Source organism: Oryza brachyantha, chromosome 3 (assembly GCF_000231095.2).
Source record: "Oryza brachyantha chromosome 3, ObraRS2, whole genome shotgun sequence".
Lineage (NCBI taxonomy): Eukaryota > Viridiplantae > Streptophyta > Magnoliopsida > Poales > Poaceae > Oryza > Oryza brachyantha.
In genome coordinates this window covers 12,780,430-12,849,827 of record NC_023165.2, presented here as the reverse complement: position 1 = coordinate 12,849,827, position 69,398 = coordinate 12,780,430, and the positions used below count along the sequence as shown (strand labels likewise).

Here is a 69,398-nt window from a genome sequence, read left to right as displayed (position 1 = left end):
TAATTTTCTAAATTAACCTTATAGAGACATCTTTGTGGCACTTTATAATTTGCCTCATATGTATTGGCATTTTGTTGAGGCATTTTAACCTTCTTAAAGACACTCTATTCGAGGTTAATACATACTAAATAACTAAATATATTTAAGACATGATATTAATTAACAAGTAATTACTTGAGGTCAAGATGGTTAGGTGAATGATATATAAATAACTCTATGTTAATAGATCCTGAGTTCAAGGATTGCTAGGTGCAAAAGGTATGTTTTTTCTATTTTTCTATAATGGTTTGCTATGGTGGTCATATAATTTAACGTCTCTATAAAAATGCCACAAGAGACACTTTATAAATTGTCTCTTTGTTTGTAAAGACAAATCACCACAAGTCACTTATAAGACATTTTTGAAAGTGCCTTTATCTTGGTGTAAAGGCATTTGAAAAATGCCTCTACAGTATTTGGAAAGTGTCTTTACGGCTCATCTTTGTTGTAGTGATACTTGCTCTAAGTAGGCTGTAAGCTTGTATCCAGCTCGGGCACAGGAACCAAAAAACTCTGTGAGAGTGATATGTGGGTCCTGTATTAATGATGAAAGGCTAACTAGTATATGAGTGGGCTAAAAAAAGACTATATATAAGAAATTTTATAGCCAGCTTGTTGGATACTATTAGTCTTGCTCTTAGGTTGGCATGAAAAAAAGACGATGGTAGTGGTATTGGAGCTAGGGGGGTCGTTGTTAGTTAATACTACGTACTAACTACCGAGGGAGGCATGAACCAACATTTGCAACTGCATCCAGAGTTTGAGACTGATACTCCGATCCTTTGAAAATTTAAGGTGTATTACTCTCTTACACGTACGGTATTCATTTTTATTCTTTGCTTACTAATTTCCTTTATAGTGTATTATCAACAACTGTAAATTTAATAATATATGAAAAATATTGTTAAATACAAATCCAATAAAACCACGTACATAACATAAAACAGGTATAATATTAGCTTAATTATCAGTAAAAAGATGTAGATTTTGATTTTTTGAACACCTTATATTTTAGAAAGGAAGAAGTATTATCGTACTCGTAATCAGGACCTTATGTTGACACATGCACATAGTCCTAAGATATTACAAACAATGTTAATTTTGATTTGGGTCCATGTGTTCTTCATATGTTTCAATATCTACTCAGATCATTCTGTTACTTAATCTACTGGCTAGTATCTTAAGCGAAAAGAGATGGATCTAGCACCATGGTACGTATATTGTAAAATTGCATTGGTGCTATACAAATTTACGAGGTGTGTGTAATTCAGTACATGTACTTGTAAAACATTTGTTTTGGCATGTAAAATTGCTTGGTGCGTATGAACCAAGACAAAAGAGCATAATATGGCAAACCTTGAGTTCTTAGGATGCCCTTAAGCACATATTTACATAGGATACCACATAGACATGGATCTAAATGTAGAAGGTGGAATAAAACATACCGAAAAAAAATGCATAAAAAAGAACAATGATACATAGGATAGAAACAAAATATTGTGAATTATATGACAAGTGTAGGGTTTTTTCGAATATAGCATGTATCGTGCCCTCTTTAGATGTGCATGACACATCATACCATCCAACTCGGTAAGATCAATCATGTTGTGCTTCTTTTGTTTTGTTTTAGTTGACATGCATCAATAGAGATCTTGCACCAAAATAAACATTTTACAAGTTTGTGAGCTATTGCATCCACCCTAGTGGTGAATCTGTCATGGGGGCTAGGGGTCTCTAGCCCCCACTATCAATTCACCCCCTAAGTTCCTACTAAATTTTGTACCATAGGTTTATTGAAAGAATGGCTAAAATTTTTTCTAAAGGTTGAAAAAGATATGTTTAGCCCTTACTATTAATTTCTTCTAGACCCGCCCCTGATCCATCTGACAGACAGTTTGTGTACCTTAATGTAAGTTTGCTAATCAAAGGTTTCTAACATCATTGAGACTAATCTCATCATATTTCCAACTCATTATTTCCCACCATGTATTTTGGTAGGCAAATGATACATGTAAATATATTGCCAGTCCTTAACTTATTTATGGGTGTCATCCAATGTATGATCCTCTAGCAAATTAACATCCGTGTATGGAATGTCAATTACTAATACAGAGGCTTAATTTGAGTTGGTTGTCAATTAGTAAAACAGTCGTTCCAACTGCATTGCAGACTAACCTCTTTGTCCTATTGCCACCTTAAACACATTTAGAGAAAAATTGGATGCCATCATTTAACGTAAAAGGTTCATTGAAACGTTTTGCCGCAGAAACTCTAGCCAAACCCTTCATCTGACATGTCAAATTAACTTCGATTATTATTTCCTATCATTGTCTTTTAGTTGGGCAAATACTTGGTTTGTAATTAATGCAAAGGATGCAGGGATAGATATGGGACGACTAGTTGTCAAATCTCTTGAGACGCCACTGTCTTGATATTTGGGCGATGGTCAACTAGTTTCTCGCATGCACGATACCTACGCCTACAACTTTGAACCTCTCGGTCACGTTTAATCAGAGAGGCGACTCCGATGTATTTTATGGACGGTAGAATTTAATATATACTTAATATATTTTTATCGGATGACTATGATTAAATTATACTATCAATAATATTAGTTATAGTAGAAATTTAAAAAGGTAATATCGTCCCTTTTATTATGATCTTTATTGCAAAAAAATAAATAAATTATAAAATACTTCTAATCAAGTAATTAACAAACTAAAAAATACCTTTTTTTCTACTGGTTGTATAATACTACTAGTAAAATGTACCGGAGAGTTGTCCTTAATTAGAATACACGTAATTAACATGTATCATTTTAGTTATCTTCTACTCCATCCATTTCATATTATAAGACTTTTTAGCTATTTATGGATATAGATTCATTATTATCTATATGGATCTAAGTAATGTTAAAAAGTCTTACCTTATGAAAGTACCTTATACTATACGACTAAAAAGTAGAAACTAGCTATTTTATTTTTCGTTTCCGCTTATGTTTATAAACCAATAATTTAAATTTTTAACTTTAGATTTAGAGTAGATTTTGAGATTTTTTTTTCTCTTTATGCACGCGGGACAAATCAAGTGAGATACTGAGATCTACACATAAACTAACGGGGATGATGCTACTTATACGGATGCACGCAACCATGCATATATATTGCGAAGAAAATGGCGCATGTGGGACAAATTGGACGAATCCGACGTGATTTTGACTCTAATTTGGTATATCTTGTCGGTACTCAGCTTTTAATCTATTCCTAATTAGGTTCGGTGGATAAGTATGCCTATGCCACTTGAGCGGTGCCCGTGGTTGATGCAAGTAATTAATTCATGGAGACAAGTTGAAGTGCTGATCAGTGGCCGACTGAAAAAGTTTATCTGTCTACGTGCCTTTGAGATGGCAAAAATTATCACGGATTAACAGAGAAACTGGGATTTTCTCTCTCACGTTAAGCACGAGCTAAAATTCTGAATTTTGAACCTTAAGTTTTAAATTTATTTTAGGGTTCTCAATTATAGTTATTTTTAGTCTTAGCTTTTAAATTGTTAAGAACACGTATATAAAAATTTTATTCATATATTATTTTCTGTTTGTAAATATATTGTTTAGTTTTTTCTCAAATAATAAAAAGATGACCTCTAAAATTTCCTAGAACTATCTAAATTTATAAGAAAAAACATATACATTATTAATTTATTAATGAACTCAGTAGTCAGAACCAGAAAGGCTTACGAAGTGACGATATGGAATAAAAGTAGTATATGCTTAATAATTGGACAAATACTTGCTTAGAGTACGTCTCAAGGTAACTCTTACTAGGAATGGGTACATTAGTTAAAACAGTAAAAACATTTCTTTTGGAAAAAGAAAAAGTAACATATCTTAAGAACAAAAGGTTCAAGCAAGGAATTAGGAGACCTCCTTCTTGTACTCTGGCGAAGACCCTTCATAAAGGCGACCGAAGTCGTCAGGAGGTGACCTCAACCTCTCTCATGTAATAGGTCAAGACTTATGGGTTATTTCACAACCATATTTAATTTTTTAAAACATTTAGTTTAAAACTCTATATAATTTTATTCTTGACTCATCTTAAAGCTAAATTCTTAAATTTTATAAGTAAAAAGTTTAGGTCCGTTCCCACGTCTAGGCCATGCGTTGTATTCCTTACGCAATTCGTTGTAATCTTCTTCGCTGGTGGAATAGTTTTGGTCACTGCCTTTGAATCTGTTGCTGCTGCATCAATCTCCTACAGGAATTCTGAGAGAAATCCTTTGTGGTGCGACTGAAATTTCACTCGGCTTGCCAACGCTTGAACCTCCAGTGGCAGAACGTGTGGCAGCTTAACCTTAAGCAGCCTGCCTTGATCCAACCTCTGCTTGTATGAAGATCAAGAACATCTCCATGAATGCTGCAATCAGAGAAATAAAGGACTTGATTGTGTTTTCTTATTCTTTGTAAGTCTCTTTCTGCAAAATATTGAGCAAAAGTGTAGTTTGCCCATTCTGGAGGGGCTCAGTTGCAAAACAGGATGTAGCCCGGTGTTCTTTGTGCTATGCAACGTAATCACTCGTGTATCATGTGTTCCTAAACTTTTATAGAAAATAATGGATGAGTTTTCTAACTAAGCATCTGATATAGGATTAAGGGTGGACAGAAAGCTCGTGGCTCGTTAGATCGCTCGACTCGTGACAAACTCGGCTCGGCTCGTTTCATTTTTCTAACGAGCCGAGCTAGCATTTTAGCTCGTTAGAGATAACGAGCCAGCTCGAGCTGGCTCGTGAGCTGCTCGCGAGCCTAACAAGCTAGACCAAAGACACAAGATTCACCGGTGTTCATTGATTTCACCTTGAAATGCATGTGTTTAGTACTTCATAGGTTCACCATATGATTTGTTGGTTCAAACTTTAATATTTAAATACAATTACATATGATTTGCATGTTTAAAATAAAAATTTGCTTGTATAACCTATTAAAAAATTATTTATGTTGACTTTTTATGCATGGCTAACAAGCCTAACGAGCTGGGTTTTTAGCTCGTTACGATAACGAGCCGAGCCGAGCCAGCTCGTTATCTTAACGAGCTGGACCGAGCCGAGCCGAGCCGGCTCGTTATCTAGCCCTATGTAGGATGCAGTATTATCTTTGTATGTGGATCAATTCATCGATATTGTAATGTTATGTTTTTGTATGAATCTTCACATTTTAACCATTTTTACAAAGAAATCTTATAAATGGATCACTTTCACGACACCAAGTTACGTGACGTAGAGGTATAATAGCTCGGTGCCACAATGGGTAGCGCTGAGATAGGGTTGACTTGATATAGCATACGCCAAGGTGAGGTTGGAGTGGAGGTTGACCTGTCAACCCCACCTCGATGCCGAGTTGTTATACATCCACGCCATATAACTTGGCGCCTGTGAAATGGATCATTCTCTAGATAATATTTTTGTAGGAGTTTATCTGTGAGATTTTTTTATGAAAAGGCTAGGATGCGAAAATTAAGTATTTTTGTATATGTTAACTTTCCTTTTATCTTGACCAAAAGAAACTCTTCATAAGTTGGTGACTTAATGACCCATCTAAAAATCGATTTGTACAGACATGTCTCTTGTAGGGTCATTTGTAAAAATTGACTTTTCACAAACAAAACTAAAACCGTTTGATAAAATGATGATTTGGACATGCATGTTGTTAGACCGTGAAAAGCAGTTAAAATATGCTTTTCGTAGTGCAACATCAAGGTAATTTAACAAGAGGATGCACGAAAGTTATTGAAACAAAAAATGCTCCATAATGTAACAAATTAAAGAGTCGATCGGGCTATCTGTTTCATGTTTTTATCTCCGGTGGACGTGGGTTAATTTGTGTGATCATGTAGCACGACCAAGATGCCGGAGATGAGCCGGTGATAATATCGTACGGTGCCCCTGCGCCCACAATTAGCTATGATTAACATTACTTTGGTTATCCTTGAAATTACCGGCGCATTCATTCCCCCCTGAGAGATACTCCCTCTGTTTATTTTTTTTCTTTTGCTGACTTTTAAATCTGCGTTTAATCATTCATCTTATTTAATTTTTTTACGAACATACGAAATTATTAAATCATTCTTAAAGTTCATATATAATAAATAAATTATAATAAAATAATTAATAATTATTTAAATTATTTAAATAAGATGAATGATAACTCAAAAGTTAACGTGCCAAATAAAAAAAAAAGGGCGAGTATATATTTGGTGTTCTACTAGGCACGAAGGCTCTGCGCAGCTAAATAACCAAATAGCCAATGGGCAATTGGGTGTGTGGCTCCTACGGAAATCCCAGTAACCGTCAGTACAACATATCATCATATAATGTTTCTTTTACACCAAGCATTTTAGACTTAAACGTTTGATCTTATAGATTTGACAACACATGCAGTAAATTAAATTATAAATGCATGTATTTAGTCAACAAAATAACTACATCAATACTCGTTTTATGAGTATACCCTTACCTCCGTGCTAGCTAGCTTCGTATATATTACAGGTGTGATATTAGTCTCACCACTTTTAAGAATATATTTTTCATAGGAGCCTTTGAGAAGGACAGATATATATATAGCCCATTTTTTTCATTTTTTTTAAAAAAAGTAGTGTTGACTCGTTTTATTGGATTTGGACCTAAAACGTTAACTACTCCCTCCATCAACGATGTAAGAAACATCCATCTAGGCTTGTATCAAAATATTAAGGTTGACTTAAGGAATGGCTGAAGTAAGATAGGTGGAGAACTGGAGACATCCTTTTTTGTTGGATAGATTTTAAATTGCAGATATCTTATATTTCTGAACAACTAGAGTACATTGTTAATTGAGAGAAGACCAAAATGGTCCAAAAGGATCGATAATGTGAGAAGCACACCAATGAAACCTCCAATGAGAGAACAGAGCTCACATGCATCGACATCACCAGCATTAGCAAAATAAAAAAATAAAAATTTAAGGCTTTCGGACAAGCCTCCTACATAGTACTAACCCCACGATATCCACGAGATCGCCACATGTACGTAACTAAAACTAAATATGTTGAATGATATCATTGCCAAATTCATCACCCACCCAATGTAACACAGCACATAATCATTGGGCCACCACACCGTTGCAATAGTTAAGGCTTAATGCCATTTTTTTGAAAAAAAATTAAGATACACCTTACAAAATTCAATGGAAATAATAGTTGGCTAATACTATGTGTATAGGTAGAGGGGCAGATCAGGTTTGATCGATATCATTCATGGCGCTGACCTTAATTATATAGTTACAGGAGTTCAGCATAGTAGGAGCATTCAGTCAACTGCGTTGACCCATCAAAGAGACATATGGCAAAAGTCTTCCCATCCAACGGCCTCAATTAATCTCTGCATCTCACGAATTTAGCTGGCGACCGACGAAGAGAACAAAAGTCAATCAAAAGTATACGAAGATTTCATTAATTCATTTGTATACAATATATATATCAGCTGCACTGCATGCGTGTCGCCAGCAGGATGTCAACATATATCTATTTTTAATTTCTTTAACTAATTAATCATTCATCCAAGTCCAAGCATAACTAACAGCCATGTATGCAGGTATATAATTAATTCAGCATATATTGCAGGCAGTGCATCGAGCTATATAGAGGCCTCCTGAAATCAGGACACGCTGCCATTATACCATCCGGCAGAGAGAAAGCAAAGTATGTTACTCCCACGATTTTATAATATAAGTTTTTTAAAATTTAAATATTGTATATGATATACTACCTCCATGTTTAACTTTTTTTAGTTGCAAAATTTGACCAGTTGTTTTATTCAAAAATTTTGTAAAAATATAAAAAATAATAAGTTGTGCTTAAAGTTATTTTAATAATAAAGTAAGTCACAAGCAAAATAAATGATATTTTCATAATTTTTTAAATAAAACAAATAGTCAAATATCTTACGTTATAAAACGAAGGGAGTAATATTTTTAATGCTATTCATAATACTTCTACTCCTACCGATCACTTCTTATTTAGATTTCCTTTCATCTTATTTTCACCCACTCTCTGATATTAATTTATTCATGTAATATTTACTGAGTGGTATTAAAAATATTTTTTACTTAACCTTAATTTTTGTTGAACAATATGACTTTGAAATACGTGTATTTGGAGTAAAAGATGAAGTTCATATTGAGTGCTTGACCTAGCTACGTACCCTGCGACCAAATCAGCCGGCCTAGTTATTAACGCAATGCACGCATGGCAGCTGGAAAGTCACAGGTGTTGACTGTTGACCGGCCTCCAGCACAAAATAATACACGTAGAAATTTCAGCAGGTGAGAGTACTATTAAGTCCATACATGGTTGGCAATAGAGTACCGATTATCTATTTCTGTTGTGAAGTGACATATATGTCCAAACTAAAAATTAATATATTTAATAATACGTGTCCTTGTCATGAATGCTGAAAACGTAGAACAATTTTCTGGACCAGTGAATGAATGCATACGCTGATCACAAAGCAGCTAGCTAGCTCTACTGTTCTACGATTTATACTCCCAGATAGCTGAGCGAAAAATATTATATTCTCCCAAGATAGGCGCCAGGCATAAGTAAGTAAATCATATTATCCTCTGACTCTAATTGAGTTGCCAATGACATATATAGTCCCATGACTAACGGGTCAACGTGTGTTGTGTTAGTGCTTCGCTCCCTCTATTTTATATGAATATAAGTATTTCTAATATTTGAATATTGTATCCTAATATAAATATTTTATTATTATTATTTACAGCACTGTTTGACTAATCAATTATTTTTTATTTGAAACTTAATTTATTTTACTCATCATCATCTATCTTTAATTTACTAAGAAACATTATATTTTTTAACCTTAATCTCTGCTAAATAAATAAGATAGAAATAATTATATTTTAAGGCGCAGGTACTGCATCGGCGAGCGAGAGGCCTCATCCTTATACTTATACGTACGTATACCTTCGCACAACGTCTACAGTTGCAAAAATTCTGCTGGTCCAGTCCATCAGGAGGAATGTGGTTTGGCTGAACGGAGACGCCTGCAGGAGAAAAATGAAACAACAACGTAACATCAGGGAGAGTTTAAGCATCGAGAGAGATACATGCGTACTGCATACTCTTTCAGCTTATTTCGTACATGTGTGCTGCCCAACCGTCAGACGGGGAGTTTGTTTGATCGCCTCCCACTTGTAATTAATATATTCGTGCATTATAGCAGGTAAGTATATATAATTTATGGTGGGCTATATAGACTAATAAAGAAAGAAAAGAAATGGTTTGTTTCAATAGCCCATTTAATTTTTTTATAGTTTTTGTGAGGGTGATAATTTTTGTGTTACAAAGGATGACGGACGACTTCCGCTTGTAAGTAATAGAGATATGCGTATAAGTTAGTTATTGCCCACCACTAAGTATCATTAGTACTCATTGTCTTCAACTTCCTCCATTTGATGATGTAACACCAATTTTGTTTCGTTTGTATAAGGTTTTCACCAAAGGTTAATCGATTAATATATCAGGTATATGACACAAAAGTGTAATTACAATAAAATATTTTATTAATATTAATCTAATAATATCAATTTTAACATACAAAAATTATATTCTAAAAAATTAATTGTCGATCAAATTAAATGTCTCCTATATTTTTAAACGAACGGAGTAATAATGTGCTCGGTGGGTCGCTCTATCTAAAAAGAAAAACTGGACATCCCTCGTCGTACGGCTTTGTTTATCTCTCACCTCTGTAGCTTAGCTGCATATATACATCTCTTTGTCACCTCTCTCTGATACATGGCATCCATATATATATGCATGGAAAACAAAGGGTACGGCTCCATTTGTAAGCTTTCAATGATCTGTTTTAACCATTTATTTGATTTATAGTCTGGTTATACCATTGTATATATTCATCACAGTTATGTATGTTAAACTAAGATTGCATCTAATTATATTTGATAGTGTGTGTGTGTGTGTGTTATAGCAATGTCTTGTGTAGAAGAGCATAATTTCAACTAAATTTTACTGCGTTTCACATACTCTTTCAAATATGAGTAAATTTCAAAGGATTCAAATTTTTAAGACCAAGCTATCAACTTGTTGCTGCATTAGAAAAACATTTTAGGTAACTACAATGATAGCATTTGAAATTATATATCTGAAAACCGCAACACTCCGTTTGAATTATCCTGTTACTAACAACAAACTAGGCCCACATGTCACTCGGATCGTGCTTGGCACAGGCCCCTTTAGCGCATGCAGCTGGCCCATGTTGTTTCACCGTTCCGTCCTCATCAAGCACAATATGTATGACACGTGGGCCCGGCTTCTTAGTGAAAGGGTGTATTCAATGGGCCCGATTTCAAAGCACAATAAGTTATCATATCTCTCCTTTTTCACGTGCACGTTTCTCAAACTGTTAAACGGTGTATTTTTTATAAAAATTTTCTATAGGAAAGTTGTTTAAAAATTATATTAGTCTATTTCATATTTTTTAATAATTAATAATTAATTAATCAAGTACTAATCAATTACTACGTTTTTCGCGCCGGATAAGTTAACTTATCCACCAACCTAATGAACACGGCCTAACTAGTTTCCTAGTACTCTTTTGCAACCAGATATATGTCTTTGAAGATTTGAAATCATGGCGTTAAGGTATATTTGTATGCATGCAATTGACCCTTCAAATGTTACAATGTTGATCTTTTTGTTTCACAACATATTACACGATGTAATCCCTAGTCTTTTCCAAATAATTATCTTCTCTGATGAAGCCACAGGATTTCAGTTTATTTCTAGCTGTTGCATAATGGATTTAAAGTTTAAATCATCTGTATCTTCTTTTGAACGTCTCTTCCCACTGAGATATATAGGCTGCATTCAGTGGGAAGGGTAGATAAGTTAACTTACCTGACACGAAAAATATGATAATAGATTAGTACATAATTAATTAATTATTAATTATTTTAAAAATATAAAATAGATTAATATGACTTTTTAAAAAAACTTTCCTATAAAAATTTTTTTAAAAAATATATCGTTTAGCAATTCGGGAGACGTATGCACGGAAAACGAGTTAAGTTAAGTAATATACAGGATGAAAATATCTGCAGTAATTAAACAAGACATTATTCACCTAGGAACTCTTATATCGTTTAATTAACCATTTCGTTTTGGCAAAATTAGCCACAAGATATCGCAGTTTTGTAGCATTTATCATGAGACACTAAAAAAACAATTCTTTGCTACTGGAAACTTCAGTTTTGTGGTAATTTTTTAATTAAAACACAATATTATTGTTGTTTTAATAATTATTGTATCAGTTGAACAGATTAAATTTTTAAATAAGATGAATGGTCAAACGTTACAACCAAGTTAAACATCTTATATTATGAAACAGATGTATAGTTTTATTTTCGGTTTTTACGTGGATGCTTCTTGAGGTGTAATTTTTTAATATATATATATACACAATTTTATGATTTTATCTTTATAAAATAAATATTTGACTTTATAGTACTTATCTCCATCGTTTACACCTTAAATAACTAATAAAAAATGAAATAATTTCCATCTTTCGCTGGTAAAAGAACACAACCATCATTTATACCCGTGAATAGCTATTAAAAATTAAATATTTTTTCTCTTCCATCTTTAAATAAACACAGACACTTACACCATCATCTTTTTATTTTTGTTTATACTTATAAGTCAAATTTTAAAATCTCAACCTTAAATTTAAAGTTGATTTTGAGATTTTTATTCATCTTGGTTTATTTTCCAGTATTTATTTTTAATCGCTCAGAACATATATATATATATCCATAAATTATTTTTTTGTTTGGATTTTTTTGTTATGAAAGGCAAAAAAACATACTACTCCGTCCCAATAAAAAGCATTTCTGAGTTTTCTAGGTTTGGCGTTTGACCATCCATCTTATTTAAAAAATTTATGAAAAGTTAAAAAAAATAGTCACACGTAAAGTAATAGTTATGTTTTATCATGTGATAACAATAAAATATTAATCTTAATAGATTTAAATAAGACGAAGAGAAAAAAATTTTATAGAAAAACTTAGATGTTCATTTATTTGGAGACGGAGGTCGTAGTATATGCTCCTACGTAGGCCGCGCCGGTCGGAAGCGTGTCTGCGCGTCGTGTGTGATCGACCCACAGACAAAGAAGCGGGTGGCAAGACTTGGGCCACGTTGGGCGGCAGCGAGGAATAAGAGAGAGAATTTCTCAGAAAATAAAGAATACGAGAAAGAATGTAGTAGATGAAATTTTGTTTCATGAATGACGCGTGTACTAAAAAAATGACAAGTTGCATAGACAACATTAACTCAAATAATGTCTAATTGCAGATAAGAGATGGATATCTTAACTACTGCGCAGTCATCACCATTTCTTCCCACAAAGACTTCAATTTTGAAACAACTTTAGCAGATTTCTGGTAACAGCAAGTATAATAGCAGGCTACGAGCTGGCTAAATGTTTACGTGGAGGAGAGATGAAAGGAGAGGAGGAGTAGTGGGTTATAATCTTATACCCAGCTTGGGCACAGGAACCAAAAAATTATTTGAGAGACATGTGAGTTCTGTATTAATAATAAAGAGCTAACGTATGAGTGGGCTACTACAAGAAGTATTATAGCCAACAAGTTGGCTATATTATTAGCCTCGCTCTAAGGGTAAAAGACCAAAGTGTTTATTACAGGCCGGGCTGATTGTCTTCGTGTTTCATAGAGAAATCCAAACGAGCATATTTACAAACAAAAAATAATTAATAATAAAATTTTATATATCTATTCTTAACAATCTAAAAACCAAGGTTGAAAAATAAATTTTGGTAAAAAAATCCAGTCAACTCTTTGGCATATAAGCATAAGCATAAGGGAAAAGATGGGGCACAAGTAAATTAGCATATTTTGAGGTAGCAAGTAAGATATTTTAGGTGAAAGAAAAAATATTTTTAGGACAGATTAAGCTGAAAGCTAAAGATGAACACGCCATCTTGTCGCTTCTGTTTGTATTTTATAAGCCAACATTTATTTTTTTACCTTAAATTTGAAGTTTATTTTGAGTTTTTTCGTATTTTATCTTTCATTCTTGCCTTTTAGCTCAAAAATAACCCAAATATAAAAGGTTTATTTATAAATTATTTTTAATTTATAAATATACCGTTTTGTTTTTTTTAAAAAAAATATCAAACAATCCCCCTCAACTCTTTGAACCGAAGGAGTACATTAGGACGTCTCTAAAAGCATATATAGGACCGTAGTACGAAAGCATAGCTAGCCAGCAGCATAGGCGAAACTAACTCAATATCAATCACTAACTAATTAAGGTTGAACAGTACGAGTTCGATCGCCGCACATGCACTACTAGCTCCAGCTAGCTAGCAGAGGAATCAACGCATGCACTGATGAAGTCTATAGTTAACTTGTTGGCAGCTGATCTCATACGGCAATCTTTAGTTGTCAGCTGCTTGCAAAATCGTTAATCTATTTTAATTTGATGTTTGTCCCAGCCATGCCCATCTAGAGAGGTACTAATTAACCATGGAATTGGACAAGTGCTGGGGCAGTTATCGGTTAGATGGCACAAGTCACGCGGCACTATATAGCTAGCTAGTTTCAATTCAACAAAACCGAGTCTATATTTTGTCGCGTACTCCACCGTTTCTTTGTTCTTCACTGTTAATTTCTCCCAACGATATAACATTTACATTATTTAAATTTTATGTAGGAATAATATGCATCTTTTTAGTATTGTTTGTCGCATCAATCATCTTCCATTAAAATCTTTCAATCTTATCATCGACCGCTCTTCTATTTTGTTTACTATCTGGGTACAAGAAAACTTAATTTCGTTCTTGATCTTAATCTTAATGTATGTTAAATGACCTGAAAATTAATAATTGTACGGGGGAGGGAGTAGTGCATAGTCTTTTATTTGGAAGGACGCTAGCTAGCTAGAATTTTCATGGTACACCGATTAATCACACACGTCACAGGCCGACAGCATTAGCTATACCACTGTCTCTTATTGATGGCTACTCCCTTCGTTTCATAATACAAGATGTTTGATTTTTTTTGTTTGTAATGTTTAATCATTTATTTTATTTAAAAAATTATAAAAATATAATTTATTTTGCTTGTGACTTACTTTATTATCAAAAAAACTTTAAGCATGACTTGTCATTTTTTATATTTGTACTAAAATTTTGAATAAGACGAATGGTAAAACGTTACAATCAGAAAAGTCAAACATCTTACATCATAAAACGGAGGTAGTACAAAATTTTGGATGCTAAATTACTAGATTTTCATTTTAAAAGAATTAAAATCCAACCCTAATTTCATATTGTGATCATACCAGTCGCGAGTTGCATATACTTACTACATGGGAAACGTATCCTATACACACAAGCTTCTCGTGTATGAAAAATTAGTGTAATAGTTATTGTACGCGAAACGTGCATGAAAAATTTGTGTGCACACTTTACATTCCCTGCAATATCAACATTCACATCAATGTTCTGATATATAGTGATTCATGAATACACGGAAAATACAGCTCTTTTGGCAATTATGAAAATTTTGCGTATCAGAATGTATGTCAATAGAGAAAAAAAGGGATAGCGGAACGCGAGAGACAGGCTAATACAGAGGAGCTCGATCGATCAAGGTTATCAATTATTCCAAATCAGAATCAACAAAAGAAAGGAGGAGAAAGAAAAAAACGCTAGCTGAAACTTTTTTTTTTTTTGTCTTTCTCATAATCTCATCTCTGGCTCCCGTTTTGACCCTGTGCAGTCAGGCCACTGTGCAAGGAAAACAAAGCCCTTCACGATAGCACCATGTGAGGCCGTACTGGGCTGTCGCATGTTGTGAACCCCAAGCCTATCATGTGCTGAAGCCCAACTAGTTGTGTTGGGTTTCCTTCATGGCCTACGAAACAAACCTAATAAGAGCATCTCTAAAATGTGTCTAAAAAAATATAGTACTAAAAATTCTGAATTGAGGGTTGGCCAATAATTTTTGGGTTCAAAATGCATCTCCTTTTCTAAGAGATTCCTAAAAATATAGTCCTAAAAACTTTAAATATGCCAACTCCTCATTGGAGGCCTTGCGACAACCATTCTAGAACATATGCACAAGTCAAACATAACAATAATAACAACTTATTCACAATTTAAAAAGTATATATTACATTCAAGGATAAGTTTAGAACATAAATTGGCTAATGTTCAAAAATAGAACTCTAACTTGAGACACATGACATGAGATACTATCAGACGGGAATGTTGGACACTTTTGGAGGGGGAGGGGCGGCGGTGGATCTGTGGATGGAGGGAAAGACGTGGATATACTCTAGCACATACGCGAAAGAAAAATTACGCTAGTGAAAAAAAATGACGTGAATCGTGAGATTGGGAACCCCAGTAGAAGGCCAAAATTTGGCTAAATAATCACAGGTTCTTGGGGATGCTAAAAGTTTGGGAGTTTTTTTAGGCATCTGTTGGAGTGTGTTTTTAGCCTCTGGTACCAACATTTAATTTTTGAGACTCATATTAGACTCTTGGTGGAGATGCTCTAATGGACCTCGGCGTTTGGTTCGCTATACACAAGTTGGGTTGGATTGGTTTGGTTTCACTAGAAAAAATGGAATGGGTAGGAGTACTAGGGGTTGGAACAGGTGGAGAGCCTTTGGGTTCAATCTAATTTAGTCCATGGATCTCAAGCACATGCGTGACGAGTCGATGACGGCAGTGACCCAACATGGTTCAACACAATTGAGGGACTAGATGCTGAAGCAGAACATCCTATTGCCAACACTTATTCACTATGGACCGTGGAGGGGATCCTCTGCACTATGATGTTGTGGGTGATCATCGTCAACGTCTTTAGCTAGCTTATGTACATCAAGGCATTCCTCTGAGATGTTTGCTGCCCAACTCACTCTTGTTTCTAGAGATGGTGGCTCGATTCACTTGGACGTGGCATTTTATAACACGGAGAATGGTCTAAGTTGCATGACCACATGCTCTCTATGTACCGATTTTTCAAGGCGAAGATCAACAGGAGGTGGCTCCATTGGCTAGTACAACTTCCTCAAGGCATGCATTGACAGTGCAGCAATGGAGAAAGAGGATCCTACAGGCATGGCGATAGTGAGCAAATTGGTTTTTTATGGGGCCAACAGTCCTGCAAACACTGAAAAACCTTAGCCTAGACACGATTATCTCAATTGGACCATCCATCTAGGACGTTGGCTTTGAGGACAACATCATGTCGTGGAACCTCGCTACGGACATATGCATGCTCACTAACAATCGTAATAGCAGCAACAATAACGATGAGTGAACGATGTAAATTTCATGGAGGGATCAAGTATTGTGCAACTACATACATGATACATGATGCCTCGTGCAATACAGGTGCTATAAATAGGCACGCAATTGGATAGCCCTTACTGTTAGAGATGGTGTCCATGATGAGAACAAATACAATTGGCATAGGAAGTTCTCATCTACACTTCTGTTCAAGACAAGCTACTACATCAGTATGATGAAAGTTTGCTTCACCTCTACGAGTACATCAATGGAACACACTCTGCTAATGGTGACGAGTGATAATGGCCTAGGGATGTGCAGATCAGGCGTAAGGAGATGACTACAGTTACATAGCTCTCGACAACGACGATGCAAGTGTCGTAGTATTGGACAAAGGTCACTAAAAGCTGAAGCTAGGTCATCGGCGATGAAGTTGAGATTGCCCAGAGCGTAATGTCTAATGAGGGGATCATCATCGATCTTACTTTCTTCCGTCGGGTTATATTGATGATGCCCGAGTAGTCGGTTGGTTCTTGGAGGATTTAAAATGAGTTAGCGTGGATTGAATACTTAAGAAAAAATGGGGCTATTTGGTTTCAACTAAGTTGGAAAATGAGTTAAACTAATATGGCCTCCATAGTTGGTTTTACAAAAAAAATAATTTGTTAATAAATATTATATATATTTAGTGATTTAAAAGCAAAGGCTAAAAATAAACTTTAATAAAAAATTCAAAATCAACTTCAAATTAAAGGTTAATAATTTAAATTTTAGTTTATAAACATAAATAAAGTGAGAAAAAATATGGGCAATAGTATCTAAGAGTTGGATATTGTAGCGTACTGATCTGTAGCATTGGGCACAAAACCCGAAACCTGAAGACCGAACCCGAAAGAACCGACCCTGAACCCAAAAGAACCGAAACCCGTTACTCGAATTGTATTTGCGGGTTCTAAGTTTGAAAACCCAAATTTATTTCGGGTTAATCGGGTTTATATCTCCGGTACCCGAAATACCCGAATACCCAATAAGAGCAATGATTTCTTGCTGTGGTACTTCAATCTCCACATCAAAGACAAATATAACGTAAACACGAAGCAACTTTAACTCTACTACCAACGTGACAACGTGTGAGCTAGTGACTTGAGATTAAATATGTTTTTTGCTGTGCTTTTATGTTCTGATTTGAGAATTGAGATAAAATGTGTTTTTGATGGCTATGTACTTTAACGATTTAATGTATGACTTGAGACAATATGTGCGGCTTTACAACTAAAATGTTGTTGAAACAATATTAGTTTATTTTTGTTAGGAAAATGACATTGAATCACTACTATTGTTTTGTAAAAAAGACCTACCGAATATTTGTTTTTGACATGTTGAACACTGTTCGGGTTATAACAGGTAACCCGAAACCCGAACCCAATTTTACAGGTACCCGAAATGTCGAGTCTTAGAAAATTTTCATTAATTTCGAATATTGATTTTAGAAACCTAAAATTTAAAAAACCAAAAAAACCGATCCAAAATTTTCAGGTAATCCAAACGCCGAGTGCTATTATCTGGCCTCGCGTTGTTTATGGTTTGGATTTTGAACCATTGGCTACAGTCCACGTGACCCTTCCCGGCCTCGTCCTAGTCCCGCCACGTGTAGGGCGACCGGCGACGTGTCCCTCTCGAGTCACGAGCGACCCGCGGGTTCGGTGCTACGTGGTGTGCTCGCGTCACGTGCTAACCCCTGCACGCGCGGCAACCACCTGTAGCTAGCACTCGTACTACTTGTGTACCTGTGCGTGTCCGCCTCGCCGCGAGCCCGCGACCGCGACCAATCCGCCGCCGGTTGAGCTCGAGAGTCCCGGACCACCTCCGCTTCCTCCCATGGCCAGCTCCGTCAGGGACAGCACCGCAGCGCCAACCGACGGCGGTGTCGCGGCGGCGGCGCCACCGGAGGCTGCGGCGGCGGGGAAGGGGGGCGCCGGCGCGACCATATCCGTCACCGTTGTCCTCCTCGTGCTACTGGTGGCCTCCGTCGCGGTGTTCCTGATATCGCCGCAGCCGGGCGGCGGCGGCAAGCCGCGGGTGGAGGAGGGAGCTGGTGGCGGCGGGGAGGAGGCTCCCAAGGGCGCCGAACCGGTGGAGCAGGCGGTGGGGGTGGGGGTGGGCCATGACGCCGCCGCCATCCCCGGCTTCAACAGCCGGCTCGACGCGTTCCGCGCGTGGGCCAAGCTCACCTGGATGAAACTCCGGCGGCCGTACTCCGACGAGCCCGGCCGGTATGCACTGCATTTTGATATATATAGTTGATCTTTCTTTCTCATGTCAAGCTGGTGGTTCTAAGATGGTACCTCCGATGTGACTCTGCGTTCCCAAGGCATGGCGCTACGGGGAGCCCCGGCTCGGCGGCGGACGCGGCCAAGAAGAGCCTGGAGATGACCAAAGCGACGGTGGAGGAGGTGGCGGTGTCCGCGGCGAGAGCGGCGGGGGACGCTGCAGGGAAGGCCAGCGGCAAGGTGAAGGGCGCTGCGAAACGTTCGCCACCCGACGCGGAGCTCTGAGCCAAGCAGTGAAGTACACCCACAGCAGTACAGCACCACACCAAGTGCACGACACGTTGGGCAATGCAACACCCTCACCGTTCCGTTCGAAACCAACGTTAATTAGCCTATCTGTTCTGTGATGTATACATAGCTCCACTGTACTATACAGCAGTGTAATGTGATCATCCGCCCTGGTAGAATTGAGGACAAACAAAAATGTTCACACACAGGTGCAATTGCTGTCAGGCCTATGTTTCTGAATCAAAACTGTTGCCGCCACTGTTGAGGACAGCCAAATGAACCAATGCAAGTTCGCTTTACGTTTAAACTAGCCGTACCTCTGTATCTCGTCTCGCTTCCGTCGTGATTTTTACGGTGTACGGTGTGCCCGGCTTTCGTCACCAGGTAATATGTTATGGTTTAATGGTTTGTATGTGCAGAGCAGAGCAGTGCTTTACCGGACGGATGCGTGTGGGCACGGGACGATCAGTCGTCGGGGGCCTTGGGGCAGATGCTCTCGAACACGGGCAGCCTGGCCCGGTCGCTTGGACCGTACAGCACTTTGTCGATCTGCTCGTCCTCCTCCTTGTTCGGCGGCCACGTGAACGCCCTCCGGACACTCGGAGCAGCAGACGACGGCGGCGTCGTCGTCGGTGGCGGCGGCGGTCGCGCTGGGGTGGAGGTGGTGGCGTTGCCTGTCCTGACGATTCTCCTCTCCTGCGGGAAACCAGGCGGCGGTGCCAATGAGACGGCGGTGGGGGTGGCTCTCTGCGGCGGGAACCGAGGGGCTGGAGGGATGACAGGAGCTATCGGACGGAAGAGAGGAAAGGCTCCCGGTCCCGGATACGGATAGGGTGGCACTAGTTGGGGCGGGGACGGGGACGGGGACGGGTACGGGAGCGGGGGCGGGCGGGTGCCGCGCGCGCCCGGCTGCATGTAGTTGTTGCAGTAGTATCTGGCTCCCGGTTGCACGATCTGCTGCCCCATCTGTATGAAGAGACAACATGTCAGAGATTTTATGGCCCTGTGAAAACCACCAATTTCCTCGTACGATATGAAACAGAGTACCCTACGATACAGCATGGCCGAGAGAATTCCACATGAAAAAGCTAGTACTGATGCAGCGGATGCATTGACATCAAAACATATGCTGCAATGGCCCTAGATTTCCACTGACAAATCCTCCAGTTTCCATAGTGCTGTCGTTTGCAGGAACTAGAATCATTATGAGAAAAACACTAGTTCTATGTTATATCTAGTATGGTATTACTATTTTCTTTCAACTCAAGAAGTAGGATTAAAGAATGAGATGAACAGTTGTTATACAATGAAGACATAGCTGAACATTAATTTCTTTTTTCGTAGCATAGAGAACGAGAATAAATAGTACAGCAAATCTATAAACTGCTTCATACAGCAATGAATTAATATTTATCAGTTCAGTCGTTGTTTTCTTCTATGATGTTGTATACTTCAGTTTTTACTGCTGAACGTAATCACTAGTCATAAAAGCGACAAGACAACAAAGTAATTTTCAGAACTTTATGTATTTTTAACTCTTTTTATGCATAAGAGAAAGTATTGAAAGTATGAAAATACATACTATGCTGTTAACATACCATGATACATTCCACTACACAAACAACAGATACTAAGAGGGAGCATCTCACACACTAGATGATCATTTCAGGCCTGCTTTTTTCCCTGGTTAAAATCTAGTTTGTATAATTGGACAGACCAATGTGCAAACTCATTAGGCTACTACAAATATGGGCACATGGTAAAAAAAAAACAGTACGGATCTTATTATCCTTAAAAGTCGACAAATCCCAGTGCACTCTGTTTAACGCATAATTGCAGAACTACTGTGCAGTAACAATATTTTTTGTGCAATTTCGTAATGACTTACAAGAAACTGAATCAAATAAGTTAAGCTGTTCATGATCAACTAGAATGATCAGAAAACAGGCATCAGTGCACATAATCTATTATTGTAAGATGATATCAATGCAACCATTGCAGTATATGTATCTTCAGATAAGTTCATAATGACAAAAATACCATCTAACTTCAGTTCAGGGTTAAACAATGAATATCATGGATTTATAGATATTTACAATATAAAAACTAGTAGTTATTTGCATGTGCTGATATGTCCTATCTATGGTTATTTATCCATCACAAGCTGGATAGTTTCTCTGTTTAGGGGAGGAGAGTGTTAACTACATTGAAATACAAAACTCACTGCAAGACTTCCTTGCAAGAGAAATTGTCAACAACTCTATAACTTGCTTTGCATTTAGCAAAATGAGCCTGGATTGGTAATACTAACTTACTAACCCCAAATTCAAATTCCACAAGAGTAAGAGTTCACCCACTAACTGTCATTAGTTTACTCCTTTTTCCCTGAACAGAGATGGAAGTTACCCTCTAATGTGGACAAATCATGAACTCCCCAACACGGGGAGAGGAGGATGACCGAATGAGAGCAGTACGAATCAATTACCTGGAGATTGGGGGCGTAATAGCTGGCGGTGCCACCGTAATAGCTGGCGGGGACGTAACCCTGGTTGCTGGGGTAGCAGGGGACCGAGACCGAGTTGTTACCGACGAGCACGCCGTCCATGACGATCACCTCGTCGTCCTGCCCCAGATTCGGATTCTGCGAGGCATTGTGCTGCACGCCGTGGCGGTTGTACCCTAGGGTCGATTCCTCGAGCCCGGGGTCCTCTCGTCCCGACCATCGTGACGACGACGCGCGGAACCCGTCCCTGCCGTCGCCGTCCCCTGCAGCAGCGTTGAAATCCTGCATGAGGCGGGTGCCCGTCGATTGAGCCGACAGGCGGCTCTGCCCGCTCCTGGATGTGCCCCCCGACCCGTCTCCACTCCCACCGCTGCCACTTCCGCGCCCGCCGCTGCCGCTCCCTCTGAAGCGCCCGCCCCTGCCACGCCCGCCGCTGCCGCTGTCGTCGCCGGGGCGGGGATCCATCGCTGCACATCAGAAACAGGATCGGAGCTTCAGGTTAGTAAACTCGTAACATCGATGCTTGGAGAAGAGAATTTTCGGGGTGAAACTGAATCCAAAGCTCGAGAAATGCGAAACTGAATTGCATGCGAACTCGCGAAAACTGCACGGCTCGAAATTTGAGTCAGATAGGGAGAGCAAGTCTAGCAGGAAAAAAAATACGCGATTAGAGAACGCGAAACCGCAATCGTACAACACCCGTTGCTTCGAATTCACGGAAACATCAAACGAAATCGCAAGTTCAATCAAAACCAACAAAAATTTGGAGCACAACAGCAGCAACCACACCCAAAAACCCACGACGAACCAGAGGCAAAACCGCAGAAAACGTAACCCATCGATCGACTCCACGTCGCAAACCAAATCGGAGGCTTCGATAAACACGAGAAAAGGGGATTGGATCCCCCATAGCGGAACCCAACACGCCCAAAACCCCCGCTCGATCGATCGAACCCGTAGGCACTAGTAGAGGCGGAACTCGGAATCAAGGTGGGGGCGGATAGAAGGCGCCTACCTCCAGTGAGTGGTACAGCCCGCGAGGGTTCCAGAAGGTCCTAGAAGCCCCTGCGCCGCTCTCCCCCCCTCTCTCTCTCCCCTGGTGCGTTTGGGCGTGGCGGTGCGTGGAGCGGGAAGAGGCGGAGAGGAGAGAAGAGGAGGGCACGGAAGCGAATGGGGGAGACGGCTGCGCGTCGGTTGCAGGTTCCGGTTTGAAATTTGAAGGTGCGGGCCGGGCGACAATGGACTCGATAATGTGTAGGCTCTTCATGGGCCTTGCTTTGTGGGCCTGAGCGTAGGGAGTGGCTTAGGCTGCGTTCTGTGTTTATCGCATAATTAATTTATGCATTAGCTTAAAAATTTTAAAATTGGATTAATATCATTTTTAAACGAGATCTATGGTAAAAACTGTCTCAAAAATATATTGTTTAGCAGTTTGGATAGCTTGTGCGCCAAAACGAGAGTTTCTGGTTGGGAACCTTATGTGCAATCTTAAAGTATGTTCGGTTTATTACCTTCCAAATGTCTTTTTAGAGACAAAGTTTATACAACTGTCAAATTCTGGCAGTGAATACTATTTTGGGAATTGTTTGAACTGTTGGATTGGTTACTCTTAAGAACCAATTAGACAAACTCTGCTTCCTCCGTATCAGTTGATTTATGAAGTTCAAATATCAAAATTTGTCTTTGAATAAGTTGATTCCTACTCTACAAACTACCCTCGGTAAGGATAAAATTTAAAAACATGTTATTTCTCTAATCTAGTTCATCAATATAACTCTATAATTGCTACAAAAGAATATATAGGTATGACAGGGACATCGCAGAACCACGTATCACCCGACGAAATTACGGAATCATATGACACAAGCATATCATGTCTAATACAAAAATACATAAGCGCGCAGCGTCTAGGCTAATGGGTTCACACCATGTTTTTTTAAAAAAAAACTTAACTAACTACATGTCTACCTGCACTATCGTCCTAAAAGCATTAAACCATGATTAGTCCTAAAATCAATCAATTATAACATTTATCTGATCATTCTCACCTATTTTCTTAATCTTTATGCTCTTAGAACGATTATGTTTTAGTATATTTTATAACGGAGAAAGTATTTACTCTGTTTTTCTATTTAACTTATTGACTTTACGTTTGACCTAAAAATATATAGTTATTAATAATTTTGTTATGATTTTATTTATTATTAAATGAACTCTAAAAATAAATTATAATTTTATATACTTACAACTTTTTAAATAAAATAAACGATGAAACATATATAAAAAATTATCGACGTCAAATAAAACAAAATGCGGAGGGAGTAATATATTTTCCGTTTCCAATGACTTTGCCTCATTAGAGCATCTTCAACGGTCTCCTCAAATTTAACTCTTCAAATATCTATTTGACCAACTCTTCATTATATTTGTCAGGTCAAATTTATTTTTACTTCGACAACCTCTCCATTCATCCTCTCTAATTTAAGTCTATGACAAATGGAACCCACGTGTCAGCCTCTATCCCCATTCTTCTCCCTCTTTCTCTCCCTCTCCCTCTATCTTTCTCTCCACCTAGCAGACGGGGCGTCGGCAGCCAGGGCGACGACGACAGCGTCGTCCTCCGGAGAAGACCAAGGAGCTGGCTGCCGGGGCAACGACCGGCGTCGGTGGAGGTCGCCGGCTGCGGCAGATGCACTGCATCATAAGGAGAGAGATGGGATAGATAGGAGGGGAAGTGACGGTACACATGAGTAGCCAGCCAAAAAGATTCAACTTTGGCCAATAGAGATGTGATTTGGCCATCAAAATAGCTTGGCTAATTGGATAGAGAGGCTGTTGGAGACCATTTTTCTCTCATATTTACTAAAATTAGCTTGGCCAACTATTTACCCATTTTATTGGAGTTACTCTTGCATCCCCAACAGCTCATCCATCCCATCCTCCATCCTAGAAACAGAGGATGTAGAGTAAAAGTTGAGCTTCAGCAAAACATCTATCTCATCATCTATTTTTGGATGTCATCCATATTAGGAGAGAGAAACTTTATATTTAGATATTCTCTCTCCAATCCTCCAAATATGTATAGAGAATGCCATAAATAGATGATTTGCTGGAGTACAAAAGGATATGAAGGATGAAAGTGTTTTAGATGATCATCCAAATAAAGATATATAAGATCAAATTTAGATAAGCTGTTGGGAATGCTCTTAGAGCAGGTACAATAGCAGGCTATAAGCTAGCTGTAAGCATATTTTATTAAGATAAGAGGAGAGAGACGATAGACGGGCTACTAATTTATAGCCAACTGCACACGGGCTCCAAGACAAAATATGCGTATGACATATGGGATCATGTATTGATGTTTGATAGGTAACTATCGTATGAATTAGCTATTAGATTAACTATAAATGAATTGGAGCTTGTAGTTGAGTATGCTATTGAATTTGCTCTTATCGTACGGCACATAAGTAGTTGTCGTCGTCTAGAGTACCCTCCTGCCGGAAGGAAATGGAATGATCTAGAGCATTTGGGAAGCAGCCAACCCGACCCGAGTACCCCCACCGGCCACGAATTTACACCTTTGCCCCTCCCCTCAATCCCTCCGCTCCGCCGCCTCTTATACCCCTCCTCCGGGAGTCCGGCCTTCTTCCCTTCTTCACTTCGGCTCAGGCGTCGTCCCCGAGGTCTTCCAAAAAAACAAAAAGGAAATCACAAACCCTAGTCCCCAAATCGCCCACACGCGTGCAGGAAGCTCTTGCGCTTGCGGGCTCTCCGACGGGAAGAGACATGAGGTAATAAAGGCTTCGATGATCCTTGTTCCCTGTGGCGAACTTGGCTGGCGAGTGAGTGAGTGGGTCTCTCCTCGTGGCTGGGACCTGGGTTTTGATTGTGCGGTGCCCCCGGGTGGTGTTTTTAGTTTGTTTGTTCGTTTGTTTTGCAGGTTCTTGTGGTTTGGTGCTAGTGTTCTTGTTGGTTCGGATGATTTGTAGGAGTCGAGATATGAAAATTTTTTTTCTTTTGAGTTTTTGTTGTTGTTGTTGTTCTTTGGCTGTTGACTTGCTACTTGCCCTGGTCAATTTTCTTGGTGGAAAAGAAACGCAAGAGAGTTGCTGCGGTTTGTTGGGAAACTAGTTCTCCCAAAATGCTTGCCCTGTTTGCGGATGCGATTTCTTAGCCTTTTGAGTACTAATTGATGAAAATATTACATGTTGTCCTATTGGTAAACATGTAAGTCGCTGTGATTTGAGGCCAATCCTATGGCGCGGATTCTGGCTGTTCGATTGCTTGTGTTCATGGTTGCAAGCCTGAGATTGTGATGTGGAGGGTGATTTCTGAGTGAAATTCTGGGGATTAGTTACGTGTTCGTGCTTGCAGTCGCCACCCGATCACGAAGTGGGCGCAGAGGTCCGACAAGGTGTTCTTGACGATCGAGCTGCCCGACGCCAGGGACGTGAAGCTCAACCTGAAGCCCGATGGCCACTTCATCTTCTCCGCGAAGGGCCCCGCCGATGACACCCCCTACGAGCTTGATCTTGAGCTCTTTGATGCTGTGAATGTTGAGGTTGGTGTAATTGGCAACGCATCCTACTCTCTTTGGCTATATTCTTGTGCTAGTACACTCTAATTGTAGTCTTGTCGGATTCTTTTTTCGTAGGAGAGCAAGGCAGCCGTTGCCCCAAGAACCATATGCTACCTTGTCAAGAAAGCGGAGAGCAAGTGGTGGCCTAGGCTGCTGAAGAAGGAGGGCAAGCCACCTGTGTTCTTGAAGGTTGATTGGGACAAATGGCAAGACGAGGATGACGAAGACATCGGGCGTAAGTCTTTTCTTTTTCTCCTTGTATTATGTTGTAGGGTTTGGTAATCTGCTAGTTCAGCACGGAATTGACATTACACTTCCATTTTGTTGCAGTCGGCGACTTTGGTGACATGGACTTTTCGGTACAACTCTGCAGCAATTTCAGCTGGTGGTGAAGGGAATGGTAGGAAGGGTTCAGGGTTCTAATGTTTCTTTGTGTTTGCAGAAGCTGGGCATGGGTGGTCCTGATGATGATCTTGATGATGACGATGACGATGAAGACACGGCTGATAGTGCTAACAAAGGTATGTTTTCCTTGCCTCCTGCATAATTATGTTTCATGCTCCAAGTCTGCTATCAAGTACTCCTTGTAGTAGCACTTGTTTGCAGAGCTGAACGTTCTGGTATTAGCCTGTTTGGGTTAGTTTAATGCAACTCTGGATTTTTTTGTCAACTCTGTGAACAGTTTAGTTCAATCCCTGAACCTTTCCTGCTTGAGGATGTCAGAGTAGCCCTTGTATCATCATTTTTTTTCTCAATTCGCCACCATTTCATGCCCAGGATATGTATTTCCAATTATTAATGTGGTTTTCAGTCAGCAACAACAAACAACAGTAATTGTGACCTCTCTGTATCTTTTGCATGTCACTTTCGTTATTGAATAACTGCGGCAGCTATAACTTCTCCCATGTAATATGTTTGTCTATCAGCAACAAGCTTTTGCAATGGCATTCTTTTTGACGTTCCATATCTTGACCTGCCCTATCATGTTGGATGCCGTGTGTTGATTCTAATGCAGGACTATGCCAGTCGTAACAGTTGATTCAATGAACTGTTGTATGGTCTGGGTCAGTCAGCGTAGTACCAAATTTTCTCTGTGCAAGACCATTCCACGAACTAGACTCGTTAAACATCGTTCTGTAAAGCACTTGTGAAACATCTTTCATGATTTAACCAACATGAGCATAGTAAACTAACTTAGTGAAATTCACCGGTGATAATTACGGAGCTAACTTTATGCTGCTGCAATCTGCAGATGAGGACATCAAGGCAGAGGGGAGCGGGGAACAGGAAGCCGCTGGTGAAGCGAAGCCGTGAAAAAAGCCGTGTGTGAGTTAGAACGCTATGCGTGACTTGTGTTGTGCCGCTGCCAGGTCTCAGATTTTTGGTGTAAACTCTGGGGTGTGGATCACTGCCACTGAAGTAAAGCAGTAGTTATGGTTTAGTAGTTCCATTTTGTTAAAAACTTGCGGGGAATCTATAATACATGCTGTCCTGTTTTGTGAGATCTGCATATTTGCATCGAGCAGTAAGAACCATACAGCCCTTTTACCGTGTATTTTGGTCTATGGAACTTGCATTATCTGCTCGTGAATCGTGAGTAGTAATTTGCAAGTATTCAACTACCACTGACCACAAATTTCTTGAAAAAAACCCACCTTTATTTTCTAACGTGTCGATTCAAAATATTGATCTACCAGACTGTATAAGCGGACAATTCTATTCTTGCATTCTGCTTCAACAAAGGGTCCGATTAGTTTCTTATTTCCTTTTCAAAAACATCAAATCAAAACCTTAAACACATAAAAAAAATTAAATATAGATAAAAAACTAATTACATGGGTAGGAAAAAATCGTTAGACGAATCATTAGTTCATGATTAGTCGTAAGTGCTACATTAACACACATATACTAATGAAAAATTTATCTGGTGGTTTTCAGAGGAGCTATGAAATTGTCTAAAAACCCCTTTTGACATTCTAATTAGACGTTTGATATAACATCTAAATTTTTTTCAATGAAGGGGTTGTTTGGATCTGTGGATTTTTTAAGTCCTTTGTCACATCGAATGTTTAGACGTTAATTAGGAGTATTAAATATAAACTGATAACAAAATTAAATTGCATAAATACATGCTATTTCATTAGACAAATTTTTTAAGCCTAATTAAGCCACGATTAGCAAATGTTTACTGTAACATTATATTCGCTAATCATGGACTAATTAGGCTTAATAAATTCTTCTCGCGAAATAGTCCAGAGCATAAGGTGAATTTTATTAATAGTCTATATTTAATACTTCTAATTAGTGTCGATGGGGACTTAAAAAAGTCCTGGGATCCAAACACCCCCTAAACACGCCCATGGTGTAAGATCATAAGAACATGTAGATTTTTCACAGCGCATTCACAAAGATGACAGAGAATGTTGCCCGCAGTCGCAGGGGCAGCGGAATCTTGTTCGGCAAATACAAAACTCCTGCCCCCTTGCTTAAAACTCTCTTGTTTCTGCTATGAAGAAGAAGCTTTGCCCAGTTCCTCACAATTCACTGGAGAAGACATTCCTACGATGGCTCAAAATGGTGTTCATTTGGAGACTATTAAATACAGATGAATGGCGAAAAGAGACGCTATGGCACTAACTAGGTAGGGAGATAATTGCAGAATTAATATATAGTAGAGTTCTTGTGTTAAAATTCACATCTCTGTGCATTTGATCAGCTGTCAGGAAGCCTCATATTTAATACTTCGGGTGGCGGCCGAAGCGTGCAAACCATCTCTCTAGTCTTCCCAAAATAAACCTGCCATTATAGAGATACAAAGCCTCAAGACAAATGCATCTACGGGTGCAGTTAATCTCACACTTCAGAAACAACTTAATGTTAAACTATTATTTATTCGACGTGTGATGTGAAATTGTTACCTGGTCCAATGAATTTCTCAGCTTGCCCTCCATTTCTTCTATCATTCTTCCCATGTTAACCAGGTGCCCATCAGCCACAGCAAGAGTCATACTCATCTGAAAGAGAATAGATGGGTCTAGGATTAGGTTGCTTGGATTTTCCACAGCTTAGCAGCCCTCCTAATAAGATAAGTGTCTTAAGAACAAAAGTAATTGATTTATGTTACTGATTCACAGATTAAGCCACAAGAACTCTGCAAATTAAAAAGTTTGTCTTTCTACTAGGGTTCACTGAGCCTGTAATTAACTTGTAAGCTCAGTTCTCCAGAACTCCTTTGAAGAACTCAACCGTTTATTACACCCTGTGAAACATATATAGGAGATCCTAAAAAATCTGAGTAAGTCAAAGCATTTATATGGCTGATCACCCTTACGTGGAAAGGTGTTTAGACTCTAGATTGGCTGAATAAAATTGGAATCATTAGATTTATTGTCAATTATGCATTCATAGTATATATCTTCTGTGATTTTTAACTAGGTGTAGAAATTTGTGACCAAAATGTTGCCTTGAGACAATGCCAAAGTCTAAAATCTATATTTGCAAATGGAAGTTTCTTTACATCCAGATGACGTCTTGAGACTACTGATACACTACAGAAGTGCATGTGTATTGTCGCATTGATGGTTCAAACTGTTTTATGCACAAAGTTTGAGTTTATACAAAGCACTGAAGCAGTAACACTCATCAACAAGTGTGAAAAACAGGAATGCTAGAGCCATATAGATACATCTCTAGTATAGCGCCTGCATTATTAGAGATGCCCTTGAACTAAGAGCCACTTAATATGAAAATGAGGCAGATGAGAATGGAAGGGAAATGTAACCTGGCGCCTGATTGATCCTGACAAGTTGAAAGTTCCAGATTGCTTGTTATCTGTTGTCAATGACAACATCACAGTGCTGTTCAAGCAGTAATGTGCTGCACCTTCTTCTTCAGGACCAACCTGTTAAAGTTACATAAATTTTCAATGAGTATTACAAAACAACATAGACAGAAACCACCGGTCAAACAATTGATGATTTCATGAACATTTTTGTCTTGAGCCACCTGGATGACATGAATAGCATCCCATGAACCTATTTGCATGTGGCCTCTTTTTCCTTGTCCATCTGCAACGACAGAGAACAGGAATACTAGTTAAAGGATTTCATATTATCTGCTCAAATAAAAAAGATTTCATCCAATGTTCCTACAGACCTTTCTTTATTAAGAAGCATGCAATAAAACCCTCATCTTCATCCTCCCAAATATACACAGAAGAGATGCCACCTTCGTAATACCTAATTGTCAATAGGAAGTAATATTACTTACATGAACATAGCAGATATAACCAGCTGTCTATTAAACTGAGAAATGACACAACTGCAAGCAACAACATTATTTCATGCTGGCGCTGAATCAAAGAGAATATGCATCTTACTGGTCACGGTAGACAGAGAAAACCTCATTTGCCTCAACTTCAAGATTCCTCATCTCCTCAGAGGGAACTGTTCCATCTTCCAAGGGAGGATCGTATTTGTTAGACCACGGAGATCTGCGAGTCATTCTCACAATCAATAAATTGAGGACTAAAAATGGACTGGCCAAATAGTTAATGTTTTGTCCCAATTTAAGTGTTCGTGGTGATGGGAACCATATTGATTAAAGTGTCCACAGTTATTTGCATTAGTTTCTTGATGCATTTTCTTTCTTGTTAGCTGTGACTATCAGTAAATGGCATTTCTAAACAATTGGTTATCCTATGTGCCTCCTTTCGCCTTATTTGATACTGCGTCGTAAGAAACTGCGAGCGTATCAACGAATTGCAGACCTGTAGGAGTCGGCATCACGGTTGTACTCGCATAGGATGTATTCCTTCAAGCTCTCCTTATCCATGCAAACCTGGTTGTTTTTTCAGTATTCATTAGGATTATATAAAAGAAAGAACGGAAGCAAGAGACATTCCAAATGGAGCTACCAAAGGGATTCATAACAACGAAATCCGCGTATCAGGATGTCCGGATTCTGATTCGAGCGCCCAAGGGCGGATTGGATTGGAGCAGCGCGATCCTATTCGATGTGCCTCCATCCACGGGGGTCTCCAACGCGAAAGCAAAGCAAATCAAGGGCGGCGATGGCAACCATCCCCCGCACGAGCGATTGAGGAGAGAAAGCATCGATTTCCTGCGCGGTGCCATCCCTATCCTAGAATCCTTGCGACAGAGCGTCCCAAGAGGAGGAGGAGGGTTAGGTACCTGGAGCGGGAGGTCGACCTGGGAGAGGAGGTCGAGGGAGTGGTCGGGGAGGAGGGAGAGCAGCGCGTTGAGCGCCGTCTCGGCCCTCCCCGGCGGCATCCGCCGCATCAGATCCATCGCCGCCTCCATGCTTCCTTCCCCTTCCTCTCTCTCTCTCTCTCTCCCCTGCCCTTTCTCTGCTTCTTCTTCACTCTTTGGCTCCTTTGTCTCTTTTTTTCTTTCTTTTTTTTTCTGAATGTTTGGTGTGCGTTAGAGATACTCAAATCCAAAATTTTGTACTAGTTAGCTTAGTTTCATATAGTATTTCTATTATTATCTAAATTTATTAACTGACGAATACATATAATTTATATATATGACTAGATTTATTAGTATCCATATGAATCTAAACAAGATTTACATTATGAAACGAATGGGGTATATTATACCTAAACTTTGCTTTATTTGTGTTTGGCATAGCCAGAGTAGATTAATTATGATCTTTCACGATCAAATGAGGTTCTAATTTAGAGAATATTGGTCCTCTTATAATTAACTATTATAATAGAAAGAGCTAGTAGCTCTTTATAAAATTTACTAGACCTTATTAAAATTTAATGTGTTGGATCATACGGAATGATATTCGTAACATGTTCTATCATCATTATGAAAAATAATATAATATTGTGCATTAGCTATTATAACATACTCAAAACAATGCTACCATAGTATGCATATGTGAATGCAAAGAGGGTCCACATCAAACCCATTGTACCTTGTTTATAAGTTGTGAGTATTTGAACTACAACCGACAAGCTTTAGAAATGTAAACAAAGCAATCGATAATAATAAAAAGAAGGTTTTATCATATGTATTATTTATGGTTTAAAAGGAAATTTTGAAATAGACTTAAAAACACCAAAATGCTACCTCAAAATTTAACTTTTGGCTGCTAGGGATAAGCTACCAAGCAGGAGAGGAGAGCATGCATGTTTATCTTTTTTTTTAAAAAAAAAGTTACATCTCTAATAAGTTGGTTGGTTTGGGCATGATACAATCTATTTTTTTAAAAAAGAACTAATTTCTTATTTAATTGCATGCAACATTTAAATCGTCCTACTCCATCCACCCACCAAAATTACACCTTGACCTTATCATATCTACTATTAGTAAACTTAAGTCTTCTTTATATTGTCTATATCTCGTCGTCTTGCTAAAATCTCACTAATAAACTACATAGTACTACCTACGATTGGAAGGGTAATATTTGCCAGTATCTCACTAACACATAGGGCATGCTTATGTCTCATCATTCCTCGGATTCTCTCGTATTCCTTCCGATCCATGTTATGTCTTTCTGGTATTGCCTATATTCACATGTATGCTAATAAATCTATACACATATATAAAACATATACATTAATACATAGATAAATATATAAAATCTTATAATATAAAACTGACGGAGTACTTTCTTTTGACTGTCCGTCAAGAATGAGTTATGATCGGGTTTGTATGGCACGTAAAATAAAATAGACCATTAGCACATAGTTAATCAATTTTTAATTATTATATACTTGTAAACTAGATTTATTTGATACATAAAGAAACTTCCATATAAAGAACCTTTACACAAAATACTACGGTTGATGGTTAAGAAAACAGGCATAGAAAACAAGAGTATATCTCATTTTCGCTTGCGCAACAAAGTCCTTTGTCGATAGCCTCATTTTCACTGCTTAGTGTTTACCCAGACTTCGTAGAAAATTCGACATTCACTTGCTTTTGCTGGCAGGAAAAAGAAAAATAAAGCCTCACGAGCATATGGAACTAGATACTCTGACGTACGTCAGAAGTTAGACTACATAAACGATACGATCTACACCTCAGTGACTATGTCTCTATAACTTTACATTGGAGTAACTACGTCCCGAACATATGCAGTGTCTCAGAAGACGGTATGGTAACTACTGGCACTTTAAGCCAACCACCACATGACACTGCATTTAGCAAAAGTAAATGCCATCATCTTGCAGCTAGCAATTACTAGTACAAGCAATGACAAATGGAGTCGAGTACTTTTTTTTCCACTTAACAGCAAATGGACGTTGCTTAGATGCAACTGTAAGTATCCATCATAACTGCATTGCGTTAACAAGCATGTTACACTACAGAAACAGTCTGTCTCTTCAGGTAGACAGCAAAATTCATCGTACCATATGAGCATTACAGTGGCGGAAAAATTGAATGTCGATACAAATGTATGTGAGGGACTGAGATGTGTTCTGCATGCTTTGGAAAGTATTTTACAACATACACAAGATGAGTGCACAACATGGCCTTCCTTAACAGTCGAGCAGAATATTATCCTATATTCAAAAGGCTTAAAATATCCAGCAGAGGATGGTTCATCTTCATCCTGTTGTATGAATTGATGAGTGGCCGCCAGTTGTTCTTTGTCAGTTTCAATTGTCACAAATCGAGAACCCATGCTTCATGGAGAAATTGTTGTGATAGAGTATCGCCCCCTAAACAAGTACACAGCGTGAGAATACGTAGGCATCAGCTTGAAAATTTCAGATAAGTGATCAAACAAAGTTGATTGAACACAAAAAACGTAGCTCTCGTGGCAAATTTACCTTGCTGCTGGATGAATATGACCAGATACAGCACTGATATTCAAAGGCTTCATCTGTCGTTCTGAAGCACTTGGTGCATTACTGAAGCTAGCCAGGAAACTACAAACTACCAGCTGACTTTGTTTTCAATTTTGCTACCCGTTCCTCATACGAAGCTGAATCAAGTTATTAGGCAGCTCGGTTTCATTTGGAAGCAAGTCAACAAGGTAGGATAGAATCAAACTAAGGAATAAGCATAACAGGATCATATCAGAAGTACACAATTGATGGTGTTTCACAGGAAAGATTATTAACAATTACTGCATATGACAATGGCTAGCCCTAGCCCTTAGGAAAACAGGACTGTCTGAATGCTGAAGAGTTGACCAAGAGACTGGTGTAGCCATATATACCATCAGCTTGCCCTTAGGAAAACAGAAAAACAAAAACGTATGTAAACTATAAAAAAATTACTCACGTTCTGTTTGTCGTGACATGAGAGGAATATGGTTCCTCTTCTTGTGATGAGGTTCAAATGAATTACGCTCTGCAATGACAGCTTACTTTTAGATCACTCAAACATTCCATAGAACTGAGAATATCTTGTAGCCTTCTGGAAAAAAGGAAAAGATTTACATGTATGTACCTCGAAAGGTTAAACAGGACAGTGCCTCACGAAATATTGCAGCTTGGAGCATATACTGATGATATTCATCTTTCAAATGCTCAATCAAAGCCTGGCTGGCATCTAAAACAGAATAATGTTGCATCACAGATAATTACACTGTATAAAAGATAAATACATGCTATGTGACATAGAAAACACTAGAGGGTGGATTTTGTACCCAAAAGACAGTTGCTTTTAAAAAGGTATGCTTTTCATAAATTACTTCTTCATTTTACTGAAAATTTCATACACAAGTTCATAAAACTACCACTCCAACCGTCTCAAAAGATAGTTACTTCGATTTGTCTCATAGAAATAGCTACTTCTCCACCTAACTCCTCATCTAAACCAATCACAGTCATCTCTCATTTAATTTCTTCACCAACTTTTTCATCACAACCAAGCCTCATTTTATTTCACCATATTCCTTAATTTCTCCATAAAAAGGGCAAAAGTATCTATAAATGAGATGGATAGAGTATTATTCATGGCTGTCTTTTAGATTTATCTCTAGAAGAACCACCACATTTCACTGCTTGTTGTTTAAATTTATTCTGAAATAACCAGTCCCAATGTGTAGTATGTGAGTAGGTTATAAAGGTAGGAAATTAACATTGCGGTTAAGAACAACTCAGAGGTTACGATGAATTAATTATATTTAAGTAATTATTGACAGAAAAATGTTCTCTGAAAGGCATGGCCAAAGTACACATACCTGATGAACTCATAAAGTTGACTTCATCAAACAGACAAGATCGTAGAATCAATGGAATCTCTGATGCCATTTTATATTGAGGTTTTCTAGGAGTTTTGGTAATATCCAATAATGAATCAACTATCTGTTGCCATAAAAATAAACAATAAAAAATAAATGTTAATAATCCAAAGAAAGATAAATACAACTGTGTGCAAGATTTTTTCATGAGTACTTATACATCAGGTCTTTAAACTTGCATGGATATTCCACTTTGGTGGTTTGGTCCATGAACATGGTAATTCAACCTGAGAAGTTTACCAATATGTAAACTTGCATTGGCTATCATGAATAAGAAAAGATGATAAGATCCTTAAAAGTGCATCAACCAATCCAAAGTGAAATCACCATGATGCAAGTATAGGAACCTAAAGATGGATACTTCATAGACCTAAGGCCTAAGGGAAAGTATGTGCTAAGTTTAAGGGCTTATACCAATATATTATGCAATACCCTCTTTATTAAGTGAAAAAAGCTTAGGAGCAAATTTTACTTACACATGGTAACTCAAGCCCTTGGCCAATAAGAAACAGCACAGCTACCATGCAGCGAACTTGATGCCACAGGAAGGCACTACCTTTGATTGTAATGGCCCACAGTTCATCATAGTTAGACCTTCAAGATAAATAGTACTTCAATGATTTAATTTAGGTATTACAGGCATCAAATATTTATAGATAAAGGATAAAATAGTTTGACTAAAATACAAAATTAACCTTTGGTTGTAGGAAGAAATATTAAAATCTGTAATATGTCGCCGGTAGTTACTCACGTTTGCTGCATCCATTTTACAGAAATTCCTATAATCATGTTCACCAATGAACTTTGCTGCAGCTTTCTGCATTTTCTGTTGACAGTTTGAAGGGCAGCACGTCAACAATTTTAAACGGCCAACTATAATAGGAAATCAAGGAATCGCATGTTTACCAATACATCCAAGTCCCCTTTCCAAAACAGGTAGATATATTCCCTGCCCAAACAAGAGAACCTGCACAATAGCAGTAAGGGAAGATACTATTCTATCAGATAGAGGAACATAAAGTGGAATTAGATGGTTAAAGGTAAATATCAATAAAAGGGAATGAAGTAAATACCATAGGTGAAAAAGTAAATATCAACGGAACAGAGGAACATAACGTGGAATAAAAGAAAAAGGTAATTCCTTTATCTTCAAAAGAATGGAATGAACCAACAAATAAATACACAAATACAAAATCACATTTCATAGAACTGATATTTATCAACGAAAAGAGACTTGAGTGAGACTGCCATTAATAAAGTAAACATAGAGCTCAAGCTAACCTTGCAAGAAAATCTGCTGCAACAGGACACCAGCCGATTACACGTATATCATGTGGAAGGATTCTATTCAATACTTTTACATAATCAATCTCTGAAAAACAAATCATGTCTGTTAGACTCAAGTTTGACAAAACCACTGCAAGCATAGGCAAGATGGGATCATGTGAGCCATCTGAATTTAAATGAGAAAAATTAGAAGTAGAAAAAGAAAATAAGACATGCTCTTGCTAGGACAAGGTCTGGAAAATTTCCCACTCAGGGTCACAGTAATACAGAGAGCTGCAAAGAATCAAAGACAGAAGCATACCAGATTCATTGTCTACTACAGCCAATCCTGCATCTTTTATGTTGGATCGCAGGAATAAAGAAATTACCTGTATGTTGCAAAACAAGTAAACAAGTTTTCTTTAGTGCATATGCATCAATGCATGCCACAATTTCCATATTGCAGTAATTTCTGCACCATGCAAAAACAAAAAATAATAAATTCATAATACAAAACCTGCATATGCACTCCTAAAGAAATAGTGTAGATATTGCCAGGAGGCAGTAGCATTTTGTTAATATCTTTGTCTTCTGAAATTTAAAATCGAGCAGATCAAAATGACATTAGTTGGAAAGATTCTTCTGCATAAATTTCTGTCTTTCATAACAAGCTATTACTGAAAATTTGAGGTCAAAGTTGCATTGTGAAATGCAAAAGGTTGATTGTTGTGTAAAAAGAAATTTTTGGTTGTGAAGTTTTTTACTCCCTCCATATTTTTATGTATAACACCGTTGACTTTTAGAATTACGTTTGACCATTCGTCTTATTCAAAATTTATATCCAAATATGCAAAATTATAATGCATAATTAAAGTTTCTATAATAATAAATTATATTATAACAAAATAATTAATAATTATATAATTTTTTTGAATAAAACGAATGGTCAAACGTGGATCTAAAAGTCAACGGTGTCATATAAAAAAATAGGGAGGGAGTACTTGATTTGTTCCATGATAGAAAAGTGAACTTAATGTCAGAGAAAGCAATTTCATCTTAATCTCATAACTTGCACAGTAAACAATATATTAAATTATTAATCACTAATCAGTAGCAATAAAGTACCAAGTAAAAGTATGACTTCCTGATAAGTGATAATAGCATCTCCAATAGAACGCTAATATTTGAGTCCGAAAACTACTAGACTGGAACCATCAAAAAAATAAAAATTGGACCCAAAAAATCACCCCGTCCACAAGTGCCCCAATATTTGATTCTGGAAAACTCTAAAATATGCCACCTCATGATGAGCCCTTCTTAACTGGTTTTTGACTGCATCGTGTCTCTCAGGCCGATCGCTAACAACGTCAGTTCCCAACTAGGCACTTGCATGAGCACAAGAAAGGGTGCCGCCAACATCATTAGATTCCAGCCAACAAGCAAGAGTACATTAGCAGTGTCGTAAAAATTGTTCAGGTCAGAAGGTTCTGATTTTTAAATAACTTGATTTACTACAAATGAATTTAACACAAAGCAGTAAAAATTTGCTACAGAGGAACGGGCAACTCACAGGGACTGCTGTTTGACTGGATATGTGCTGACAATGGCCAGCGCACGAGTGGGGATGGCTGGTGGAGCAGATGGGGTTGATGCAGAAAGGCCAGCAGAGGAGGCGCCGATGGCTGAAGCAAGTTAGGTGGCTGGTGGACATGACAGGTTGGTGTAGAAGGACTGGCAGAGGCAGCACTGGTTGGAGTGGAAACGAGGCCAGGTGAAGACACGGGCAATACCAGTGATAGGAACTCCCTGTTGTGAGGGGCGTCCATGCCGTAGACAGAGGGAATGTAGCAGTCGGTTTTACAGCTGAGTGCTCTATGATGGAAAGACGATGGCACCCGAGTTCCAGGCAAGGCGCCAAGCTGACGAAGATGTGCTCAGATTCATTGTCACTTTGTCAGTGGTTTTATTGGTGGGAGCACAGGAAAAAAAATGGTGTGATCAGAAAAATTCGCGTGGAGGCAGAGATTGGGAGCGCCATTGCCACCTCTATATCTTGGTTACGAGGGGTCTGCGATTGGGCACGCATAGATATTGGGTACACGGTTGGGTATTTGTTGGAGGCCCTGTTTTCTAGCCTAATTCCCAAAATTTAGTTTTAGGAAGCTTTCTAGGCATCTCTTGGAGATGCTTTAAGGAAAACAGAAGAGTGCTTCTTAATTTTTTTTTTTAAAGAAGAGAAACAGAACTAACTCCTGAACACATGACATCTGAGAGTACTATGGATAATATAAGCTTGTATACAAGAGAAAAAAACAAATATAATCATCTAACATTGAATAAACCATACAGATTAAAGTACCTGTCCAGTAGCCGAAACCCCCTTGTCAGTTCTTCCACACCTAGAATAACATGATTCTTTCCTACTACCGACCAGAAGCTTTGCCCTTTCAAGTGCTTTAAATATCTCGGACTGAGAATACAAAAGGTAGGAGTATTTATGAAAAATCCTTAGACACCTTTACAAAAACAAAGATATACTGATATAGTTCCTAGGAAAAAAAATACCTCAACTGTAGGCTCTGTGTGGGCTTCTGAAGCAAAGCCAAAAAATCTGCACAAGAACAAGCATAGTTACAAAAAAAAGAGGGGCAAGGCACGAGTTGTAAGAACTAACAAAGCAAAGAGAACAGATGCAGGTCAAGGAGAACCTCTTAGATTTGAAAATTATGTTACGGACTTATGATTTTGCAGAAGTGTGTGTTAAATATGAATACTAGTATTAGGGTATGTTCACTTTGTTGCTCAAATAAACTTTACCATCTATTTGCAAAGCCAAAACTTGGTATTGCCAAAATTTTTGGCAAGGTCAAAATGTATAGGCTGTGTTTAGTTTGATCTGTGAAGAGCTTCATAACTTAAAGCTTCTCCATATACAGGTATATTGTGTACACCTATATATATTTAGTCACATAGCAGCATAATTTTAATGAAACCCTTTTATCTACACTTAGAAGCTATTACAACATTATGACTGATTCAGACTTTAAGCAAGAATGCATCGAACATTAAGGGGAAACAAATGCATTTTCTTTTGGATATACAATCATACCTCTGTCCAAAGTACATGATTTTCAGAGCAACTAATCGCTTTGGGCAGTGTCTTACAACCCCCGCTTGGTGACCTGCACACTAAACAGAGAAAAATCAGTAATGTTATTATATAGAAGTTTTCTTAGGCCCTGTTTAAAACAGATTATTGAATTGATTGTTGTCACGGATTATCTAGTTGATTATGGGGATAAATTAGTTATTTTGAGAAATATACTCAATGAATAGCTTAAAACAAGTAGTTTAAACAATGCAATAGAAGAATATTTTAAGAAAACATACTTTTAGAAGCATGGAGCATATAATCTGTTTTAGACGATCGACATTTTAGTTCAGGTGAACAATATACTCCATTAATATCAATGGAGACATACTAAAAATCTAAAATATTTACATGCAAAAATGACATGAAACAGAGTTTCCCCTACTGAACAAATGACTATCCATTATCTTAAAGAAATTAGCATATAGTAAGTTGCATTCGTGCATGAATTTTTGGGTAAACCATGCCTTTTCACAACACCATTGCAGTACAATTTGATTGTATATGCATGAATCACAGAAGATAAGACAGCAAAATATCGCTGTGATAGATGATATCATGGAACCCTCTGATCAGTCTGAAATATGACATTATGTACTGAAGTCCAACTTACATGTGACTTCATATTCTTTTGCAATTCTTGACTACTGCTACATACACTTTCAGTAAGTACTGGAGAGGAAGCAACGCTGTCCTCCTGCAGAAGAAGAGAGTCAAGAAAGATTGTTGACAGAGTAGAAGCTCACACTTCATAACAGTTGAGGGATGCATACATGAGAATTTTTTCAGAAATGACAAGAACACAATCAAAACTCCAACATATCTAACTAAGTATACCTGCAGATGCAGGGATTTTTTAGCATGGTGTGGTCATGCTTGACTAAAGACACAAAATTACTAAGTGACACTGTTGGGTAATAGCATCTGGATTTATCAATTTCACTTCAAATTAAACTAGAGAGCATGTATTTCAATAATTAGAACCTAATCTTAGTGCCAAGATAGAAAATGGCGATTTCTGGTAGAAAATGATCCATGACAGCATCCAAGCACTAATATTCTATCATCTTTTCATGAGCAGAAAACCAATTTGTTAGGATAAAAAAGTTACAGGCAATGCAAGCATGAATTCACCTCGAAAATGTACAGTTCAACAGACAACGATTGCCACCTACCTTTAACCTCTCCAATTACAAGGTTACCTCACTAATATATGAATACGAAATGGACAACAGTCTACAAAGAGTCAAAGAACAAGCTAATATTTTGTCATCAGTTTGGGAGTTAGTATGCACCATGACTAGAATTAAGAACTGTAGCCAGGACTAATCATCCAAAAGCCTCTCTCTCTCTCTCTCTCTCTCTCTCTCTCTCTAGCTCGATTAGAATGAATGGAAATCTCACCTTGGAGCCGCAGCTACATGTCGAAACAATCTTAGCCAGCCTCTGGTTCTCCCTCTCCAACTCCTAATCACACCCAATTCACCAGTAGAAAAAGAACAAACAACCTCACAAAATCCACCGAAGCAACTGCAGAAAGGAAGAAAAAAAAAGGGGGGGGGGAGCTGCTCTAAAACTAGAGCCCCAACCTGTACGCGCCGCCGGAGCGCGTCGACCTCCGCCCGCAACGCCGCCGCGGCCGCCGCCTCACCATCGCTCCCCGCCGCCGCCATGGCACGTTCCTATCGGAGCCCTCGACTGACCAGTGCCACGCTGCTGTGCTGCCCAGCTTTGGTGGATCGGGTCAAGCGGGCGGACGCCCTGGCTCGGACCCGGACCCGCTAGGCGCTTGTGGGTGGTTTGACCGGTCAAAGCAGATGGTTTAGAACTTTAGATTTAATCCGGACGGAGGGAGAGATAGGGAGAGATAGATCCTGTTGACTAGGATAGTCATCGACTCGATCAATGCTCGACTATAAATAGGATGGATTAATAACAGCATTAAGTTGCACGGATTAGATCGGCGCGCGTAATTCTCTCATGGCGGCGACGAGCAGTAGGAGCATGGTTACCGCGGCGGTGGCGGTGGCTGTGGCGGTTGCGTTTCTGATCGGCGGCACTCCGGCGGAGGCGAGGAATGAAGGGAAGCAGGACATCGGGTACTACGAGCTGCGGCGCGGCGAGTTCTCCATCGTCGTCACCAACTGGGGCGCCACCATCCTCTCCGTCAACCTCCCCGACAAGAACGGTAATCTCATCCTGATGAGTTCTTGAGATTAATTTTTTAATCTAAAATTGGTTCGTATATGTTCTTGAATATTATTGCAGGGCGCATCGATGACGTTGTTCTTGGCTACAAGAACATTGGATCGTACGTGGTGAGCAACCATGACAAATATATGTGTTAATTTGATCGAACCAGAGATTAGAACGGTTTAGATGAAATGGCATCGGATGATTCAAATTTTGCTTATGTTTTGGTGATTGGAGAATGACACGACGTACTTCGGGGCGCTAGTGGGGAGGGTGGCGAACCGGATCGCCGGCGGGCGGTTCACGGTGAAGGGGCAGGCGTACCACACCTACAAGAACGACGGCAACAACACGCTCCACGGCGGCCACCGCGGCTTCAACCAGGTGTTCTGGTCGGTGCGGGAGAGGGTGACCGGCCAGTTCCCCTACGTCACCTTCTACTACCGGAGCTACGACGGCGAGCAGGGCTTCCCGGGCGCCCTCGACGTGCTCGTCACCTACAAGATCGACGGCGACGACTCCTACAGCGTCACCATGTACGCGCGCCCCGTGGACAAGCCCACGCCGGTGAACCTCGCGCAGCACACCTACTGGAACCTCCGCGGCCACGGCCGGGGCACCATCCTCGACCACTCCGTCCAGATCTTCGCGTCGGCCGTCACCCCCGTCGGCGCCGGCCTCATCCCGACGGGCGCCGTGAAGCCCGTCTCCGGCACGCCGTTCGACTTCCGCGCCCCCGCCGCCGCGGGCGCGCGCATCGCGTCCGTCCCGGGCGGGTACGACATCAACTACGTGCTCGACGGCGAGGCCGACGGGCAGGGCGTCCGCAAGGTGGCGGTGGTGCGGGAGGCCACCTCCGGGCGCGTGATGGAGCTCTGGTCGGACCAGCCCGGCGTGCAGTTCTACACCGGCAACTTCCTCAAGGGCGAGGAGGGCAAGGGCGGCGCCCGGTACGTGAAGCACGGCGGCCTGTGCCTCGAGACGCAGGACTTCCCCGACGCCGTCCACAAGCCGGAGTTCCCCACCGAGATCTACCGCAAGGGCCAGGTCTACAAGCACTACATGCTCTACAAGTTCTCCCTCTCCGACAAGACGTCCTAATCAGCCATGGATCAATCACCACGAGTTGACTAGTTTTTCGTTTGATTAGAATATGTATCTAGATGTTATTATCAGTTGGGCGATCGTTCTGCATGAACTTATAAATTATTAAGTTAGATAATGATTCATCTGCACGCGATCTTTTCGGAGAAGAACATCGGTCGATCATGTGTAGCTGCGATGTAGCCGTCCATGCTCTCCAAGGTGGCCGCCGCCGCCGCCGCCGTCTGCTCTTCGTCACTCGTCAGAGACCTCGGCACCACTGTCGTCGCCGTCAGAGCCCTCGGCACCACTGTCGTCGACGTCAGAGCCCTCGGCACCACTGTCGTCGCCGTCGACGTCGGAGCCCTCGGCACCACTGTCGCCGTCGGAGCCCTCGGCACCACTGTCGTTGCCGTCGACGTCGGAGCCCTCGGCACCACTGTCGTTGCCGTCGACGTCAGAGCTGTCGGAGGCCAGTGCCTCGTCGGCGCCGCCGTAGCTGTTCTCGATGACTAAAGCCAGTACAGCCCTGGCCCTGCGCCCGTTATGGAAGCTCACACCGGACACCGGCGCCATCCCGCCTGAGGCCCCCTCCTCGGCGATCCGCGGCGGCATCTGGTGGCGGCACAGGGGGCAGGTGGTGTGCGCCGCCACCCACTTCTCCAGGCACCCGCCGTGGAAGCTGTGCCCGCACGGCGTCTCCTTCCACGCGGCCGCCGCGTCGCCACGGTCGAGGCAGATCGCGCAGTCGTCGCCGCCGCCGCCGCCATCCACGTCGCGGAGCGCGTCGGCGGCAACCCTCGACGCGCGGGCAGGCGGCGCGGCACACAGGTCGTCGAACAGGTCGCCGGCGCCCGCGCCCGCGCTGACCATCTGGTGGCGCAGCACGTCAATGGCCGACGCCGACGCCGACGCCGACGCCGGCGCTCCGGAGGAGTCCATGGGGGCGTGGAAGTGGAAGCAACGCGGCAGGGAACAAAATGGCGGTGGCACACGCTTCGCGTCGCGTTGGCTTCTGGGAGTGTTTGCAATGGGATGCGAGCTCGAGTCTCCATGGGTGGCGCAGCATACATATAGTCTCGCCGAGGCGGTCAGGGACGACGCAGATGTCGAGACGACGTCGGACTCGGATTCCTCCGGGCCCGGGCCGCGCTGTCAACGCCACGCTAATGCGTGTTGGGCTCCATTTGGGCCGTGGGCCCATTGGACTTGTGTGTTCATCGATCGAACCAAAAAAAACAACAGGAATACTATACAACACCATAGCGTCGCATGGTTAACTAATATTAACCCACCACTGTCCCTCTCGAGTTGCTTTGTTGGTGTTGTCAGCTATCATACTCAGTTAGTCAGTTAGGAACAAAGCAAGCTAGATACCACACCACAACTAGCTAGGTCATGTCTTCAGTGTAGGCTGTATGGTGAACCTTTTTTATCTTTTCTTTTGAAATTTCATACCAGGTGTACGACTCTGTGTTTGATATAATCGACAAACGTAACTACGGGTATAAATGTTTAATTATATCGAAGTACCACTTTTTTTATCACAAAATTTATCGGACGGGATCGAGTCTTCGTGCTAGCGCCCATCTCCGTCCGCCCTCCATACCTTCCCTGCACTACACCGCGACATCCGTGTTGTCCTCATCACGCGTCGGCGATGATACATTGTCGGTCTAAATTTATGGATGACAAAATAATATTCTCTTTTATATAGCGATCATAACCTTACTACCTTACTAGTAGCCTCGTATAAACGAACACATATGAATTTTCACCTTATAGCCTTACATGATTTCTTTGATAAAAAATAACGTAAATAACTTTTCACTAAAACTTTAAAACTTTAAACTCAAAATTTTAAAAATAAACAACTGAAATTTTGAAAGTTTCATTTTAAAAATTGAAACTTCAACATTAAATTTAAAAACTTACAAGTCAAGTTTAAAAAGTTTCAATTTGAGTTCAAAGTTTTAACTTTGAAGTTGATAGTTTCAAAATTTAAGTTAGAATTTTTACATTTCGAATCAATCTTTTTTAATTTTTAATTTAAAGTTTATCCCATCAAATTCCTCACGCCGGTGAAGCCTTAGATGAGTACCACTTATGTAAAATCATTTCAACCACATGTGTTTGTTTGGCGTGCATCCCCTAGCTGAAAGTCGCATGCGAGAGCTAAGTCCAACTCAACCCAGCGTCGTGTGCGCTCACGAACTTATAAGTCAAAGTATTAACCAATGCATCTCTTTCTTTTCTATTATCTATACCATTCTTAAAAGACTCAAGTGGTGGTGGACGTGAATCTACCACCACCACTAGAGTAGATGACGTGTGGGCCCCACGTGGTCCCGAAAAAGGTTGGGAGGAAGGACTGACTGTCGTTGGAGCAGGAGCGGTAAGGACGCTGTGCTGCCAAGTCGTCTTTGCTGTTGCCGCGCGGGTCGCCGTCGTGCCGCCCCGCCGCCGCGTGGGCCGAGCGCGCTGGCTGGCGTCGAGAAGGAGAGGGAGGAAAGGACGAATGGGGGCGCGTCGGCTAGGTCACCGCCGCGAGGCCACTTGACAGCGGCGCGCTCCCCTTGGGAGAATGCACGCGCCGGCGAGGAGCCGCTTGACGGCGCCGCCGTGCAACGCAGGCCTGACACAGCAGGCGCGCCAGCGGTGCCACGCCGTGCCGCAGTCGCCGGCGGAAGAAGGAGAGAGGAGGGAGACAATGTCGAGTTAGGGTTTCGGTTGGCGGCGGTGGCTGGGTCGGGGTTTTGCCACCCCGGTCTCGCTGACCGGCTATCGGATCGGCCACCCTGCAATCGGACGGCTGAAAATGAATGGGCCGAATACGGCCCACGTGTGAGCATGCGCGGAGGAAGAATCCCGACCTAGGCCCATGTTACGGCCTGGGTGGGGGAAGTGCGCGAGGGGGAAGAAAAATGCCGTGGGCTGTTGCTTGCACCCAAAAAAGTCTGATTTGCCTCCTCCTCTTTATATTTCTATTTTGTTTTTTAACCAAAATACATGTGTCAACTACTCTCACTTAATGATATTTTTAAAATATAAAATCTCGTTGCAACGCACGAGTAATTTGCTAGTCTCATGTAATATATTTGGGTGCAACTTTTATCATCTATGGAGTCCAACTACCTATTAATGCTTCTCATTTGTTTGGTAGTTGGTTAAATGGTGTTTAATCTAGGTTAAACCTCGACATCTACTGCCATAGCATTATTATATTTAGTTGTTTGGCTAAAAAATGATATAGTCTTCAGTAGTTTTAAAATTAACTCATTTTTACATATAATCATTGCGAGGGACATATTAGGTGCAACACTTGTAACTGTTGCTTAAGGAGGAGGATGTCAATATGTTGAAGGAAGAGTGTTGGAAACGAGAGTCTTAGAGTTATTTTCAATGTATGGTTTGAACTTTTGAATGAGACTAGAAGCTTAGGCTCCCTTTCTCTTTTTCGATGGTTTTACGTGTGTTGTCGCATATATCCTTTCAAATTGGACAGTAGGAAATGACCTATCAATTAAATAGTTAGAAGTAACACTCTGAACCTAGGCCAGCTAGTCCACCGCTTCATGGAGCTAGCTGAAAGACCCCTGGGTGTTTCTCATTGCATATATCCTCCTATATGAGTAGTGAGTCTATACTTGTGTACCGATATTTGGCCATGTATATCTATATTGAATATAGAAAATAGGTTTTAAACTATTATCTTAAAATATCAGTATGTTTGATGATATGGTAACATAATTATTAAGATCAAGGGGAATGAGTTTCATATAGATAAAACTTGGTATATATACACTGTTTTACAAGACTATAAAACTGGTTTGACACTTGCATCAGAGGCTAAGTGTGTTTCATTTTTCATACATCCGAAAAATCTCGTGCATTGCTATTAAACACTATAACTAGCCTGTAAAACTGAAAAATAACATTGGGTAATTGGAGACCTTTCTATATTCCTCAATCCAAACCTCCTTACCTTACTAACATGATATTTTCTTAAAAATGGACTATGGATTTGTCGAAGGAACGAACGGTATTTCGTAAATTTGGTAAATGTCGTCGTATATGTTGTGCTCGACGGGAGCCGCGCCATCGTCGTTAGGGCTGCGCACACGTATCATCACCAGGATCGAGTCCGACGTCGCCAAAGCGTCCACCACCTCCACCTCCGCCGCCGGCGCCGTCGGCATCTGGTGGCGGCACATGGGGCACGTCCCGTGCATGCGCAGCCACTTCTCCAGGCACGCGCCGTGGAACTGGTGCCCGCACGGCATCTCCTTCCACGCCGCCGCCGCCGTCTCCTCAAGGCAGATCGCGCAGACGTCCTTTGGCTGGTCGCCGCCTTCGGTGATGGCCACGTCCTTCAGCGCCCGGATCGCCTCCTCCGACGCGGGCGCGCCCCCCACCACCGTGCCGCCGCCGGTGGGCTGCGCAAGCTCCTCCCGGAGTATCTGGTCGATGAAGGGCTGGAGGAACATGGCTCGCATGGCCACTTGGTACGCGAACGATAGGACGTCGACGTCGCCGTCGTCGTCATCCATGGCCCCTGGCGTGGCGGCGCCGGTGGTGCTCGACAGTACGTCTGTCTCCGTCGCAAACGGTTACGGTGGAATTAATCAAGCAGGAAGCCGCCGGGCGAACGAGCGAGCGTGGAAAGAATCAAGCGATCTCTCTAGCGCATTGATCAATGGTTGATCTCTCAGCTAGCTTGCTCCAGCTGCTATATGTAGGCGGCCATGGATGTGCAGGGCTTCGTGAACTCCGAGAAGGTTTCAGAAATCGGAATCGGTCGGAGTCGGAGAAAGGATGTTCTTGATCGGATTTAATGTAGTAGTGAAGGATTTATGTTAATATGTTTACAAATTACAAGGATGCATTCGGACTCCGATTCGGATTGCAGCAAGGAGAGGAAGGGCTATCGTACGTTTTATTTGCTGATCGATGTCGGTCTCTTGCTGTTGCATAACGCGTGTCAGGAAAAGGCAAAGCTCGAGACTGGTGAATAGCATGAGCTTGACTTATCTCGGCATGGATGGGGTAAGGCCACGAGATAGCATACTATCTCTAATAGAGTTATTCTAAAAGACAATTTCTTTAATAGTCTTCAATAGTATAGTACTATGACGCTATAATTTATTCTCACTTGGTATTAAAATATATACAAGATACAATCTCTTGATTAAGAGATAACTTTTATCTCTCTTCTATTAAAATATTATATAATATATCTTATACATAGCTTATAGATACCCATTGGAGGTGGCCTAAGAGCAAGTTTAATAGTATAGTCAACTATTAGCTCTAATTTATCTATAGTCAATTTAATAGCCAATTCATACAATAGTTACCTACAAAATATCAATACATAGTCCCACATGTCATACACACATTTTGTCTTGAAACACGTGTGCATAGTAGTCCACCTCTCTTCTCTCTCATCTTATCTCTTTAAAATATGCTTATAGATGGCTTATAGCCTGCTGTTGTACTTGCTCTAAGTTAACTTTTCTCGGCACGGAAAACATAGTAATAGATTAGTACATGATTAGTTAATTATTAATTATTAAAAAATGATTAATATGATTTTTTAAAACAACTTTCCTATAAAATTTTTTTTAAAAAAATACACCGTTTAGCAGCTCGGAAAGCGTGCGTGCGGAAAAGAAGGGGATAAGTTAACTTTTGGGGGGGGGGGGCACGAACGCAGCCTCGATCGTGCTTCAAATGAGTCGAGATTGAGCTTCTAACGAGTTTGAATGTACATGGTGTTGTATATTAATTTCATTGATTGATATTCCCCACAAAAAAGATTTTTTTTTGTTGATAAGCTAATTTATAGATAAACATAAGTATCTATCTATATATATAATAAATTACCATGTGTTTAGGAACAATATTTATGTTGGTCACTTTTCTACTATATTATAAATATGATTAACAAAAAATAATTATATATTAAGAGATTGGTATAAAAATAGAGGTATTTTACTACCAAGTACCAAGAGCTACTAAATTGTAGTTGTTTATTGTGTTCCATAGAAGTACTCTGATTAATGGTTAGGTACTGCGAGGAGTCTGCATATGCTAATTAGGAGTGGGAGGGTAAAAAAGGAATTTCGCATATATGGATTGGGAGGTCTCTGGCCGTATTCGGTACGAAGGTGTAAGTTAATTTACATAGCGCGGAAAACGTAATAATAGATTAGTACATAATTAATTAATTAATAATTATTTAAAAAATATAAAATAGATTAATATGGTTTTTTAAAACAACTTTTCTATAGAAAATTTTTATAAAAAATACAACGTGCACGTGAAAAACGAGGGGTAAGGTAACTTAGGCACCCGGCGAACGCGTCCCCATCTCGACCTTCGATCTGCCGCCGCACTCGCCTTCTATCGGGACATCCTAGTGCTGCCGCACTCGCCTTCGATATGCCACAGCTTCGTCTCGACCTCGCGGCCGCCGCCGCCGCCGAGGATGGAGGAGGCAGAGGTGGTGCGGAAGGGGGACCAGAGCTGCCGCGGGCGATCTCGCCCGCCGGACGCCTACGCCGCCCATTCGAGGGGATGTGCTCCGGGACGGCGGGGAGGGGAGCCGCCGCCGCCAAGGTAGCGTCGCGTTTAGCCGTGTTTAAGATGTCACGATCGATCGACCAGTCCAATCGGCGTTTAGCTGTGTTTAGTAACTGGCATGGGCGGCTCGCGCGCGGTCGGGGATGAAGATGCGGCGGTAGTTGTCGTACGTCGTCGTGTTGTGCTCGAGGCGCTTGGCGACCGCGTCGACGAACTCCGTCATGATCGGATGCACCTGAACGCCGGGCTGTTGCCGACCACGACGCGGTCGGGCTGCATGATGATGGCCTTCTCACGCTTGAGCAGAAGGGAATAGCCATGGAGCTGCAGCCATTGAAGATCGGTCCGGCGAAGAGGTAGTGGCCCGCCGCGTCCGACGTACCCTCTGCCGATAGCTCCACGATCCCGGTAGCGCTCATGTATTTCACTCATTTTTCCTCCTGATCCTACCCTAATAAATTAACGGTTAGATTTATTTAATATCTAGTAACTGGTATCTTCTGGTACATCTTCAAGGATCGTAAAACTCCTCGTAAAATATATATCTTGTAGTAGTGACTATTAAGCTCCACTGCTGAGCTCGAGCTGGATTGAGCTCAAATCGAGCATGCTTATGTGCCTGGCTCGAGCTTGACTCAAGTATGTTGATCTCGAGCCTAGGAAAATGAATTCACTCGAGCTTGGGTTGTCAATCCTACTATTGCATTGTAATTTAGTTGTGAGTTGTACTAAGAACATCCCCAAGAACTCATCTATCCCATCCTCTATTCTGAAAATAGAGGATGAAGACTATAAATTGACCTCCAACAGAACGGTCATTCTATCATCTATTTTTAGATGTCATCCATATTAGGAGAGAATCTTTATATTTGGATGATCTCTCTCCATCCTCCAAAGAGATATAGAGCATGTCATATATAGATAATTTAGTGGAGTAAAGAGATATGAAGGATGAAACTAGTTTAGATGATCATCCAAATGAAGATATGGATGACTAAATTTAGATGAGCTGTTGAGTATGCTCTAAATAAACACAGCTACAGTGCATGTGAGATCAATTCCAGCAAATCTCAAATGCCCAATATGGAAATATGTGGAAGCATTATTAGTATTTAGGATGGTTTACCTTGGTAATGCTAAAAAAAAACATCTCCTACTTAAAAAGGGGAGACGTCCATTCTCCTCCCCATCTCACATCATGCAAAAAAGATAGGTTCAAAAACCAGAAAATAAAGTGGTTTCTTTAAAAAAAAAACTTGTTTATGTTCTTTGTAGGCTTATGCACTTCATCATCAGTATCAGTAGTTATATAGGTCGATTCTTTTCTCTATGGGCCTATCATCAGTTGAATAGACTTGTTGTAATACAAGACTTTATTACTGAGTCACAGTAAGGTCATGGTTTCATTGTAAGTTGCCATAAGACACTTAACCCTAGTCTTTGACTTATAATTTTATATATTTATATTAAATTTTTTAAATAATGTTAATGGTCAAACGTAGATAAAAAATCAATGACTTTAAATAAAAATTGGAGGAGTATAATTTTGACAACAATAAAGATTATAGGGTCTATTATATAATGTGCACAAGCATCAAACCTTGATTTTGAAGCAACGTTGTAGTTATGTCCAAATATAGAAATATTTTGGGGGTTTTCCCCCTTTTTCCAAAAAATAAATTCAAATAAATTTTATCAAACCTTATCATGTGTAACCTTTATCGGTATCCCTATGATAATTAAGCGGTTACACGTGGTTTGGGAATTCATGTTCCCCATTCGATCGGTGCATATACGTTTCATGATGCACGAAAAAACCTTAAATTAATTTGGCTATTGATCTCTACGGTGACCATGTACATAAAAACCAAAACAAGTTACATCAAAGTATGAAACTTCTAATGAAACGCTGAAGCCTAAGACCAGGTATAATAGCAGACTATAAACCAGTTATAAACATATTTTAAGGTGATAAGAGAGGAGAGAGAAGAACAGCGGACTACAGATTTGTAGCCAGCTGCAGTACGATTCTAAGACATATATGTATATGACAGTTGGAGCTAGATATTAATTATGTAGTATATAACTATTGTATGAATTGGCTATTAAGTTGACTATAGATAAATTGTAGCCAGCAATTGGCTATACTATTGAACTTGCTCTAACAAAATGATTCAGGATGTTCTGACAGCTTAATAGTAAGGTACTATTTCTAACACCATAAATATTTGACTTTTAAGATACTCTCTCCCTCCTAAATTAATCATCATATAAGGTCTGGATATAAAGATCAAGAATCTCTTTAATCAGCGTTAAGAAGCTAGAGAGTCATAAATCCTTAGGTGCATGTATACATGTAAAATCGAAATTTGCAAATCACATCAAATATATGCATGTAAGCATTTAATGCATAATAGATTTTCTTCTCTTATATAATGATCAATTGGAGATTTCTCATTTTCTCTTATATGATGATCAATTTGGGATGGAGTAATATTTAACACATAAGACAACTTTTATAGCTAGGTAGAACATTAGTCTAAGCATATAAACACTAAAATTTATATTTTTTGATTAGCTAATTATTAAATCTATAGTTTTTACTTTTTAGAAATTGGAATAGCATAGAGTTTAAAATTGTTTCGCTTTGTATAGCGGGAGTGAAATTTTGACTTACTAATAGTAAGAAAAATGCATAATTAATGTAGAGTGCATTGCAAGATTAAGTTGATAGGGAAACTGTTTTAAGTATACGGGTGGATGTCCACCCGTGTGCTTGCATATCATCTAAATAGTCATAAAAATATGAAAATTTTTGAAAACATAGATTAATATAAGTTATATCACTCTATAAACATGCAAGTTTAAATTCAACTTCTACAAGTCTAAAAAAACAAAATAAACTGAAACTAGTATATGTACATTTACAATTATTTTTGTTATTTTCATTACCACATGTACAGGTCGAATTTAGACTTGCATGTATGTGGAGTGATATAACTCATATTAATCTATCCTATCATCTTTTTTTATATTTTTTGATGACTATTTAGATGACATGCAAGCAACGGATGGACATCCACCCGCGTGCTAAAAAAATGCATTCTAAGTTGATAAGGAAATGTGTTAATATCGCAAGGCTTTCTAGTATTAATTATATTTTTTTATTGATAAATTTATATAATTTATGCATGTCTAGATTCGTTAAAATATATAAAAATATAGGAATAGCTAAAAATTCTTATAAGACGAAGAGAGTAACGACCAATTGAGCAGAGAAATTTACACAGGAAGTAACAGCTGAGCTAGCAATCGAATCAACTAGCTCATCTCTTGCCTATCGATCGTATAGTCCTAGCTAGCAGCTACTCTACTAAGGCAGCTCACCTATGTATGGCCGCGGTGGCGGGCATGCTCTCGACGGGGTTCGCCGCTTCTCGCCGCCACCGTAAATGTCGACGTCGACGACTAAAAGGTGAAACCAAGTCATCGTCGTTGTCAGTGGGTGGATTCGCCGGCTGCCTCCATCTCAGCGTCGTCTCCGACGTTGGTATCGAGGATCACGTGGCGGTCGGTCGATCGGCGTCCTCCTCCTCTTCAGCGGGCGGCGGAGGTGGCACCGTCACGGGGCGGCGGCACATGGGGCACGTGCCGTGTACGCGCAGCCACCTCTCAAGGCACTCGCCGTGGAAGCGGTGCACGCACGGCGTCTCCTTCCACCCCGCCCCAGCCGTCCCGTGGTCGAGGCAGATGGCGCAGTACTCCGGCAGCGGCTGGTCGTCGACGTCGCCGGCGACGACTACCGCTACTACTACGTCCTTGAGCGCCTCGATCGCCTCCTTCGACGCAGGCCGGCCCGCGCCACGGCCGCCGCCGCCGACGGCGCGGCGCGATGGTGACGCGGGGCGATGGTGGTGGTGCTCGTCGAGCTCGTTGAGCACGTCGGCGATGCTACGGTAGCGGAGGCGCATGACGGCGCCGTCCTCCTCGTCCATGGAGGGCGTGCTGGTGGCGATGCTCATCGTGGGGGTTAGGGAAGGTGCCGGCCGGCCGGCCCGGTGTGTGCAGCTACATATATAGGCGCGCGGTGAGCCGGTGATGATCGAGACGCTGCCGGAGTTCGATTAGGATTCGCCCGCGCGCGAAGCCTCGCCATCCGGACGCCTCGCCGTCCGCGCGCGACGTCTCGCCGCCCACACGCGCCACCGACCTTTCGGGAGTCGGGACAACCGGGGGATCCAGCAGGGAGCACATTACCCCCAATTCGATTTTAGGGCCACGATCAGGGCCGAGGCCGTTAGTGCCATCACGGCCCCGCCCCTTTGCCAAGCTAGCCACGGCTGTGCCGACCCTGTTTGATGCAAAAAAGTCCATGGGACTTGTGTAGAGTGACTTTTTCTTAGAAGTTTCTTAAAAATTAGTAGTTTTTTGGAAGGAACTTTTTCTCTCTCTTTCCATGCGTTGCCCCTCTTCTCTCCCCTCTGCCACCCGCCTGCCCGCCCGACGGCACCGCCATCGCCTCCGCTCGCCAGCCGACGCCGACGCCACCCCCGCCCCCACCCTCTCTTCTCCCCACTCTTCTCAGGGGTACTATAGTATTTATACCCTATAGTAAGACATTTTTAAGCAAAAAGGAAAAAGGAACTTTAAAATCGCTACACAAGCCGTTTTTTCCGCAAGGTACGAGGAGAAGTATGAGGCCCTCTGACTTCCAGCTATATGCTGTGTGCGACTCCCGCGAAGCGAATGAAGGGAAGCTCTTCGAGCTTTCTCCGCCTTAGTCCCTCTTCCCAAACAGGAGGAACTACAAAAAAAGTCGTAGGGACTATTGGGAAAAAGTTTAGGGGCTACTAAAAGTCCTTGAATCCGAAACGGTTCTGCTCCTACTTTTGCTGCTCCGCTTCCAAAAGGACCAGCCAAACAGATCTAGCTCCAGAAACTCTGCTAAAAAAAAGGTGGAGCCAAGACTAACTCCACGTATTTTTTGAAGCTCCTGAAGGGGTACTCCATGAAACAGAGTTTTGTATCTTCTCATGGAATTGGGAGGTAATTACCCACCTTTGCCATTACAACCAAAAAACGTTTCATCATTTTCTTTTTTTCATAGCACGATCTATTCTTCTCTTAGCCGCCGTCCCACATGAACTCGCCAGTGCCGCCGATGGAGGAAGTAGCGGCAGCAAGCAGGGGCGTCGTGGGGGATGGTGCGGTGGCGATGAGGGCTGATGCGGCTGCCGATGAAGCAAGTATAGCGGTGGCGAGGGCACATGAGGCGGCTGCCGATGGAGCAAGTACAGCGGTGGCGGGGGCACATGAGGCGGCGGGCGATGGAGCAGGTGCAGCGGCAGGGGGGGCGCATAAGGTGCTACGACTGGCGAAGGAGGTTCGATCGGCAGCCAGCGGAGCTAATGGCCAACAGAGTTGGTGCGGCGTCGGCAGGGGCTTCTGGTGCGGCAGTTGTCGGCCGTGGAGCTCCTCTCTCGGTTGGATCTAGTGCTCCCATGGATAGAGGCGCCATGGGCAGACGATGTGCAGGGGCGACCGACGTTCTTGGGGCGGATGGTAGAAGAGCGGCGGCCGGCAGGGGAAGGGGTACTGTCGTGGCTGGTAGAGGGTGTGGTGTTGGCGCCGGTGGCCGAGGGACTGTTGTGCCGGTGGGAGAAGAGCTGCGCCGACCACCAGGAGAGGTGGAGTTGCGCCAACCGCCGGGGGAGGAGATAGGGCAGGCCTTCATGGGGCATACTTGACCTTTGTTACATAAATCAAATGTTTCTGTAGCTAGAGCTTTTCGGTGTGCCAAACAAAACCACCAGTTTTACAGACTCCTCAGCAGAGCTACTCCTGAGTGAAGCTAGTGGAGCAGAGCAGGGAAAACTAGAGCAGAGTAGTGCCAAACATGCGTAACATGCTTGCATTGCCTCCCGCGACTTAAGCCTCCTAAGGGCACTCACAATGTAGGCCCAAGGGTAGTTTCTACCTATATTTATTACTATGTCACATAAGTAATTTAGTGATGTGGCAGGTTATTTATTGAAGAGTGAGAGAGGCAAAAATGAGGAAACTAGTTCTAGATTAAGAACTAGTTCTAGATTAAGAACTAGTTGTCCATGTGATAACAAGATACAAAAATTGCATTATAAAAGATAGTTTGTTGACACGATGTACTAGAGTATACAAACCACGACCGTTTCTAGCATTAGAAGTGCCCTAATGGATTTCAATCAAATTCAAATCCACTCTAATCCATCTCTTTACTAATTAGTCTACCAAACCAACCCGCATCAATTATTCTTCACTATGATCCAATCCAAACTAATTCAACTTCAATTTTAGCCTAACCCGCACCAAACCATTTGGGTAAAATGGATCAATCCATTATGGCAGAATGGATGTACCCATTTGGTATGTATAAACTCGGATCTAAAATTTTAAAACTTGTGTTCACACTATACAAATTTATTAAAATTTACTGAAATTTGGTGGGATAATTTATTATGTATAATAGCAACTTTATGCAAATTTTGATCATTTTTACATATGAGTCCCACATATGTCTATTATCTTATCCATTAGTTACCCAATTAAAGTATCAATTTTCCCTCCACGGGTCAAATCCATTTAAAACCTGAAATCACCTAACCAAATCTAGTCCATACCAATCCATTTGTCTTTATAACCCAATCTAATCCAAACCATTTCAACTAACAATTCACTTACGCCCAACCAAAGACAATCCAAATTAAAACTCCACCCATTTAATCCATTTTATCTAACCCATTAGCAGGCCTACTTACGTTGCCTCCCGTGAGTCCATGGATCGAAAATGGAAATCAGTGCAATCCTAATATAAGACACTAGCTTGATTTCTATACCCTCTATATTATAAAGAAAATAGTACCAGACACCATTATTATAATGCAAACAGTACTAACCACATATAATTTTAACAAGCAAGGTGGCCCGCGCATTCGCGCGGCTAGGTTTAAAATATTTTTATATTTTACATCTGTTTGTTTTGTTTGTTCAGACTAAAAAAATTTTGCTTCTCATATTATTGGCATTTCAATACAACTCTATTTGATATTTATATATTGAAGAAATCTGTTATTTAAAATCTTTTCATTTTCCTTCCTAAAAGTTGGATGGAAAATTCCTGCCTATGCTTTCTTTTTCAGCCTCTGATCTTCTTTCTTTATCCTCCACATTTGACCAACCAGGTCTACAATCATGGCTATCTATGAAAGCTTGCCAGCTGCTACCATAACTCACTCAACATTACCAATACCGCTGCCCTCACACTTGCATGATACCACGCTAAAGGTTTATTTGATCGTTTTCCTTTTTTCTATGCAAAATTGTTCCCGCAGAGAAACACCAAATCCAGCTTGAAATTTATACAATAATAAAATTTGCTGACTTTGTAATCTAAATTTCTAATTCCCATTAATCCCATATTGTGTTACGTGTGGACTCGTTTTATTTTCTTTATTTTTAGTCTCTCTATATAATTATAATTACTTATTTGAAATTTTGATGATTATTGAATTTTACCTTATAACTTGTATCATTAGTAGTATGTGTAGAATGTGGGGCAATTAATCTTTTTGATAGCTCCTCCTAACTCAGGCAATTTGTGATGCATACATGTGTACATGAGTTACAGGGGATAGACTTGTCGTGAGAGAGGCCAATCCGATCCAGTCATCCGAGTAGATTGATTGCATGTTGTGCTGTGTCTCCTTATTTTTGTTTTTTTTTCCAAGTCGGATTCTACTAGATATGTGTATTTCTGATACATCAAGATAGATATAGCGCCTTGTTTAATTTAATTGAATATAGAGTTTGTTTCATAACAATAGAATTTTTCTGATAAATCTACATGTATATAGTCTGGACCTATAATGACCTAAGTGTTTAAATATTTTTTGCTGTTCCTTTGGTTAATTAATGTGTTAATTGCTACATTTGAAGTGGAACGTGGTTGATTTACTTTAATTAAAAACGTGTTCCAAAAATATGCAATTTCACTGATATAAAGACCTAATAGGGCAAAGAAAAGATAAAATCGCATCCATATAAAACTACGACCAACAGCTAGGAAGAATCACCCGTACACGAAACTGTTTCATGATCGATCATAATTATTTGCTTAATCCCTTAATTCCACATCAAGTAATCCTAATTGAAATCTAAATCACAATTAATCAGTACACGCTTTCCAATTTTTGGATTTGTCCGATTCAACTTCTGAGCATGAATCCAAATCGAATTATTTTTTTATAAAGTTCTAGTTGGATATCTATCTAGTATTATTCAATTAATCTCAACCATTGTCCTCTAGGCTTCTCATGATCTAACGGTTTATATTTTCTTTTTTCATAATTAACGTGATAATTTTGTCTCTAGAGCGAATGTGAAACATTCTTTAAAAACGATCATTTTTTCTCGAACGCGCAAAAGATTTGCACGTCAATATATTAACAGAAAAGATATTGAAACACAAACGCCCTAAGCTAGACAGGCCATAGGTGGAGACCCGGAACAGAAACGCCGGCCGGCCGGACCCGGTGAACAACTAGCTATAGAGGGAACTTAGGGAAAGAACTAGCTCCTAAAAACTATCTTTATATTATAATAGATAGATAGATGAATTCTTGGGTTCAGAACAAACCTAGAAATTAATCCGTGTTTTATGGTTGAATAACTGATAATTGAATGGGAAGATTTTTACTTATTTTTTCAAATTAATGTGCAAATCGACAACAACGCTGATGGGAGCAGCTTGCAATCAGAGACGCATGCCTGCATTTGCTCAGACCAGACCACGATCGATATGCCGTTTTTTCTTTTATTCGCTGAGGAGGAGTCTGATTTTGGCGATTCCGTGTTCATGATCGTTGCGGTTTCCGAGTTGCGAACTGTACTGAACATCCGTGAAAAAATGTGTTGAATCCTGACATGAGATAGCTAGCTAGCTAGCGCACATATTTCCATTTGTTGCTGAAACCTCCTGCTTGATTTGGCGATTGTGTTCTTTTTCCTTTGTTTTGGATAATGCTGTTTTTGTTGTGAACTACTGAAGATCTGTCTAAATTGTGATATGGTGGTAGTTTTTTTTTTTTAAGAAAACAAGAAAGCTGCCGCACATAGTTGACTGCTCGCATTGCGAGTACTTCGTAGCGTAGTGCTGATGGAATCAACCTAAATGTGAACGAAGATGGCGTGACATAATAATCAAGACCCTCGGAGCAATAACAAACTATTCAGCAATCACAATGTGCATGCATGTAGCACCGTTATTTATTAGCAGTTAATTACTAGCGGCGATACCATCTTAAACCTTACTTAGTTCACCTTGTTAGCGATAAGATAACACGCTATGATACCAGCTTTACCCTGAGACTGAAATGGGATCGAGCTATAGCTAGTGTTTGTGAACGTGTGACATACCAACGAATGATGCTACGATGACTAAACATGCATGTAATTACTGTGATCGAGTTTGTGCATGCGTGCAAATTGGCAGGTGGTCGCTGATCGCGAACCAGCTGCCGACGCGCCCGTGTCGCCGGACCAGCAGCACCACCAGCTAGCTCAACTAGCTGGAGCGACTCCCTCGCCGACGATGCCACCGGCGCGGCGCTCGCCGGGCGGGCACACTGACGCGCCACAGGCTGCTCTCGATCGGCCAGTACCAGGAGGGGCCGGCATTGGGGGAGGCCGCGCGTTCGGTGACGTCGACGGTGCATCCGGCGCCGCCGTCGTCGGTGCGGACGACGGCGCCGGGGCTGCCGCTGCGTCGGCGTTCATCGACGTGGTCCTCGACTGCGACAAGGAGATGCATGGGGGTGGACCAGCTCATCGCGAGCCGAGATGCTCGCCGACCCGGCGGCCGACTACGGCGGCGGCGGCTCCTCCTCGTCGGAGCTGAAAAATTCGAAGTACAATGAAGCGCGCGAAATAGATGGTATGCGTGATGAACTTGCTCGCTTGAAGGCTGAAATAAAAATTCGTTCGATTATGCTACTGCAGAAGTACTGCTAGATTGCTTGTTTGATTGATTTATTTATGTCAAACTTCCAGCGATTTAATTAATTACTTCAGAGCGTAGCAGAGTACCTGCCTAACTGACAAACCCCACCCGAGCTGATTAAACACAACTAATCAGCAACCCCACCCGAGCTCTACGAATCCGACTCCGAATTGCGTTAGAATTTCCGGCCGCCTCCGCCTCGTCGCTCTATAAATCGATTCATCAGCGCCCTCTCGTCCCGTTGCGAGTTCATTCACATCCCCCGTCTCGACTCGATCCCCTCTCCACCGCGCGCAAAGCCCTAGCTAGGGTTTCCGCTCCTCTCCTCTGCTCTGCTCTGGCCGCCGCCGCCATGGCCGCGCCCGCGCCCCAGAGCCCCCTGCGCCGATGGAAGCCCTTCCTCGCCGCCTTCTCCTCCGTCGACGACGCCATCGAGGCTGCCGACCCGGCCGGGGAGCTCCACTCCCGCGGCGAGTTCCGGAGGGCGCGGGGGCGCCTCGTCGAGATGCTCCGCGGCGCCGAGGACGACGCGGAGGCGGAGGAGCTCTGCCTCGTGCTCGACGAGGTGATGGCGGAGGCGCTCCTCACGCTGCAGATGGTGCCCGTGGCGCCGGAGAGGCTGGCGACCACCGATCTCGCCGAGGCCCTCGGCGCGCTGAGGAAGCACGAGTCGGGGCGGATCCGCGGCCTCGCCACCGACATCGTCCACGCGTGGAGGGCGGCCGTCAAGGGCGACATTGCTAGGATGAGGGCCGCCTGGAGAGGATTCCTCAGAGTCCGAAGCGAGTCGAGATCGGTCTCAATCTCGAAGCGAAGGTGAAGCTGCAGGGATCACCGGCGCCCAAGAAGGCTATCACCAATGGCGGCTGCCACGTCAATCCGACGAAGACCACCGCAGCGCCGTCGCCGCCCAAGAGGAGTGCTCCAGTTGTTGGCGGTGCTCGAGTCAAGACGGACGACAAGGGCGCAGCAGCAAAGCCCAAGGAATCGGTGCATCCGGCGAAGAAGCAGCCGGCTGGCATCAGCCGCGTGGGCGATCGTCAAGATCAGGCGGCATCAGCTGCTCGAAAGCGGAAGCTTCATGACGGATACCAAGAGGAAGAGGAAGCGAAAAAGCGGCGCAAGACGGCCGACATGGGAGGCGCAGCAACAAAGCCAAAGGAGCCAGCACTTCCGCCAAAGAAGGCGCCGCTCCTCGTCGCCAGCGCCGGCCGCCGCGAGAGCATCGAGCACCGCAATGAAGCCGAGTCGATGATCGGTTCCACAACGCGGAAGCTACGTGAAAGCTACCAAGAGGCGGAGGAGGCGAAGAAGCGGCGGCAGGTCCACATCATCGAGGATCCGAAGATGCTGAAGCAGAGGCAGCAGAAGATGCACCCGATCATGAGGATGCGGAGCAGAGCAAGCTCCGCTAGCTCCGTCGGCGAGAAGAGGCTCACCATGTCGTCGCTTCGGAGGCGCTAGAGCATTAAAGACTTAGCAATATTTACTTAGTTTCTTCTGATGTAAATTGACTGTGCATCCACCAAAGATCACAGTAGCTTCTTTCTTGTGATGTTAATTAACTGTGCATCCAAATGTCACCTTAATTAGCTTCTTGTGATGGCACGCACCCGCCGACGTAAAACTACCTCCGTTTCATGATATAAGATTTTCTAGTGTATTCTAAACAATATATATTAGTTAATAGATGAATCTAAGCATAGCTAAAACGTCTTACATTATGGAATGGAGGGGTATGTATTATTCCATCAGTGAAATCAGATTTCGTATAATGAAGAGGTGGTTCCGCGGAGCTAGATCTCTCGTATATATTTGCAGAGGAAGGGAGTATGATTTATTACGATTGATACGTTTTTTTGTTTTTACTCTCTATGTGCACCAAGACGTAACCAAGTTAGTTTTATTACGATTGATACGTTTTTTTTTGTGTAAATATTGTGAAACAGATGAAGAAGCTAGTATAAAAAACGGACGTGACAACGTTGGGTTTTTTTATTATCATTAAAAAGTATTTTTAAAATACCAAAAATTTTAGTATAAAATTATAGCAACTCAAGATACATTGTATCTTAAGATACTAAATTTTTACACTAGAAAATGTGTTATCTTACTATATTCTTTTGGGGCGCTTTTACGGTACCTCTCACATAGGGGGAAGTAGTGCAGTAAATAAATTTATAACCATTGATTTTCAGGGATATTTTCGTCATTTGTTTAAGTAACGGAGGGTAACTTAGTCTTTTAAACTATTTGGGTCGAGTTTGCTAGCAGGCCCAACACGGTTGTATATGCGTTAAACGCAAGAAAGAAAGCCCAATACTGTTGTATATGCATTAAACGCAAGAAAGAAAGAGAACACAGAGAAAAGAAAGAAAGAATGGACGCACAAAATAGAATGAAAGAGAACGCACAATCGCTGCCGCTCGTATTAGCAGGACAATTGTAGTTTGTAAAAGAGAATTTCTTGACGTGACTATCTAAGCGTATAATAAGTGAAGAAATAATGGCAAGACTTTTGCAGTTAGTCTCCTTTCACAGGTAGTAGTATCTGAAACTGAACTTCTAAGCATAGTTGATGTGGAAAAAAGAATGTGACCAAACATCATCTCGAACCTATATAAATCCTCGTCCATTTGGCCAAAACGATGAATTCAAGAACTCAACCAAACAGTACGGTTATTCTGTATTCTGTAAATAAGTATTCTACCTGAACTAGTATTTTCATTATTCTGAAATTGAGATTTGCTGCGATCCAACAAAAAGTAACTCAAGATACCAAATCGTTTTTCCATCATTAGATCTAGCTGAGTAGAGTAATTTTACAGTTCAACAAAAAGTATCTCGCGGTACCAAATCGTTTCTAATCGTTGGATCTAACCGCGCACATCCTACTCAGCTAGATCCAATGGTGAGAAATGATTTGGTACCTTAAGATACTTTTTTGTTGGACCGGAGCAAATCGCTCTAAAATTATATGAGGAATTAATGGATAATATACACTGCATGGTGAGAATACCCAGCAGGAATGTATAGAAGACCCAATGAAACACATATCAGTATTCCATTATATAATTCAAGAAAGTTTGGTATAGTGTGATGTTGGCTTTCAACAAGATTATTCATGTCTATCAGAAAGCATTTTCATAACAGTAGCATTAGCATCTGCATAGCATGTTCATAATTTCTCCTGCGGTAGGCCTCTTGGCTGGGCCGTTCTTCAGACAATGCAGTCCAATCCTAATTAATGCACTCATTGAACTGACTCTGGTAATTGCAATATACAATATACAAAGAACAACAGGTTAGTCCCTTACGAAGCAACAAATAATGCGGTGACACAAAAAGAAGTTGAAGACTGTTCTGACTAATGGCTCGAGTTGATTCGAAGCGGTCAAAATATGAAACCGCAAGATTACCTGTATCATCCAGAAGTTCAATCGCAAAACACAGTCACCAGCCAGTTCACTATGCGCCCCCTCATACCCATGCTCAGCATGACCTGACCATAGTTACTTATTGGCCTCCTTGATTACTCAGCCTAAAAACCTCAGAAATTTGATCAGACAAACGAAGGAACAGCAAAATGCACCAATTTAACCGAAGAGAACATTCCAACACATAATTGCATACTAATGTGAGAAGCAAGTAGCTTAGATAATCAGGACTACAAGTCGGTAAGCTTCCTGAAAAGGGAAGCTAAGATAATCTAGTCTGACAGATTAAATTAGTGATAGTGAAAGGTGATAAAACTAGCACTCTGAATGGAAGACTCACAGCGCCGAATCGTGCCGTGTCCAAACATTTCACCATTTCCCTACACATCGATCAGCAACTAAATCAGGGAAGAATCCAATATCCATGGGTAAGATACTGAATAGTTCACAGCAACGATCTAAAATGAGAGAATCGAGAGAATCCACAGATCATCCCAGTGGCCTAAATTTCAGAATCCACGCTTGCAGCATATCATGTTCCCCCAAAAATCCCCAATTATATTCGTCCCGCCCACAAATTCACAATCCATTGCTATTCGATCATACCACTAGGTTCATAGCCAATATATGTGCATCCTGAAGCACTTCAAGGATATACACGGAAACGACAACTAAGAGAGGTGATCAGGAAACCCTCACCTCAAGATACCGGAGGTACTGCTCGATATCCTGAAAATACGACATGGTCGCTTCCTCCGAAGCTTCAGCGGCGTCCGACTCCTCCGAAACTTCATCAGCGTCCGACTCCTCCGAGACTTCGCCTGTGTCCGGCGCCTCGGAGACGTCCGACGCGATGCAGACATCCGACACGCCCTCCGCGCCGTTGGGGTTAATCCGCGCTGCCCCCACCTCCATGGACTGAGCCAATGGCCTCGTCCTCGGCTTTGTCATCTGCGGCGGCGGGGATTGAGATAGTCGGTGGGGGAGCGGCTTGCGACGACGGTTGTCGGGCGACAGGACCAACGGCCATCGGCGGCATCCGATGCCCTAGCACCCTACCCATCCCCATTCTCACGATTCTATCTGCCTATGAAGGGTTAACTAGCATACGTTCAGTTAAGTTACAATTTACAATAATACCGTGATATTTGTTTTACCAATATTACCGTTTCTACTACGCTACTACGTGATCTAACTATCATATTATAAACTTATCTTAACCGTTAGATAAGCTGGATGGCTCACATGCATTATAAGGTACACTATAAAAAGTCCTTCTTTTGAGAATGTTAAAAAAGTTCGAAGATGTTACATGTAATCCATGACACAAATACATCACATATATCTAAGTGATAAAATGCTCTCATGATTTATTAATTTAAGCCATGAAGAATAAAACAACAAAAATAATTAATGACTAGAACTTTTGAATCTATGTTATTAGCTATTTAAAAATCAATGCTTAAAAATAGACCGATGAAATAACCTAAATTAAGTTTTAATATTTAAAGTTTGGTTGACTAATAAGTTACTCCAGCAAGTAAACGAGAGACGAGACATACTAGTATGCAAGAGTTCACTGCGCAACATTTAGTTCAAGATGTGAGATGGGACATACCTAGCTAGGTAGGTAGGTCAATAGCTCAAAAGCGTCTTTTCAAAATTTTATTGTAAAATTTAGTAACTCCTAATACCTAAGATGTGAAGAGGTACCAAATTTAAGATTTGTTTCAGTCCAATAAAAAGTAATAAAAAATAACTCACGGTACTAAATTGTTTCTGATCGTTGGATCTAACCGTACACATCCTATTCAACGGTGAGAAACAAAGGTACTTTTTATTAAACCGGAACAAATCTCTCAAAATTTACATAAAAAAAATTGTTACCTCTATACCTTCTCAACATGTATAATCGCTCCGCTAAGAATGTATATTGATATATCATGATAAGATGTATAAGTCCTTTCTCCAATGCAGTAAAATTTCTCAACCGAATAACATTTGAGTATTTGACATAAGCACAATGAAATTGTATTTTTCTAAAAGATTAATTCCTCAGGCAAAGATCAACGGGACGACTGAGACAACACTACTTGATTACTGCCACGACAGATTTGACAAATCCGTCATGCCAATAATCCGTCTACCATATGCCCAGCTATAGTCACTAATCACTCCCACTCCAACGAGTTCCTCCTGGTCCCTCCCCGAGAGCCGCCCGGGTGCGACAGCGCCAGCACCACTCGCCGCTCCGGCCGCCCACCACCAGCCTCCTCCTCGTCGTCGTCCTCTTCCTCTGCAGGCGGCAGCGGCGCGGTCGGCATCTGGTGCCGGCAGACGGGGCACGTGCAGTGCGCGCGCAGCCACTCCTCCAGGCACGCACCGTGGAACTGGTGCCCGCACGGCATCTCCTTCCACCCCGCCGCCGCCGTCCCGTGGTCGAGGCAGATCGCGCACTCCGGGCGGTCGGCGTCGTCGCCGCCAGTGATGGGCACATTCTTAAGCGCCTCGATCGCCTCCCTCGAGGCAGGGCCCGTGGCGGCGGCGCCGCTGCCGCTGCGCGAGGGTGGCGGCGGCGGCGAGGTGGAGTAGTGAATCTCGTAGAGCTCGCTGAGCAGGTCGCCGATGGTGCGCGCGCCCTCCTCCATGGCCGGCGTGCTGCCGGTGGTGCTTGCCGCTGCGATTAACCGGAAGCTAGTTCGCCGCCGGGCGGGGAGCGGTGAGCGAGAACAAATTTTTCCAAGAATTAATCAAGCTAGCGTGCGTGTCCATCATGAAGGCGCGCTTGGTGGGGATATATAGGCCGGCGCGCGGAGTCGGACTGTTACTCCGATCCCAAGGCGAGTGACGAGTCGGATTCAGCTGACGACGTTTCGTCGTCCAGGCTGTATATTTTGCTACGGTTGAACAAACCGATTTCTTTCTTCCCGACCTTGAAATTTCTTTCCGAGTTTGAAATTTCCTTCCGAGTTATTCGGAAACAGATCGGTTTATTCAAATGTAGCTTAGGGTTGAAACATTCCTTAATAAAATGATTATTCTTGAAAGGTGAATGCGGCACCCACGGCACGAGTGCAGGGAGTCCCGTCCAGTCCCGGGATCGATAGAACTGCTGATGATAACATTTTTGTCATATCAAAGACAAACATCTCTTGCTAAACTTGTGTCATACGCAGATATGAAATCCCGCGTGCATGGCGCGACGGGTGAAAACTGTGCCAGTAATTCTCGGCAGGTTGACTACCATTCCCGAGGGCAGACCATTTGAAAATGGTCAAAATAAATTAAAATGGAAACGAAAATAGTTGTGTTGTTCTACCAACCGTTCCCTGGTTTATACTGTAGTAGTGAAAATTACCTTTTTATAATAAATAATTTTACCGTCATTGAGAAATTATTAGGATGTATCATTTTTTTATTGTAAATTTTGATATTCTTAATATCTTAAGTACTATGAAGATACTAAATTTTACACTAAAATTTTGATATCTTTCGATACCTACTCAAGAACCGTAAAATTGCTCTTTTATAATACACCTTCAACCTCGATGGCCAACGTTTATACTTAATCACTTTATCACTCAACGGAATTTTCTAAAATAACAAAGATATAAATAACTAGTACTCCTACCATAAAAAATATTTCTCATTTAAAACAAGATTTGATTAAATTTATAAAATTTCGACAAACAAATTTGTGTTAAAATAAATTTATGAAACCTAATAACTTTATGATATTATGATAGTACTTTTTGAGAAAAATCTATGTATATCATTTGTGTTATATTTAAACTAAGCATTTAAGAAAAATAATCGATGATTAGAATTTTAGAAGTATGACTAAACCTTGTCATAAACGATAAATATTTTTGACTCAGGGTACATTATTTAAATAAAAGATAGGTTACTGCTGATTATATGCTATTTATATTATAGTTATATTCGTGTGAATTTACTTTAAAAAATCATCAAGGCATGCATACATTGATACATATAGCAAACATGGTTTCACAATACGTTTCGTCACGGAAATATCAACGAGACGACATATTGAAAGAAGAAGTGCAATACTGGATGGCCATATGTCGTAGAAACCGTGCCCATGCATGGCTAGGTGGGATTGGTGAGATCTATCCCTGATTTGCAGGATGGGTTGGTTCTATTTTCTGTTTGGTTAGAGGAATGTGTTGGATCATATTTTTTATTTGGTTGGAGGGATGCGATGGGATGGAGTAAACCCATCACTTGTTTGGTTCGAGGGATGAATGTGAGATGGTTGGATGTGATTACTTCTCCATAATTAGTTGGTGATATTACCTCTCATATTCAAAATGATATATTCAATACTAGAATTAATATGAATAATCTAAAGTAACTAAATATATAATTATACATTTAGAATATTTTAAATAATTTTAATAAAATAAAATGTACATTTCACAATAAATATCACATATGCACATGCAGTGCAATAAGCTTGATCTCAATTTGTGTTTCATCATAAATAAATTCAGTGATTAAACAACATCAAATGATGTATCAGCAAACAATATAAAAACTCTAGCGTCGTCGAACCATCCTGAGAGGGATCCATCCTACCGTTTTGGTGAAATGAATTAGACCCGGATCTGAGAGGAATTTTCTCTCCTGGGTCCAATCCGTCGCACCCATCCATCAATAAAACAGGATCAGGGATGGGTTGGCTCTATTCCAACCCATCTCATGTTACACCCTAACCCGTTTGAAGCCAGTTAGTAGTGTGAGTTTGGCCTATGTGACCCGGAAGTGGATGGGTAGTTGTGGTTTTTAGTATCATCTTGGAAGTTTAGTTGGTTGTGAGCCTGCTTATAAGCTTTGATGCTCTAACCATGATATTCTCAGGTTAACCTTTTTACACAAAGCGAGGATGAAAGTGTAAGAGAGATAATCAACGTTCCTTAATTACCATCGTCTTCCTCTACCGGCGCCGTCGTTGCCATTCGGCGGCAGCACATGGGGCACGTGTGCCACTGCCATGCACACGCGCAGCCACTTCCCAAGGCATGAGGCATTCACCGTGGAACCAGTGCTCGCAGAGTCGAAGTGGGGCATCCACCCGGCCGTCACGGCGTCCTGGCAGTCGAGGCAAATCGCGCACTTCGGCTGCTGGTTGACGTCGTCGGTAGTGGCGATGGCCACGTCCTTGAGTGCCTCGATCGCCTCCTTCGACGCGGGCATCGCGGTGGCCGGGAAATAGCTGTCGGGGGGCCGCGTGGGAGGAGGGACGAACTGAGACCCGTGACGATCATGGCGATCGAGCGATTGCGTTGATGCATCCGGTTGCCGCCATCGTCCCACCCTGGCGGCGGTCACAGTGGAGATAAGTGCCTGTATGATCGTCGGATCTGGAAAGGAACCATCAGTCCTCCTCAGCCACAGCCCACACCGTCGTGTGTCGCCTATCCTAAAGTCCATGGGCGAGGCACAGGTGGGAAGTAAGTACGATGCGTGTTGACACTTCTCTATAGGGATGTTTGGATGTTTGATTGCTTGTATGTAGGTTGGCTCACATGAGTTGATGCAACTAATTGTTGTTTGGTGGGCTACATGTATTTCCTAGCCAGGCTCAACCGCGCAAAAAGAGTACTGTGGCAGGCCCACGAGAAACGCTGGAAGCGAGCTGCCCTCTTTGGCCAGGCTTGACGTATGCAAGCCCGACCGCAAGCGCATGGGTGCGCGGATGCAGTCACCGATGAACTTGAGCCGTGCCTCCTTTGCCCAATCGCCGCATTCCGTCGCTGCTCGACGCCATGCCCATCGACAGGCCCGGCTCATCGCATACATAGTCAACCTTCCCATGCTGCCTGATCCACTCTCTCATATCCTAAACCTAACCCTAGCTACCTCCATCTCTCATTCTCTCATCCAATCCACCATGTTGCCTCTAGTCTCTAGCCCTCCACCACTCCACCTCGACGCCTCCATCTCTCTTCGTCACCACCGCCGATGGATGCCTGGTCAGTTCTACCATCGGGGAACAGCGGCCTCCTGCTAACGGCATGACAGTCAGCACTTCTCTCTCTCCTTGTCTTTCGTCTCCGCCTCTCTGGTCGCCACATCCGTGAGCTTTTTCACTAATCCATGAGCTCTTTGTCTCTGGTCATTGGATCGATGACCGCACTCTCGATATCCTCTCCCTTTTGTATATTTTTTTTGCAATCCTCGTCGTTCCTCTGTGAGCTCTTCGTCAGATCCACCCCCAAATCCACTCTCTGATGTTGTCTTCTCGTAGACCCGTAGATCATTGTCATCAATGGCAACTCCGATGCCCCGGATGCACAGGTAAAAGGCCCAAAAAAAATTGAA

The 69,398-nt window shown here is 41.4% G+C and overlaps 10 protein-coding genes and 1 pseudogene across 11 annotated transcripts; 5 read left to right on the top strand and 6 right to left on the bottom strand.

Annotated features, from left to right (window-relative positions):
* The first annotated feature begins 18,211 nt into the window (after positions 1-18,211).
* Positions 18,212-19,000, top strand: LOC121053914. Its single transcript, XM_040522442.1, has 2 exons — positions 18,212-18,707; positions 18,806-19,000. The coding sequence occupies exons 1-2, from the start codon at positions 18,313-18,315 to the stop codon at positions 18,987-18,989; spliced, it is 579 nt and encodes a 192-aa protein (XP_040378376.1). The 5' UTR covers positions 18,212-18,312; the 3' UTR covers positions 18,990-19,000.
* A 349-nt stretch (positions 19,001-19,349) lies between these two features.
* On the bottom strand, positions 19,350-21,960 carry LOC121053803 (extensin-like). The gene is made up of 2 exons (XM_040521621.1): positions 21,478-21,960; positions 19,350-19,958 (listed from the first exon to the last, which is right to left on the bottom strand). The coding sequence occupies exons 1-2, from the start codon at positions 21,958-21,960 to the stop codon at positions 19,458-19,460; spliced, it is 984 nt and encodes a 327-aa protein (XP_040377555.1). The 3' UTR covers positions 19,350-19,457.
* A 3,180-nt stretch (positions 21,961-25,140) lies between these two features.
* Positions 25,141-27,580, top strand: LOC102721437 (co-chaperone protein p23-1-like). The gene is made up of 6 exons (XM_006651381.3): positions 25,141-25,286; positions 25,870-26,056; positions 26,150-26,309; positions 26,405-26,433; positions 26,517-26,595; positions 27,327-27,580. The coding sequence occupies exons 1-6, from the start codon at positions 25,282-25,284 to the stop codon at positions 27,386-27,388; spliced, it is 522 nt and encodes a 173-aa protein (XP_006651444.1). The 5' UTR covers positions 25,141-25,281; the 3' UTR covers positions 27,389-27,580.
* Positions 27,581-28,479: 899 nt separating this feature from the next.
* Positions 28,480-31,475, bottom strand: LOC102721152 (probable F-actin-capping protein subunit beta). The gene is made up of 8 exons (XM_040522035.1): positions 31,267-31,475; positions 30,843-30,913; positions 30,453-30,566; positions 30,230-30,312; positions 30,080-30,141; positions 29,856-29,975; positions 28,993-29,088; positions 28,480-28,870 (listed from the first exon to the last, which is right to left on the bottom strand). Exons 1-8 carry the CDS (start codon positions 31,393-31,395, stop codon positions 28,787-28,789), a joined length of 759 nt encoding a protein of 252 aa, XP_040377969.1. The 5' UTR covers positions 31,396-31,475; the 3' UTR covers positions 28,480-28,786.
* Positions 31,476-33,321: 1,846 nt separating this feature from the next.
* LOC102720867 (tRNA pseudouridine(38/39) synthase) lies at positions 33,322-41,395 on the bottom strand. Its single transcript, XM_006651379.3, has 16 exons — positions 41,312-41,395; positions 41,127-41,189; positions 40,336-40,419; positions 39,681-39,760; positions 39,137-39,182; positions 38,931-39,041; positions 36,894-36,960; positions 36,587-36,677; positions 36,212-36,272; positions 36,001-36,131; positions 35,782-35,899; positions 35,246-35,369; positions 34,510-34,611; positions 34,342-34,410; positions 33,885-34,039; positions 33,322-33,773 (listed from the first exon to the last, which is right to left on the bottom strand). The coding sequence occupies exons 1-15, from the start codon at positions 41,393-41,395 to the stop codon at positions 33,984-33,986; spliced, it is 1,287 nt and encodes a 428-aa protein (XP_006651442.2). The 3' UTR covers positions 33,322-33,773; positions 33,885-33,983.
* A 221-nt stretch (positions 41,396-41,616) lies between these two features.
* Positions 41,617-43,148, top strand: LOC102720591 (galactose mutarotase-like). The gene is made up of 3 exons (XM_040522420.1): positions 41,617-41,910; positions 41,991-42,040; positions 42,153-43,148. The coding sequence occupies exons 1-3, from the start codon at positions 41,703-41,705 to the stop codon at positions 43,014-43,016; spliced, it is 1,122 nt and encodes a 373-aa protein (XP_040378354.1). The 5' UTR covers positions 41,617-41,702; the 3' UTR covers positions 43,017-43,148.
* A 105-nt stretch (positions 43,149-43,253) lies between these two features.
* Positions 43,254-43,940, bottom strand: LOC121053802 (probable E3 ubiquitin-protein ligase RHC2A). The gene has a single exon (XM_040521618.1). The coding sequence runs from the start codon at positions 43,938-43,940 to the stop codon at positions 43,254-43,256; it is 687 nt and encodes a 228-aa protein (XP_040377552.1).
* Positions 43,941-47,014: 3,074 nt separating this feature from the next.
* On the bottom strand, positions 47,015-47,548 carry LOC102720315 (E3 ubiquitin-protein ligase RING1). Its single transcript, XM_006651377.2, has one exon. It carries the CDS (start codon positions 47,546-47,548, stop codon positions 47,015-47,017), a length of 534 nt encoding a protein of 177 aa, XP_006651440.2.
* A 7,196-nt stretch (positions 47,549-54,744) lies between these two features.
* LOC121053801 (glycine-rich protein 1-like) lies at positions 54,745-59,514 on the top strand. The gene is made up of 2 exons (XM_040521613.1): positions 54,745-54,966; positions 59,110-59,514. Exons 1-2 carry the CDS (start codon positions 54,745-54,747, stop codon positions 59,512-59,514), a joined length of 627 nt encoding a protein of 208 aa, XP_040377547.1.
* Positions 59,515-59,968: 454 nt separating this feature from the next.
* On the top strand, positions 59,969-61,080 carry LOC102720035 (annotated as a pseudogene).
* Positions 61,081-62,654: 1,574 nt separating this feature from the next.
* LOC107303882 lies at positions 62,655-64,122 on the bottom strand. Of its 2 annotated transcripts, none has more exons than XR_001549856.2 (4): positions 63,753-64,122; positions 63,394-63,433; positions 63,036-63,157; positions 62,655-62,883 (listed from the first exon to the last, which is right to left on the bottom strand). XR_001549856.2 is itself a non-coding variant. In XM_015835158.2 (4 exons), the coding sequence occupies exons 1-4, from the start codon at positions 64,002-64,004 to the stop codon at positions 62,857-62,859; spliced, it is 402 nt and encodes a 133-aa protein (XP_015690644.1). In that variant the 5' UTR covers positions 64,005-64,122; the 3' UTR covers positions 62,655-62,856. The 2 variants fall into 2 exon arrangements, 1 of the variants encoding a protein (XP_015690644.1); XM_015835158.2 differs by having other exon boundaries at positions 63,036-63,118.
* Positions 64,123-69,398: the final 5,276 nt, after the last annotated feature.

Bases quoted from the DNA above. Each gene is read 5' to 3' on its own strand.
- LOC121053914 (XM_040522442.1), top strand. From the start codon at position 18,313: ATGGCCAGCTCCGTCAGGGACAGCACCGCAGCGCCAACCGACGGCGGT. The intron at 18,708-18,805 runs GTATGCACTGCA...TGCGTTCCCAAG, and splicing joins TACTCCGACGAGCCCGGCCG to GCATGGCGCTACGGGGAGCC.
- LOC121053803 (XM_040521621.1), bottom strand. From the start codon at position 21,960: ATGGATCCCCGCCCCGGCGACGACAGCGGCAGCGGCGGGCGTGGCAGG. The intron at 19,959-21,477 runs GTAATTGATTCG...CTCTTCATACAG, and splicing joins ATTACGCCCCCAATCTCCAG to ATGGGGCAGCAGATCGTGCA.
- LOC102721437 (XM_006651381.3), top strand. The intron at 26,434-26,516 runs GTACAACTCTGC...TTGTGTTTGCAG, and splicing joins TTGGTGACATGGACTTTTCG to AAGCTGGGCATGGGTGGTCC. The intron at 26,596-27,326 runs GTATGTTTTCCT...TGCAATCTGCAG, and splicing joins GGCTGATAGTGCTAACAAAG to ATGAGGACATCAAGGCAGAG.
- LOC102721152 (XM_040522035.1), bottom strand. From the start codon at position 31,395: ATGGAGGCGGCGATGGATCTGATGCGGCGGATGCCGCCGGGGAGGGCC. The intron at 30,914-31,266 runs GTACCTAACCCT...AAAAACAACCAG, and splicing joins AGGTCGACCTCCCGCTCCAG to GTTTGCATGGATAAGGAGAG. The intron at 30,142-30,229 runs GTCTGTAGGAAC...CTGTCGTTGCAG, and splicing joins ATGCTTCTTAATAAAGAAAG to ATGGACAAGGAAAAAGAGGC.
- LOC102720867 (XM_006651379.3), bottom strand. From the start codon at position 41,395: ATGGCGGCGGCGGGGAGCGATGGTGAGGCGGCGGCCGCGGCGGCGTTG. The intron at 36,678-36,893 runs GTATGCTTCTGT...TTTGTTTTTCAG, and splicing joins TGTAGTAGACAATGAATCTG to AGATTGATTATGTAAAAGTA. The intron at 34,612-35,245 runs GTATGTGTACTT...ATTCTGTTTTAG, and splicing joins CAACTTTATGAGTTCATCAG to ATGCCAGCCAGGCTTTGATT.
- LOC102720591 (XM_040522420.1), top strand. From the start codon at position 41,703: ATGGCGGCGACGAGCAGTAGGAGCATGGTTACCGCGGCGGTGGCGGTG. The intron at 41,911-41,990 runs GTAATCTCATCC...ATATTATTGCAG, and splicing joins CAACCTCCCCGACAAGAACG to GGCGCATCGATGACGTTGTT. The intron at 42,041-42,152 runs GTGAGCAACCAT...TGGTGATTGGAG, and splicing joins AGAACATTGGATCGTACGTG to AATGACACGACGTACTTCGG.
- LOC121053802 (XM_040521618.1), bottom strand. From the start codon at position 43,940: ATGGACTCCTCCGGAGCGCCGGCGTCGGCGTCGGCGTCGGCGTCGGCC.
- LOC102720315 (XM_006651377.2), bottom strand. From the start codon at position 47,548: ATGGATGACGACGACGGCGACGTCGACGTCCTATCGTTCGCGTACCAA.
- LOC121053801 (XM_040521613.1), top strand. From the start codon at position 54,745: ATGGAGGAAGTAGCGGCAGCAAGCAGGGGCGTCGTGGGGGATGGTGCG. The intron at 54,967-59,109 runs GTTCGATCGGCA...GCAAATTGGCAG, and splicing joins TGCTACGACTGGCGAAGGAG to GTGGTCGCTGATCGCGAACC.
- LOC107303882 (XM_015835158.2), bottom strand. From the start codon at position 64,004: ATGACAAAGCCGAGGACGAGGCCATTGGCTCAGTCCATGGAGGTGGGG. The intron at 63,434-63,752 runs GTGAGGGTTTCC...ATCGATGTGTAG, and splicing joins AGTACCTCCGGTATCTTGAG to GGAAATGGTGAAATGTTTGG. The intron at 63,119-63,393 runs GTGAGTCTTCCA...AACTATGGTCAG, and splicing joins ACACGGCACGATTCGGCGCT to GTCATGCTGAGCATGGGTAT.